At 39.6% G+C, this 72,089-nt stretch overlaps 1 pseudogene; it reads left to right on the plus strand.

Moving 5' to 3' along the window:
- On the plus strand, positions 42,730 to 50,222 carry LOC109234668 (annotated as a pseudogene).

Here is a 72,089-nt window from a genome sequence, read left to right on the forward strand (position 1 = left end):
GGAAAATCCCGGACTACTGGAACTGAATCAGCTATAGGGGTATCAATACTGACGTCTCTCACATAAGCTATATACGCATCACACCCATTCTCAACCATTCGCTGACCTTTAGGAAATGAGATAACTCTACTGGTAGTGTAACCTAAAGTACCCATCCACTCTACTCGCGATAAACCCGGCATAGCCAGCGTCACGGTCTTGGCGTGACAATCAAGACTGGCATGATGGGGCGACAAACCAATCCATGACCAAGATAACATCAAAATCTACCATGCTAAGTAATAATAAATCGGCTCTGGTCTCAAAACTAATAAGAGTAATCAAACACGACCGATAAACGCAGTCCACAATAAGAGAATCTCCCACAGGAGTGGAAAGATAAATAGGGGAGCTCAAAGAATCCTGAGATATCCCCAAATGTGGAGCAAAATAAGAAGACACTTATGAATATGTGAGCCTGGGTCAAATAATATTGATGCATCCCTATGACAGATAGGGATGATACCTGTGATAACTGAGTCTAAAGCGACGGCCTCTATACGGGCTGGAAGGGCATAGTATCTGGCCCGGCCTCCCCCTCTAGGGTGACCTCGACCTCCCCGACCTCCACCTAAAGCTGCCTGAGGAGGTGGAGCGGCAGCTGGGGCTGGGAGAATGGCCGGAGGACCCGGTGGAGCACGTGGAGGCTGTTAAGTCTGTGGAGGTGCACCCCTCCTGGCTTTGGGGCAATCTCTAACCATGTGACGAGTGTCACCACAGTCAAAGCAACCCCTCGAAGGACGTGGTGGCTGAGACTGACTCGGACCTAGCCTGCTGGTCTGGCCGGTAATAGCACCTCGAGCAGGAGGCATACTGGATACTGGCGGTGCATAATAGGGCTCCTGAGGACTAGGAGGAGCTGGAACACCACTGGCTGCTGGCAGAGCTGAATGAATAGGGCGACTCACAAAACCCCTACCATAGCATGCTGCTGGTGCATGGGATCCTGAATAATGACTAGTCTCTCGAGACCTCTTGGCCTCTCTCTCCTCTCTGTCTCGGGCAAGCATGCCCTCCACTCTCCTGGCAATACTCACTGTTTGCTGATAAGAAACGTCCATCTCCAACTCTCTGGCCATACTGGTCCGAATACTAGGGTGGAGCCCCTCGGTGAAGCGACGAACCCTCTCTCTGACGGTGGCAACTAAAGCCGGTGCATGACAAGCTAACTCACTGAAATGGACTGCGTACTCCGACACAGTCATAGCACCCTAGCGCAACTGCTCAAACTCTGCGCGCCAAGCATCCCTAAGGCTCTGAGGGACATACTCACACAAAAACATCTCTGAAAACTCAGTCCAAGTGAGTGAGGCCGCCTCGTCTGGACTACTAAACTCATAGGCACGCCAGCACTGATATGCCGCTCCCCTCAGCTGGAAAGCGGCGAAGGAAACCCCACTCATCTCCACAATGCCCATAGTGCGGAGAATATGATGACACTCCTCAAGAAAAACCAGAGCGTCATCTGAAGCTAGTCCGCTGAAGGTAGGTGGGTGGTACTTCATGTACCTCTCAAGTTTGAGCTTCTCTACCTAGGGCTGGGCATAATTTGGTAAATACCGAATTACTGTACCGAAATCGAAAATTTTGGTATTTGGTATTCGGTATTTTGGTATTTGGTTTAAGTTTTAAAAAAAATGGTATTAGGTATGGTATTTGGTATTTTAAAATAAAATACTGAAATACCGATACCGTACCGAAATATATATTATATTACACAAAAGACATATTATCAATTATAACATAAATATAAAAAATCTAAAATTTTACTTTCCTTTATTCTCAAAGTTCATCAATTAACTCTAAACAAGTAACAAGACATTCTAATTATCAAATATTCTTTTATGTACAATTTACTCTATTTGGGTCAATATTTGATAGTTTTGGACAAAAATTCGTCAACAAACATTTTCAGTTTTGTATTTTTGAGTACTTTATTTAATAATATTAGAGTGTATGGCTCTATGCACTAGTTAGTATTCAAACCGAATAAACCGAGTTACCGAACCGAATAAACCGAAACCGAAAGGAGAAAAACCGAACCATACCAAATTTAATTAGGTATGGTATTGGTATAGGATTTTAAGAAATTGAATACCGATAATATCGAACCGAAATGTCTAAATACCGTACCGTATTGACCGACGAACACCCCTAGCTCTACCTCAGAAGCAGCTACCCTGGTCTCATGCTGAACCGGAGCCACTGGGGCATAGGAATATACTCTAGGGCCTGATCAACTTGAACCCTCTGCTCAGGAGTGCGAGCTCCGGGAGTCTGTGCCCCTCCCCCGGCCTGAGATGTCGCGGGAGCTATTGGAAGTAGTCTAGCCTGAGCTAAAGTGTTGAACATGCTCATGAACAGAGCTAATGTCTCCTGGAGGGCTAGAGTAGCAATAGGAATCTCCGGTGCCGGCCCTCCAACTTGAGCTGCTGGGGGCTCCTCTATCGCAGCTCTCGCAGGTGCTAGGGCTGCACCGCGTGGTCGTCCTCTACCCCGACCCCGTCCTCTGGCGGCTCTGGCAGGGGGCTCGGGTGTCTGATCGTCGGTCCTCCCGGTATGGGTCCATACCATTTTTGAGAAAGAATAGAATAGAATTTTAGGATTTTTGATGTCAATAACTTGCACGACAAGGAAATCAAAGAAGTATAATTGTTCTTAACAGTTACATAGCCTCCCGAAGATAAGTACAAACGTCTCCGCACTGATCCGCGAGACTCTAATAAACCGGCTTGTGACTCACGACTCCTATGAACCTAGAGCTCTGATACCAACTTGTCACGACCCAATTTAACCCCTCCGAAGATGTCGTGACGGCACCTAGTCTTTAAGACTAGGTAAATATAATATCGCTAAGTCACAAGCTTCTATAATCTATATAGCTTTATACAAAAGTCAGAAATTAAACAAAAGGGAAATCTCTAAGAGGGAATAGAAAGGGACTCCGAGGATCTGCGGACACGGGCAAAAATACCTTGAAGTCTCTTGGAATCAGCAAGCACGCACTAACCTCGAGGCTAATAGCTCGTACTTGGATCTGCACACGGAAATATGTGCAGGAAAGGGCATGAGTACACCACAATGGTACCTAGTAAGTTCCAAGCCTAACCTTGGTCAAGTAGTGACGAGGTCAGGCCAGGGCCCTACCGGAGTATATATATAATAAATAAGCAGTAAAAGATCTAACTAGAGTTTATGGTAAAACAATTAAAGAAGTTGCAGAATTTTAACAGTTAAGGGAGCCTCCGCTCAGAACAAAGTAAACACAACAGGAAACTCTCCCGGGATACCGTCCCCTAGGTTCCGAAATGATTATGCAATACAGGGGGATTTCCCAGAATACGTCCGTAGTCCCAAAATAAACATGCAGTGCTGGGGGATCTCCTGGAATATGTCCGTAGTCCCAAAATAAATATGCCAGACAGGGGGATCTCCTGGAATACGTCCGTAGTCACAAAATAAATATGCAAGACAGGGGGATCTCCCGGAATACGTTCGTAGTCCCAAAGTAAATATACAGCTCAAGATAAATATGGAAGGTATGACATCAAATTATATAGTTTAGACTAAACAAAAATGAGGGAAAGAGGGGTCCACCTAAGCATGTTGCACATAAATCAAAATAAGAAGTTAAAACACATAGGCATGCTTTCCTAATCTAATCTCAGCAATTAAACATAGTAGTGCAATCTAACAAGGGAAAACAATTTATGATTAAGTAGGAAAAATGGGATTTTTGCAATAATAGCACGTGTACATACTCGTCACCTCACGTACACGACACTCACACATCAAATAATACCAAACATTCTAAAGGGGGAGTTCCCAAACACAAGGTTAGGCAAGCCACTTACCTCGAACCGCTCAAATCAACACGATATCACGCTCTTGCCACGAGTATTCGACTCCGAATGGCCCACATCTAATCAAACCAATTGCATAGTGTAAATATAACTACAGGTAACTAATTTAACTAATTATATCAAGCTAGGGTAAGAAATTAGGAAAAATGCCCAAAAATCCTCCCCTGGCCCACGTCTCGGGATCGGGTAAAAGTCACAAATTATGAACACCCATTCACTCACGAGTACACTCGTAGAAAAATCATCCCAATCCGACGTCAAATTCCTATTCAAAACTAAGATTTTCAATTGGGGAACTTTTTTCCCCCATTCCCAAACTTCCACCCTCAAATTCTTTAATTAGATGAGGAAAACAACAATAGATTAAGGTATATCATCCAAAACAGAGTTAGAATTCATTACCCAATAGTTCTCCTTCAAAATCCCTCAAGAAATCGCCTCTCACCGAGCTCCAAATCAATTTTTGTGTTATGAAATCTCAAACCCTCGAACTCCCCTTTTCTGCCCGGTGATTTCTGCATCTGCGGTCATGGGGCCGCTTCTGCGGTTCCGCACCTGCGGGAAAATCATGCAAGTGCGAAAGTCACTTATCCGGGCTGGGGCTGCTTCGGCGGTCACTGGGCCGCATCCGCGGTTCCGCTTCTACGGTCCCCCAGCCGCACCTACGGTCCTTGCTGTCTAGCTCCATTTTTGCTTCTGTGGCACCGCACCTACGGTCCAAAATCCGCAGGTGCGAAAACAACAGGTTCAGCAACTTCAGAAAATGCCTAAGTCCCAAATCAAATCTGTTAAGCATCCGAAACACACCCGAGGCCCTCGGGACCTCAACCAAACATACCAACCAATCCTAAAACATCATACAAACTTAGTCAAGTCTTCAAATCACATCAAACAACGCTAAAACTACGAATCACCCTCCAATCCAAACCTAATGAACTTGAATTTCCAAAATTCTACAACTGATGCTGAAACCAACCAAACCACGTCCGATTGACCCCAAATTTTGCACACAAGTCATATTCAACACTAAGGACCTACTCCAACTTTCGAAATCGGATTCCGACCCCGATATCAAAATTTCCACTATCAGCCCGAAACTCCAAAAATTCAACTTTCGCCATTTCAAGCCTAAATAAGCTACGGTCCTCCAAAACATAATCTAGACACGCCTCTAAGCCCGAAATCACCCAACGGAGCTAACGAGATTGATGGACTTCTATTCCGGAGCCGTCTTCACACCGCTCCGACTACGGTCCAAATTCTGAGATTTAAACTCTCATTTAGGGACTAAGTGTCCCAAAACACTCTGAAACTCAAGATAAACCATCCCAGAAAATCACAATAGCATAAAACGACACGGAGAAAGCAGTTGATAGGGGATCGGGGCATAAATTCTCAAAACGACCGGCCGGGTCGTTACAAATTTCATGTCATAAAGTATGCATGCTGTTTATAGAGTGTCATTTTTCATTAAAAGGTCTAACAAAATTTCAAATAATATAATGTGGAAAAATGTCATCTTAATTAAAATGGAAAATCTTAAAGGCAGTGATAAAGAAAAATATTTGGTTTCTTTTTAGCGTTTATCATATCCATTAAAATTAATTTATACTAGTGAACGCTAGAAATGGAATCGTCTTTGATAGTTACTCCAAAGTGAGACTTTATAACTTAATTTGACGAGTGTGAGCACATAATTTTTTTCCTTTATATAAAACTACTCCTAAAATATTCAAGTAATCTTCAATCATTTTTGAATTTTACAGAATTTTTAGAAATTTTTTCTATGTTTGTTTGGTTGCATTTTGAGAGCTTTTGATTATGATCCAGAATATATTGTCACGACCCAAAACTAAACCTTCGTGATGGCGCCTATCGTGGAATTAGGCAAGCCAACTACTCAACCATTTCAACACATCAAAAGCTTTGAAAAATACAGAAGCAGTTAAATTTACGGAAAATCTTTTAAAAATGGAATAAAATTCGCAACTCAATACAAATCTCTCCCAAAACCGGGGTGTCACCGAGTACGTGAGCATCTACAACCTAAGATAGTCTAATACAATGTCTAGAGAGTGAGACTGAAATATAAAATGAAGATAACGGAGGAGAGTCAAGGTCTGCGAACGCCATGCGGCAACCTCGATAATCTCCAAAGATCCTGACTCCACAGCTCAGCAGCTGCCGTGACCGGAAGCACCTGGATCTGCACACGAGATGCAGGGTGTAGCGTGAGTATAACCAATTCAATAAGTAACAAATCTAACCTTTGAAATGAAAGTAGTGACGAACTCATATGGTACAATTCAATATAGAAATAACAGTGCAGAAATGTAGACATGCTTTCAAATTCAATAGTTAAACTCAATACAACAAGATAGATCAATTCGAAATGATATGAGGAATATAACTTCTCTACGTCTACATGTCAATGCACATGATGTATGCGATGTACCATGCTGAAAGCTGAAAGTACAGGGGGAGGGGTGAATTGTTTATTTTTAAATATTAATCGCTACCAGTTGACTAATTTTCTAATTAGTCGACTAGATGTACTAACATGATAACAGTAAGTACATAATTTAAGAAGCAAAAATTAAATATAGGAATTAAAGACACCGGAATTTTTATACTGGTTCGGATTCAATGTGAATCCTAGTACAGTCCCCTTGTGTTGCAAGGGAGTTCTCTTTCAGTGAATAAGTTTCTCGAGTACAGAGTGAATGGTGTGATCTACACCGATAGCTCAGTTCCTATATCACTCGTTTCTCTGTGATACAATGCCTCACCAGCGTTGTTCTCTCTTTCTTCTCTAACTTGTTACATATCAGATCTAGTAGAGCTACAATGTTTGTTTGCACTAGAACAAAGAGAGGGTATTTGGTTCGATCAAAGTATGTTCGTTTAAGCCTTAAGGATGTGTATAAATACTTTGTAGGAGGCCGTCTGCTGAAGAGATTTGACAACCCAAGAGATTTGATCCTTGGAAAGAGATCGATTCTTCCCAAGAATAAGGTTATTTGCCGTTGCTCTTCCTTGATGAGAGGGCATTGATAGCTTTCCTTCTACAGCTCTTGATGAGCGAGTTTTACTCCTTGATTGTTGGTCCTTCCGAAATTAGCAACTTGATTGATTATCTAGCAAGATCTTCGATTGCTTCTTTTCCAATTAAATCGATCTCTGATTGATTTCCATTCCGAATCTCTAGATGGTTAATTGATTCCTTCCTCTCAATGTCTTTAATCTTGGATGCTTCCTTGAGTTCCTATACCAAAAGCAGTTATATTATTTTTCATCACTAAACTAAAACCTAACAATCTCCCCCTTTTTGGTGATGACAAAAATAATATATATAAGCTTGTAAACATCAGTTGACTTCCCTGTAGTTTACTCCCCCTCAATGAGTGCAGTTAGCTCCCCCTCAGTAGGTGCATTCTTTAGTCTACTGCTTCTGGAAGATTTCTGACTCCCCCTCAAGAGGTGCCATTGGGACTTCTTTTAGTGAGCTTCTCTTCATAGTCTACTTCCCTTGCAATGTACCTGCATTACAATGGATGTACCTGCACTATTTTGCACGAATATAGATATCCTTTCTCCCTCTTTTTGGCATCAACAAAGAGGGGATAAAATAGCATCACACTATAGACTAAAATCAGATATACGATAAATATTATACGCTAGCAGCGTTATGGCAAAACAAAACATAGTGTCTAGACAACATAAAGAAAAAAATTATCCAGATGAGTGGTTATCCAGTCCAAAAAAGCACAGCAAAATATTATCTTAAACTTCCACATTAACGACGCAAGAAATAGGCAAGAAAGTTGCATATCGCCTCCTTTAGTTGATCAAAGCTGGCATTGGCTAAGATAGTCACTCCATCAAGCCTGTCGTTGACCTCCTTGAATGCCTTGACTGCATTTTCCCTAACTCTGAGAACTGCAACTCTTATCTTTGAAACATCAGACCCAGTCTCTTTTGAGATAGCATGAATATTTGAAACAGTGGAATGGGTAGCAGTAAGGAGATCTTTGATGGTGGACAACTGATTGTCAATGGCAACTATTTTCTCAGCAAGGTCAGGGACACTAGGACTATGATAGGAAACAGAGGGTTTGGGTTTTGGATCAATTTGAGCATGTTTGACTTCACCTTCTTATTTCTTTACCCATGAGCCCTTCACACACATATACCTCATACTTGCAAATGCTCTGGAATTGTAAGATTTTGAGACAGATATGAAGGGATATTCAGAGATGGAGATATTATGTGCCTCCAGAATGTGAGTGATGGACATGCCATAGGAAACTAGTGGGATCATCAGCACTTTCAATCATAAAATTGATGACCCAGGAGGACAGTTTGATTTTGAGTTTTGTCACAAGGCAATAGACAAGAAAGGTATCTCTCTGAGAGAAGGTAGGGAAAGATCCAGTACGAGGAAGCAGAGTAGTTGCAACAATGTGGGCTAGAACACGAGTTTCAAAGCTAAAATCACTAGGACCTAACTAGTTTGGAACAAAATCAGATGGACACTCATCAATACACCATTTTTCTTGATCAAAAGTAATTTCAAAGTCATCAGGCCAGGAATTTTTGAAAAGCATGGGAAAACCAGAACACTTACACTGGAAAATTGAATCAAACATGGCCCAATCAAGAACAATGTGCTTCCCTAACACTAAGGATTCCAACTTATTAGGATTACTAGAATGAAGATTTGCATAAAACATTCTCACTAGGGGTTCATAGACTTTAGGAGGGGGAACAGAGAAGAATTTAGACCAGCCCTGATGAACAAATAGATTTTTTACCTTGCAATTTAATGTGTCCATGTCATCAAGGTCGACTAACCTTCCATGAGCAATTGGCTTGTCTTTCAAAGCAATAAAAAAATCCCTATTTGGAGAGTCCCAAAAATTTAGGTCAGACTCTAAAGAACTAGAGAGATGGATTTTCGGCTTCTTTGGAGTAAAGGATTCAGGGGGTACTTCCATAGGCCTTTTTCCCGGGGCTTTTTCTCCAAAAGTATGAGAGTGGTCTGAAAAATCCGCCTGAGTGGAGGCAAAGCCTTCAGAATAATCGGACCTTAGGTCTACCTATTTTGGAGGTTGAGATGGAGGTTTAGTTTTGGAGTGAGTACTTTTTCTGGTAGAGGCAGAAGGATTTTTTGAGTGTTTGGCCATGGAGATCTTTTGGTGAGAGAAAGTTGTGGAGAGGGTTTCTAGGTGATTGGGACGATGGAGACTGAGAAGGGTTTTCAGGTATTAAAAGGGGTTTTCTGATGGTTGAGTACAAAAAAGGAAGGGGTGTCAGTCAACAGACGTGATGATTGGGTTTCCTTGTTTGAACTCTGAATCGATGTGAAAAGAGAGGAAAGGAGAGGAAATCGGAGGCGCAATTAATGATCAGAAAACAACAAGGTTTAAACATTAGGCAAAATAAAATAATAGTGACATAGGCCCCAAAATTGATGATTAATGCAAACAATACCAAGTAACTCTCTTAAAGAGCAAAATCTGTCCTCTAGTAATGGCTTAGTAAAGATGTCCTCTAGTTGATCAGTAGTTCCAACAAACATTAGTTCTATATTTACCTTAAGAACATGATCTCTAATAAAATGATGCTTGACATCTATATGCTAAGCCCTAGAGTGATGCACAAGATTCTTAGATAGACAAATAGCACTAGAGTTATCACAGAAAATTGGAATAGGTTTAAAGAATAATTCATAGTCACCCAATTGATGAGACATCCATTGTAACTGTGCACAACATTGTCCAATGGCAGTATACTTAGCCTCAGTCGTGGATAATGCAACTGATCCTTGCTTTTTACTGTTCCAAGATATTAGTGCCTTTCTAAGTAATTGACATGTTCCACTGGTGCTTTTTCTGTCTTCCTTATTGTGAGGCCCGTGAAAGATTTTTACTCTAAACTTGAGAGCTCATAGTGCCATGTTAGGAATACGTGTTGGAAATTTGTATGCGGTTCGGACCCTTTGGACTGATCTATGCAGTAAAAAGTCAAGGAATTATGTTTTCCAGAAAAGTGCGATTCTGCGGTCGAGAATGCGATCGCATAACAGCTATGCGGACCGCATAGTCGCCGCAGAATGAAGCAGTGTGTTGGTCAATTTGAGATCAACTATGCAGCAAATTATGCGATCGCATAATCGATATGCGGGCCGCATAGTCATCGCATAATCCCCTTGGGATTTTGTAAGGGGCAGTTCTGCAGTGCATTATGCGACCCCAGAACGGGTATACGGACCGCATTTCTGCACATACCCAGGCAGTGTTTCCAGGTTCTTGGGACTATTTTTGCGGTCCATTTTGCGGGCCGCATGTCAGAAATGCGATCACAGATTTTGCCGGGGCTCCTATTTTCTAACTTTTAAAACCCGACCCCATTCCATTAAAAACATCCCCTAGACTCCTTTTATGCGATTTTTCCTGAAAATAGAGTGAGAGAGGAAGTCCTAGATAGAGTGAGGGTGGTCTTCACCAAGTCCCCATTTGATCTTTGCCCAAGCCCTTGAAGATTGTCGAGTAAATCAGCTAGGTTTTCATCCTAAGGGGTATGAACTTGTGCCCTAATCTATAAATTCGAAATTTTGTCTAAAAATGAGTAATCAAGGGTGACTTTATGGGTATGGGAATTATCTATCTTGCATGCATGCGTGTCAATGGGGTATGGGAAGATTGTGAGTTAAAAAGATGGTAATTGGGGTAGAAAGTGATAAAAATCTCTCACAAAAGGGTCCAAAAACCACAATGTACACCTAGTGCTTGACAATATGCTCAAATGAGCTAGAATCTTAGTCGTATCTCTAATTCTTGACTTAATTCGTGGTTCTCATAAAAATCGATCGAAGTTGCTAGGGAATTCCGGAATTTTGTTGTAAGGATTTAAGGGAGGCTTCATTAAGGTATGTATGGCTAACCCTTTTCTTTTTAGTGTTGAATTCTTAGTGTTCGAATGGTTGGCTTGAGTTCCAAATTGATCATACTTGATGAATTGCATTGATGTGTTGGGTGACGAACTTTCGTCCCAAATTGTTCTATGTGTTTATTTTGAAATCATTATAATTGAAAAGGTGATCATGTTCTTCAAGTGTCCGTTATTTCATATGTGTGTGCATGCCTTGTACGATAGCCCTTATCAAATGGATGATAGAATTACATGAACGAATTAATAAAGGGAAGACTTGTGTTGTATGGATGTATCCAAGTGCCAAGAAATAAATAAATGAAAAGAGGTGTTGTACCATGTGTTGGAAAAAGATGGAAGGAAATGGGAACTAAGGAGTAACTAAAAGAAGTTATGTCCCAAGTGAGATGGCTTAGCCGATCGGGCCGAGATCGGACGCCATGCTGTACACATGGTGGCATTTATATTGGATTCCGGAATATTATTGTGAACATGGATATGTCTCACTTGGGATGGCTTAGCCGGTCGGGCCGAGACCGGACTCCGTGTAAAAACCCCATGGTGGCATTATATTTTAAGATGTGGTATTTGGCACTAAAGAACATTAACCTAAAGGAACGGAAAGACTTAACCAAAATCATGTGAACCTTATTTGGTGCCCCTCCTTGTAATCCTGTGATTTGCTTGTTGGTGATATAACTGTCTTCTATTTGTTCACTGTTCATCCTATTAAGAATTGTGTTTGCCTTACATACTTGTACTATTCGACAATACTAACGTCCCTTTTGCCGGGGCCGCTACATCTTTGAATGGATGTAGGTGGTTCCGTTGCTGATAGTGCTGATCGCGGATAGTGGTGCTCTCTTGTTCTCTTCACATCTGTCTTGGTGAGCCCCCATTCCTCCAAGGGGTTTGTACTTATTCTTTTGTATAAGTTGTCACATTTTGAGGTATGGCCGGGGCCTTGTTGCCGGCATTATCATTTTGGTCTCCTGTATCCTTAGAGGCTCCGTAGACATTTATGTGGGTCATGTATGGGTGCTGGGGTGGTCATAGGATCACGTTGTATTTTGAAACTTTTCGTTTCTAGATTGTCAACTGTATGTACTTTTGGGAACTTAACTATGACATGTTGTAATTTAAGTAAGAATTTAACTAGCAATGCTTATGCGTTTATACAACTACTCTCCCTCATATGTTTAACAATTGGTAATGCATTAATTCTTTGGGTATAGGATGAGTCGGAAGGAAAGGCTAGGTAGGTTTGCTCGACTGGGTTCCCTCGGTCGCGCGCCGGTCGCGCTCCCCAAGGTTTAGGGCGTGACACTTATCACCTGCAAGATCAGCATCTGAAAAAACTTCTAAATTAAAGTTGTTAGATCATGGATACCATAATCCGTGAGAGACAGTTCCAATGAGATATCGAATATCTTTTTACTGTAGTCAGATGTGATTCCTTAGGAGCTAACTAAAATCTGGCACATTTACAGAGACTAAACATAATATCCAGTCGACTAGCAGTAAGATAAAGAAGTAAGCCAATAATTCCACGATACTTAGTTTCATCAACAGGAATTCCCTGTTTGTCTTTGTCGAGACTTGTTGAAGGACTCATTGGTGTGTCAATATCTTTATCATTGCTCATACCGAATTTTTGGATCAACTCCTTTGTATATTTTGTCTGACATATGAACGTTCCTTCTTCAGATTATTGGATTTGAAGTCCCAGGAAGAACGTTAGCTCTCCCATCATACTCATTTCGAACTCACTTTGCATAAGATTTGAAAATTCCTTGCACATAAGAGGATTAGCACTACCAAAGATAATATCATCAACATAAATTTAAATAATGAGATTACCTTTTGATGATCTTTTAATAAACAGAGTAGTGTTTACTTTACCTCTTGTAAACCTATGATCAATAAGGAATGAACTGAGTCTTTCGTACCATGCCCGTGGAGCTTGTTTCAGTCCATACAACGCTTTCGTTAGCTTATACACATGATAGGGAAACTTTGAATCTACAAACCCATGAAGTTGTTTCACGTATACTTCCTCTTCAACGAAACCATTCAAAAAGGCACTTTTAACATCCATCTGGAATAGCCTGAATCTCTTAAAGGATGTATATGCCAGAAGAATTCGTATAGATTCCAGTCGAGCTACTGGGGCAAAGGTTTCGTTATAGTCGACTCCTTTTTGTTGTGAATATCCTTGAGCAACTAATCTGGATTTGTTTCTTACAACTTTTTCATCCTCATTCAGTTTATTTCTGAAGACCCACTTTGTTCTAATTACAGGAGCACTTTCAGGTTTGGGTATCAGTTTCCATACTTGATTTTTGTCAAATTTATCTAGCTCTTCCTGCATCGCTTGCAGCCAGCTTGAGTCTTTCAGAGCTTCCTCTATTTTCCTTGGCTCAATCTGAGAAATTAGTGCTATGTTTGCTTTCTTCTTGAGAGCTCCCCTATTTTTCATTCCCTCGCTTGGATCTCCTATGATGACTTTTTGAGGATATTCAGGTTCACTTCTCCATTCATTTGGACGTACTATATGAGTAGTTGACTCCTTCGGAGGTTCTGGTGGATTGTTGCTGGTTTCATTAGTTGACTCTATCACAACATCAGATCTATTAGTCGACTCTTGAGATTTGCTTGTCTCCTGAATTTCTTGAGCTTGATCTTCATCACCTGTAATAATTCCTTTCTCGACCGAAGAGTTATTTTCATCAAATATAACATGTACTGATTCTTCCACACAGTGTGCATTTATTATAGACTCTAAAGGATCTATTGTTCAACGAATAACCCAGAAAAATACCTTCATCACTTCTTGGATCAAACTTTCCAAGATTGTCCTTACCATTAGTGTGAATGAAACACTTACTTCCAAACGGATGAAAGTAACTAATATTAGGTCGTTTACCTTTCCACAGTTCATAAGGTGTTTTCTTCAAAATAGGTCTTCTGAGACATCGGTTGAGAATGTGACATGTTGTACTTACTCCTTCTGCCCAGAAGTGATTTGGCAGTGAATGTTCTAGTATTATAGTTCTTGCCATATCTTGCAGGGTTCTAGTTTTCCTTTCAATGACTCCACTCTGTTGGGGTGTTCTTGGTGCAGAGAAATTGTGAGTATATCCTTGATCATTACAGAATTCTTCAAATGCTCTGCTTTCAAATTCTCCTCCATGATCACTTTGGATTGTTGTAGTCAGATACCCCTTTTCTCTTTCAACCTTCTTACAGAAAATCTCAAAAATTTTCAACGCTATAAGATAAGAAAATCACCCAAGTAAAACGTGAGTAATCATCAACAATAATAAAAGCATATCGTTTCCTTCCTATGCTAGCAGTTCTAGTAGGCCCAAATAATCCATATGAAGCAATTGCAAAGGTTTAGAGGTAGATACAATATCCTTGTTTTTGAAAGAGTTTCTAGTTTGTTTTCCAATTTGAAAGGCATCCCATATATGATTTCTGGAGAAATTTAGTTTTGGTAAACCAATGACTAACTCATGCTTAGAAAGTTTTTCTATCAAATGCATACTTGCATGACCAAGTTTCTTATGCCATAACCAAGGATCATTAGATATGGATGTTAAACAAATATGACCATCTATATTTTCATTTCCATCAAGAATATAAACATTTCCATACCTTTTAGCTGGGAGGATTATTTTACCTGTCTCATCTTCAATAGCATAGCCTGTTTTCTTGAATTTTACCTCATACCCTGAGTCACATAGCTGACTTATACTCAGAAGATTGTAGTTAAGTCCATCAACGAGACAAACCTAAGTGATATCATAGTTGTTATTGAAAGGGACTGTTCCGGTACAGACTATTTTTCCTTTTGAATCATCGCCAAAATTAACACTTCCTCCATCTATTTTTGTAACTTCCTTAAACAGGTTTTTATCACCGATCATGTGACTGGAACACGCACTATCTAAGTACCATTTTCCTTTGCGACTCCTCCTGTGGTGTTCCTGCAGGACATAGTGATTACTTTCTTTTAGGTACCCAAGCTTGCTTGGGTCCTGGTTGGTTAGTATTACTTGACTCAGAATTGTTTAGGGGTTTCCAAATCCAACCTGAAACATTTGGTTTATGAAATCGACAAAAGGAATATCTATGTCCACTTTTGTTATAGTAGTGACACATAAATCTTGGTCCATTTTTGGATCTTTCATTAGTGTTAGTACTTGTGGACTCTGTTCTGGCTGGTCCTTCTCCAGTTGACTTGTAAGTGCCTGGTTTGACCTGACAGAACTATGACTGGTGGATTTGCGCATGCCATTGAGTTGCATTTGCAATTCCTCAAACTCTTCTTGAAGTACTTCTTATTCAATTTCACATACATCATGCGTGAGTTTCCGGTCTTTTACTTCTTTGTTGAGTCTCTTTAGTTAATTCATTATTTTTTGAGACTCTTTCAAAGTAAGGTCAAGAATATCCTGCAATTCATTACACCTTTCACATTTATAAGATCTTACCTCGCTTGTTTCACTTCGTGCCATGAAAAAGTTCTCATTGTCATCTTTGCATTCATCGTCTGAGGTGTCCTCATCTGTCCACATCCTAAAGGTTTGTTCATGTCATTTTCTAGAATTTTCATGAAGCAAATATTTGCTATTTCTTTGTGTTCCGAACTGTCTTCATCACTGCAGCTTTCAAATGATTTGTTCTTGTTGAAGCCTATGGAGATTTTTCTTTTTAGATCTGGACACTCACCTTGAACATGTCCAAATCTTCCACACTCGTAGCATTTTTCATCATTTTTGTCTTGTTCATTATATTGCCTGGATCGCCTAGGTGGCATCCTTCCTCTTCTCGTATTCTTGAATCTTCTCATTAAACCATCCATGTTTCTTGACATCATGGTAATTTCTTCTTGAAGAACTTCAGGATCATCATCGATATCATTTTCTGCTATTTCAGTTGTGGCCTTGAATGCAACTGTTTTCTTCTTTTCTTCTTGGTTTGTTTTCTTGAGATGTGTTTTCTCGAAAGCTATGAGTTCTCCTCGAAGTTCATCATATGATAGCTTACTTAGATCCTGTTATTCAAGTGTGACCACTTTGGTCTGCCAAGTAGTGGGTAGGTTTCTAAGAATCTTCCTAACTTGAGCACCACTTGAGTATAGTTTGCCAAAAGCTTTTAGATCGTTAATGAGCTTGCTGAATCTGGCAAACATCTCTTAATTAGATTCTCCTTCTTTCATCTGAAAGAGTTCATAATCATGAACCAACATGTTGATACGTGTTTCCTTTACTTTGCTGGTTCCTTCGTATGTAACTTCAAGTTTATCCCACATCTCTTTGGCTGTATCACAACTGGAGATTTTCTCATACTCCTCACCACTTATAGCATTGTAGAGCAAATTTCTTGCCTCATTGTTGACTTGTACAACTGCCATTTTCTCATCTGTATATGAATCTATATCTTCTGGATCAGCAAGTGGTTGAGCGGCAACCCATAGAGGATAGTTCCCCTTTTTGACAACTTTCCAGACTTTAACATCATAAGCCTTTGCGTATATTTCCCTACGCACTTCCCAGTGATAGAAATGTTGTCCATTGAAGTATGGTGGCCTCACTTGCGAAGTTCTTTCTTGGAAGAGTGCTCCTATAATAACTTGATTTGCCATGATCTTTTCTCACAAGCTGTTAAGCAAAAGAAAAATATGAGCCTCGCTCTGATACGAATTGAAAGTACAACAGGGGGAGTGAATTGTTTATTTTTAAATAGTAGTCGCTACTAGTTGACTAGTTTTCTAATTAGTCGACTAGATGTAATAACTTGATAACAGTAAGGATAGAATTTAAGATGCAGAAATTAAATGCAGGAATTAAAGACACCGGAATTTTTACACTAGTTCGGATTCAATGTGAATCCTAGTCCAGTCCCCTTGGATTGCAAGGGAGTTCTCTTTCAGTAAATAAGTTTCTCGAGTACACAGTGAATGGTGTGATCTACACCGATAGCTCAGTTCCTATATCACTCGTTTCTCTTTGATACAATGCCTCGCCAGTGTTGTTCTCTCTTTCTTCTCTAACTTGTTACACAACAGATCCAGTAGAGCTACAATGTTAGTTTGCAGTAGAACAAAGAGAGGGTATTTGGTTCGATCAAAGTATATTTGTGTATAACTACTTTGTAAGAGGCCGTTTGCTGAAGAGATTTGACAAACCAAGAGATTTGATCGTTGGAAAGAGATTGATTCTTTTCAAGAATAAGGTTATTTGCCGTTGCTCTTCCTTGATGAGAATGCATTGATAGCTTTCTTTCTACAGATCTTCATGAGCGCGTTTTACTCCTTGATTGTTGGTCCTTCCGAAATTAGCAGCTTCATTGATTTTCTAGCAAGATGTTAGATTGCTTCTTTTCCATTTAAATCAATCTCTTTTTGATTTCCATTCCGAATCTCCAGATGGTTAATTGATTCCTTCTTCTTGATTTCTTCAATCTTGGATGCTTCCTTGAGTTCCTATACCAAAAGCAGTTGTATTATTTTTCATCATTAAAACTAAAACCTAACAAAGCCTCATGTGCTCACACTCTCGAAATGCTCAATCACCCAGTACTGTATATGGCCAATCCGGCCCAAGGAAGATCCATCCCAAAATATATACATCAACTGACCATCAGTGACTCAGTACTGGGTAGGGCCAATCCAGCCCGTGGGGAAGATCCATCCCCAGGTATAAATTCTTCGGACAAGATCCATATTCAGGGAAGATCCATCCCTCAATATAAATCAACCGCACTCACCGGGAGTGTGTGCAGAATCCGGAGAGGTTCCTTCAGACCGAGCGCTATCATAAATTAGTAAAACCCGACGCAGCGTGCAGTCCGATCCCATAAATGTCACTCATAATCATGCCCTCGGCCTCACTCAGTCATCAATCTCTCAGTCTCTCTCCCACGGGCTCACAATGTCATGAAACTAGCCCGAAAATAATGATATGATGTATCAATAAAGAGCAACAGAGATTGAGATATGATATGTAATGAATGAATATGACTGAGTACAAAATTTCAATGAAATCAATAAGTCAACATCAAGAAACGACCACTATGGGTCTCAACAGTACCAAATATAGCCTCAACATGATTTCTACGAAGAGTGACAACTCAATTACATTATCACATGATGATAACACAGATATCAACAAGATAAATCTGCTATACAGTGCCATGAAATCGGCCAAGATCACAATTCTCATAGTGCACGCTCGCACGCCCGTCACCTGGCATGTGCGTCACCTCAATACCAATCATATAACACATAATCGGGGTTTCGAACCCTCATAGCCATTTTTAGAAGTGTTGCTAACCTCACAAATCTCTACTCCAATACACCTTTCAATCGACTTCCAATGCCCCGAATCTAGCCACAAACAGTACACTGTCACGACCCAAACCGAAGGGCCGCGACGAGCACCCGGTGCCCTACTCAACCTAGTACCAACATAAAATATCTTTCTTATCATACTATCATGGGTAAATGGGCCAGGAAACTCGTCATGACATAACCAGAATGAAACATAAGGGAATACTCAACATATGACGACCCAACATGATATGCAAACTTATACATGTGACATACGGGCCTATAAGGCCGACATGACCATTTGTAAACTCATAACATAGGCCGACAAGGCCATAAAATTATCCATACACCTGACATCTGTCTACAAGCCTCTAGGAGTACCTAATATCATAAAGGTCGGGACGGGGCCCCGCCATACCAATCAATACATATCCAAAGCATACTGACCAAATAGGCAACTCCGAGTCAAGTGGAGTGCACCAACACCTTCCGCTGAGCTGATAGCCTACTTGGAGGAATGTCAACCTGTCTATTGAGACCTGCGGGCATGAAACGCAGCGTCCCCAGGCAAAAGGGACGTCAGTACGAATAAAGTACCGAGTATGTAAGGCATGGAAGCATAAACAAGAACAGTAATGTAAGAGAGATAGAGAAGATACAACCTGTAACATCTGAGTGCCTCTGGGGACTACTTACATGAAATGCATAATACATATATATACATAAACTTTTAAAAACATTCGGCTCTGTGGGCATCATCATCATCATATCGTACCCGGCCTCAAAGAGGACTCGGTAAAAACGTACCCGGCCATCAAAAGGCTCGGAAGAATCGTACCCGGCCATGTGGAGCTCGGTAAACCCAACTGATCAGTGGTTGCACAATAGGTGCCATACCCGATCGACTATTGCGCGGCTCGGTTGAGTAAAATAGATACTATATATAATGCATGCTAGACTCATGGAATCACGTTCTAAACCTTTTGGAGTGACTTAAGAACATTATGGACATCCATACCCTCAATATGAACCTTAGTAGGATTCAAGGATCATACACACTTGCGTAGAATAATTTTATAAGGAAAGAACAACATGGACAACATTAGTTGCTAGGAGTAGATCCGTTATGAAGTAGCGTATTCATTTCACTTTAGATCATGCCAAACGAAAGAAAGAATAGCCTTAACATACCTTGTATATTCTTCCCAACCTCAGGCTATGCAATTTCACGGCTCCTTAGTCTACAATAAGAGAAATGACACTCTCGTTATCGTTTAAGCGTCGTAACTATTATGTATCGACCACAACCTATTTTACAATGAAAGAGACAGCACCACCCCTATATATATGACTTCACACAATTCCAAACAATTACCAAACAGCCCAAATAATATCAATAATAATCATATTGAGCCTCCCAAAACAGTCCACGCACAACCTAATCACTTCATACATACGACAGCCACCGTAGTCGTGTCAAACGACCCGGAAATATTACGAAGAACTACCAGCCCACAACCCTACATCTATATGGTGTTTCTCCACACCCTTCCTCCTCCAGAACTCCACAAAACAGTAGTAAAACACGCAGCCCAACAGCAACACAAAACAGTCCGCAAAACACTCCGCTACGAGTGAATAACTCGAACTCACGGCTTCCGATCACCTTCCCGTGAGTTCTTACATTTATTGAACGAATTACCATGAATTCACAGCAGAATAAATGTATGAAATAGAGCAGTAAACTCACCTTACTTGTTGGATAACTCAGCCCTTCCCTTGGTTCTTCAAACTCTAGGTTTTACCCCCAATTAGAACTTGAAAGAGAGGGAAAATCGATTAGGGTTTTTGGATAATTTTTGGGAGGAAGTTTGTAGGGGTTTAGGTCTGGTTATTTGTGATATATAATGAGGGTTATATTTCAGGAGATAACCCTTTAAATGGGCTCTTTGGCCGACCCGAAATTTCCTATTTTTGGGCTATCATTTAACCAAGTAGGTGACACCTACTTGTCACCAAGCAGCTTGTGCAGTCTTGCAAAAATGCCTATATCTCTCTACTCCAATATCGTATCGATGAACGATTTAATGAATTAGAAACTAGACTCATAGATCTTTAATTTGGTAGGTAGATCATCCCCTAATTCCAAGTCTATTGGGAGAAAAGCTCAGTTACATTTGACCTAATTTTCAGCACAATTATGAATGAAACTTGTGATGACCTTTTTCCAACTTTTGTTCCACAACTCGCTTGACTTCAAAACATAACACCAACTATCGTACGACTAAAATAACTCATAATATAATCTCCTTATAATATTAATAACCCTAGTCTCACCCCAAAAGTACATGGTAAAACATTCTAACTTGTCGAGTTTCGATAAAACTTATTTTCTAGCTTCTAAGCCTTCAAACCCTCTTGCTACTTGGTACTAATGATCTTAAATATTTGTAACCTCCACGTTAACATGATGAACTAACTTTGTAAACATTCAAAGATGATTACATTTCTGAGATTACATTAATTGACTTATGATGTACTCTTACGTACGAAAACACGGGGTGTAACATCATTCCCCCCTTTGGAACATTCGTCCTCGAATGTTGACTAATGCGCTTATCAGTCTCATAACCTGTAGCTCTTAAGAATTCTTTAATATTGTCCTTGACATCTAGGAAATTGTTCTGTAAATAAATCCAAAGGCCATGGTATTCCCCCCTTTAGGCTTCTTTCACATACCACGACCTGTGGTCGGAATCTTTTCAACATCGTAACATTTGCTACCTTATGTCATGCAGTATGTACGACTGTGTCCTTGTATGAGTGCCTAGCGACTCGTCTTCCCTTTTTCCTCCATCTTTTAGCCAATTTCTAAGCCTCACTTTATGAACATATACAGAATTATGACAAGCTGTCCCTCTAGGCATCTATAGGTGTACTGATGTCTTTCGCTTGGTACTTTATCGAACTTATGACTATTGCTATCTCTTGTTTCATAGCCTCGTATATCTATCCTTATGTATTTACTACATCTAGGTATGTTATACTATAGCATAAAACTTACTTTTGTTTTATTATTATCGAGGTCTGTTACCCAACCCCAGGTTATTCTCTCGCTGCTTATCCTACATGTATAAATCTAAGTCCTTTAATGCTTCCTCACTATTGTTCATCTTAAGAATGACAACCTAATCTCCTCTCATACTTTTTAACTTGTATCCATCCATCGTTGATCCATTCTTAGTGTTGATCTTAATCTACCACTCATAACTTGAAACCTCTTACGTAATACATTGTCATTGGTGCTCACGTCTCGTCGGGGAACATCTTATGTGATTTTCTTAACCCACTTAGGGATGATACTACACTGAAATGAACATATTTCATAGTATCCCAACATGATTCATCCTATGGGGGTATTCTAATCATGTGCAATTCATGAAATCCATTCTCTTTAAATCATTACTCAATCAAAGGCCTAAACGTTATTCTCTTATCATTTATCACAATTACACCCTTATTCTACTACTAGTGCAGCATTCCATCTCTTCTAAATGCACCTAGTCTTAGACTCCTCTGAGTTCATTCAGGCTATAGCGAGCTTTCAATAAGTTACGGAAGCTAACAACTCTCTTGTTGTGATGGGTTTAATCCCGAGGACTCACCTATTCTTGTCACCTTCTCACTTGTCTTTTCTTATCCATACTCCTATCTACCTAAAACCTTGTCACTCTATGATAATTTAGCTTGCGACCTACATATATCTATTCATACTATTCGCAACCTTCCTTTAACTTGCTAGCACCATAGATTTCCTTTCATGCCTTCTCAGTTGCCTTTAAACATAGGCAATTACTTTTTCTGGTCGTTCTACCACTTGTAGCATGAATGCTTGGCTTATCTTAGTGCCCGCGAATACTGGAATATCATGTAACTCATATGATCTCAAATATCAGCTTTTGATTTTTATTTCCCGTTCATTAGCCACGATAAGTACCACTTTCTTATGGAGTGTATATAATGTTGTAGTGAGACTATTGTTACAAGACCATTTCTTCTTCAAGTTACTATGCTTAGGTTGAATCCTTCTTCCTCTTTTTTTTCCTCAGCTAGTCATTTGCTGTAGTACTTAAGGGAGATCCTCTGACTCCTATAAAGTTGCGAGCTGATTACGTGGTATACCCGAAGGAATTTTTGATGTACTTGCTTGCCTATAATTATCGATAGTTACCTACCTCCGCACTCTTGTGCTCGTAAGGTTGCTTCTGAACTGAAATTTTTGCTATCTCCCTGGCGGCACTTTCTTTTATCTCTGTAACACTTATACGGTACTTTTAACTACCCCAAATCCTATCCAAATATTTCTCAAGGATCACGATGTCATTATATCTGCAAGACCGAATTCACTATGTAGGGTTTCACTACGTTTACCTTGCACAATCTGCATGATTTGTCTATATCCTCTTGTCTAGCCATAACTAGGCTCTTCCCGAATCAACTACTAACTACTCGTTGGTCCATTCTCATATCTATATTCCGTGTAATCTCTCTTTGGTTATTTACTCTTAAGTTACCTATCGTAGTGGCTCCTTATGTATCAAGTGTTCATTTTGCACTTATTTGTCAATATCGTCAAGTGCAGAACTCTTATTGCTTCTCCCCTGCATCATACTTGCATAATGTTTTGGAGTCACATCATATATGTAGGATCTGAACAGATGCATTCTCATTCCTTTCACTTTTTTTTACCACATTCTTCCTTTACCATTCCATAGTTACCTCTTCGTCTTTGGCGTGTTTTCACATCATCAATGACCCTTACTCGCCTTATGGTAACCCTTCTATACTGGGGATAACTAAATTTCTTACGCACAAAGGTGACACCTAGTGCAACTGGCACACTTAGTCCCTTAAGCTTAACTTTGCTCACATTGCTCGCTTTAGGGAAGCCTCTTCCTGAATGACCTTTAAAGGTTATTCTTTTGTTGTCCATTTTGTTATTGTTGGAACACGATCTCTAAAATTCTCACGATGCCGACTATTACCGATTCCTTAAATCCCTAATTCATGTTCAATTTATCTTGTTCTCCAGCCCATACTGATTTTTATTACTCCGGGGGTCTAACTTAGCCTTTTGGTAATCACATTCTGGTCACCAACTTATTTCTCGAAATGAGGATACAACTGTATGGCTTATACTCGTTTATATTTTCAGGACATGTCTCCTCTTGTCTTTCCCTTCACTTGACTGTAGACTCTGTCATTCTGTCATATTTTGATTTACCGTTATCATCTATTTATCACATCTTACTCATAATGCTTCATTTACTCTCTTCTTATTCTCCGGCTAATTTTTGTGTCTATCACTTATTATGACAACTTCAACAAACATTCTTTCACTTTTAGCTCCCCTTGCTTCATCTCATTGGCGCTTCAGGTCACCTAGCATTCTCTCTATACTAGAAATGGGAGCCATACAAAGGTAAATATTTATCCCTTCTTGGATTCCAGTGCCAATCTTCTAAATTTTTTACATACATTCTACTATTCGTATCTAAATGTACTATTCTATATTGCACCATCAGGGTGTCTCACAAGGAGCACTATTACCACATTTGCAATATCCTTCGGAAACGTTAGCTAATGATAATAATCCATCTACCATTTTGGGTTACTCTAACCCCAATTGGATTTTGCTATCCCGTTCTTCTATTGAACTATATTTGTCAACTCCCATAGGGCATAACTGAGATGGGTGGGGCCAATTGTATATATCTTTGTAATTGTTGAAAGTAAATTATAATACTTATGTTTCTCTGCCTGAATTGTAAAAACTGATAATCTTCACTAACTGGATACCTCGTACCCTTCTTCACCTTGCTTCTTTTGCTTGTTGAAACTTGTATCTACCTTCTGATTCTCTTATTGCTTTTTACCATATGGGTGGATAGATATCCATTCCTTGGGGCTCCTTCTCAAGAAACTCACACATCATAGTAGACACATGATCTGCTGAAGAACTTACATTTACTCATCATCAGTGTGATGCAAAATCAAGTTCCTCTAACTCAGCTCTTCCAGAGCCACATTCAATCTCTTACCAACTATCTTTGTGGATGTAGGTATCCTTGTACTATGAATAAAATAGAATTTAGGAGTTTGAACCCTTACAACTGAGCTCTACCACACGATCTAGAGTAAGAAGAAAGAGTGACAAACCTAAATGCCCTGTAGCCTCCTGCTTATAAGTGTGGTGCACGACACACCCATAAACAAGACTCTACTAGACACGGCTTGTAGACTCCCTAGGACAGAACTGCTTTGATACCACTTTTGTCACGACCCAAACCGAAGGGCCGCGACGAGCACCCGGTGCCTTACTCAACCGAGTACCAACGTAAAATATCTTTCTTATCATACTATCACGGGTAAATGGGCCAGGAAACTCATCATGACATAACAAGAATGAAACATAAGGGAATACTCAACATATGACGACCCAACATGATATGCAAACTTATACATGTGACATACGGGCCTATAAGGCCGACATGACCATTTGTAAACTCATAACATAGGCCGACAAGGCCATAAAATTATCCATACACCTGGCATCTGTCTACAAACCTCTAGGAGTACCTAATATCATAAAGGTCGGGACAGGGCCCCGCCATACCAATCAATACATATCCAAAGCATACTGACCAAATAGGCAACTCCGAATCAAGTGGAGTGCACCAACACCTTCCGCTGAGTTGATAGCCTACTTGGAGGAATGTCAACCTGTCTATCGGGACCTGCGGGCATGAAACGCAGCGTCCCCAGGCAAAAGGGACGTCAGTACGAATAAAGTACCGAGTATGTAAGGCATGGAAGCATAAACAAGAACTGTAATGCAAGAGAGATAGAGAAGATACAACCTGTAACATCTGAGTGCCTCTGGGGACTACTGACATGAAATGTATAATACATATATATACATAAACTTTTAAAAACATTCGGCTCTGTGGGCATCATCATCATCATATCGTACCCGGCCTCAAAGAGGACTCGGTAAAAACGTACCCGGCCATCAAAAGGCTCGGAAGAATCGTACCCGGCCATGTGGAGCTCGGTAAACCCAACTGATCAGTGGTTGCACAATAGGTGCCATACCCGATCGACTATTGCGCGGCTCGGTTGAGTAAAATAGATACTATATATAATGCATGCTAGACTCATGGAATCACGTTCTAAACCTTTTGGAGTGACTTAAGAACATTATGGACATCCATACCCTCAATATGAGGACATCCATACCCTCAATATGAACCTTAGTAGGATTCAAGGATCATACACACTTGCGTAGAATAATTTTATAAGGAAAGAACAACATGGACAATCTTAGTTGCTAGGAGTAGATCCGTTATGAAGTAGCGTATTCATTTCACTTTAGATCATGCCAAAAGAAAGAAAGAATAGCCTTAACATACCTTGTATATTCTTCCCAACCTCAGGCTATGCAATTTCACGGCTCCTTAGTCTACAATAAGAGAAATGACACTCTCGTTATCGTTTAAGCGTCGAACCTATGATGTATCGACCACAACCTATTTTACAATGAAACGGACAACACCTCCCCTATATATATGACTTCACACAATTCCAAACAATTACCAAACAGCCCAAACAATATCAATAATAATCATATTGGGCCTCCCAAAACAGTCCACGCACAACCTAATCACTTCATACATACGATGGCCACCGTAGTCGTGTCAAACGACCCGGAAATGTTACAAAGAACTACCAGCACATAACCCTACATCTATACGGTGTTTCTCCACACCCTTCCTCCTCCAAAACTCCACAAAACAGTAGTAAAACACGCATCCCAGCGGCAACACAAAACAGTCCACAAAACACTCCGCTACGAGTGAATAACTCGAACTCACGGCTTCCGATCACCGTCCCGTGAGTTCTTACATGTATAGAACGAATTACCATGAATTCACAGCAGAATGAATGTATGAAATAGAGCAGTAAACTCACATTACTTGTTGGATAACTCAGCCCTTCCCTTGGTTCTTCAAACTCTAGGTTTTACCCCCAATTAGAACTTGAAAGAGAGGGAAAATCGATTAGGGTTTGTGGATAATTTTTGGGAGGAAGTTTCCAGGGGTTTAGATCTGGTTATTTGTGATATATAATGAGGGTTATATTTCAGGAGATAAACCTTTAAATGGGCTCTTTGGCCGACCCGAAATTTCCTATTTTTTGGCTATCATTTAACCAAGTAAGTGACACACCTACTTGTCACCTAGCAGCTTATGCAGTCTCGCAAAAATGCCTATATCTCTCTACTCCAATGTCGTATCGACAAACGGTTTAATGCGTTAGAAACTAGACTCATAGATCTTTAATTTGGTAGTTAGATCATCCCCTAATTCCAAGTCTATTGGGAGAAAAGCTCAGTTACATTTGACCTAATTTTCAGCACAATTATGAATGGAACTTGTGATGACCTTTTTCCAACTTTTGTTCCACAACTCGCTTGACTTCAAAACATAACACCAACTATTGTACGACTAAAATAACTCATAAAATAATCTCCTTATAATGTTAATAACCCTAGTCTCACCCCAAAAGTATATGGTAAAACATTCCAACTTGTCGAGTTTCGACGAAACTTATTTTCTTCAATTCGTTTAGCTTCTAAGCCTTCAAACCCTCTTGCTACTTGGTACTAATGATCTTAAATATTTGTAACCTCCACGTTAACATGATGAACTAACTTTGTAAACTTTCAAAGATGATTCCATTTCTGAGATTACATTAATTGACTTATGATGTACTCTTACGTACGAAAACACGGGGTGTAACCGATACAATCAATACGGACTAAAGGAATCAATTCTATAAGAGAATACGAAGTTACTAATCAAAAGCCAAAAATCGGCCCAAAGCTGCCCCTTGACCCACGTCTCGTAATCCGACAAAAGTCACAAAATTCGAAAGCCCATTCAACCATGAGTTCAACCATACCAAATTTATTGAAATCCGACACCAAAATCGCCACCCAAATCCCCAAATCACTTTCTCCAAATCCCAAGCCTCAAATCCCCAAATTTCACCTCAAAACAACACAATCTAGGTGACAAAATCAATGGAGAATCAAGATTATTGACAAACAATGAGCACAAGGAACTTACCTAAAAAATCTTCTCAAAAACCCTCTCAAAATCGCCTTAGACCGAGCTTGGAATGTCCAAAATGAAGAAAAATCACGAACCCTTGTTTTTATATGTTCTGCCCAGTCATTCCTACGGACACTCAGCTGCATCTGCGGCGTCGCAGAAGCGACCAAACTCCCGCTTCTACGGTCTCATCCGCTCCTGCGGTCCATGGTTCCGCTTCTGCGGACACGCTTTTCCGAGCCACCAACCGCTTCTGCGGACCTAGATCACCTCTCTATTTCCGCTTCTGCGCTCACTTCGCCGCATCTGCGGCACGTAGGTGCAGAAAGGACCTCGCACCTGTGACCTCTGCCCACTTCCTTCTTGACCGCTTCTGCAGTTCCCTTCTTGCTTCTACGAGCTCGCACCTGCGATGAGACTTCCGCAGGTGCGATTACACCATCTGCTTCCAACTTAATCAATTCTCTAAGTTCCAAACAAGATCCGTTAACCACCCGAAATCAACCCGAGGCCTCCGAGACCTCAACCAAACATACCATCAAGTGCCAAAACATCATACGAACTTAGTCGAGCCCTCAAATCACCTCAAACATTATCAAAAACGCGAATCACACATAGATTCAAGCCTAATGAACTTTGAACTTCCAATATCTACTAACGACGACGAAACCTATCAAATCACGTCCGATTGACCCCAAATTTTGCACACAAGTCATAAATGACGCCACAGACCTACTCCAACTTCCAGAACTCCAATCCCACCCCGATATCAAAAAGTCCACTTCCAGTCAAACTTTTCAAAAATCCAACTTTCGCCATTTCAAGCCTATTTCAACTACGGACCTCTTAATCACAATCCCGACACACTCCTAAGTCTAAATTCACCCAACAAAGCTAAGGGAATCATCAAAAATCCACTCCGGAGTTGTTTACACATAAATCAAAATGCGATCAACCTTTTCAGCTTAAGCTTCCAACTTTGAGACTAAGTATCTCAATTCATTTCGAAATCCCTCTGGACCCAAACCGACTAACCCGACAAGTAACCTAACAGCTATGAAGTACAAAATGAGCAAAAAATGGGGGAATGGGGCTACAACTCTCAAAACAACCGGCCGGGTCGTTACATCCTCCCCCTCTTAAACAAACGTTCGTCCTCGAAGAGGTCTAGAAACATACCTGGAGTCTCAAATAGGTGTGGATATCTGCTCCGCATCTCCCGCTCGATCTCCCAAGTAGACTCCTTAAATGGCTGACCTCTCCAATGCACCTTCACTTAAACTATATCCTTTGACCTCATCTTTCTAACCTGCCGATCCAAAATGGCCACCGGCTCCACACTGTAAGTCAAATCACCATCCAACTAAACCGTGCTGAAATCCAAAACATAAGACGGATCGAAGACATACTTATGGAGTTTATAAACATGAAATACTGGATGCACACTCGACAAACTAGGTGGCAAGGCAAGCTTGTAAGCACCTGTCTAATCCTCTGAAGTACCTCAAACGGCCTAATATACCGAGGGCTAACCTTGACCTTCTTCCCGAACCTCACAACACCCTTCACGGGAAAAACCTTGAGCAGAACCTTCTCCCCAACCATGTAAGAAACATCACGAACCTTCTAATCGGCGTAACTCTTCTGCCTAGACTGCGCCGTGTAAAGCCGATCCTGAATCAATTTAACATTGTCCAATGCATCCATAACCAAGTCAGTACCCAATAGCCTAGCCTCACCCGGCTTAAACCAACAAACCGGAGATCGACACCGTCTCCCATACAAAGCCTCATACGGAGCCATCAGAATGCTTGACTGATAACTGCTGTTGTAGGCAAACTCTGCGAGCGTAGAAACTGATCCCATGAACCCCCGAAATAAGTGACACAAGCGCGTAGCATATCCTCCAATATCTGAATAATGCGCTTGGGTTATCCGTCAGTCTAAAGGTGAAATGCTGTACTCAACTCAACCTGGGTGCCCAAGTCTCGCAGCACGGCTCTCCAAAACTGCGATGTAAACTACGTGCCCCGATATGAAATGATGGACACTGGCACACTGTAAAGGCGAACAATCTCGCGGATGTAAATCTCAGCCAATCGCTCTGAAGAATAAGTAGTCCCGATTGGAATGAAGTGCACGGACTTGGTCAGCCGATCCAGAATCACCCAAATAGCATTGAACTTCCTCGAAGTCCGTGGGATGCCAACTACGAAGTTCATGGTGATCCACTCCCATTTCCACTCTGGAATCTCTAGCACCTAAAGCAATCCGCCCGGTCTTTGATGCTCATACTTTACCTGCTGACAGTTAAGGCACCAAGCTACAAACCCCACTATATCCTTCTTCATCCTTCTACACCAATAGTGTTGCTTCAAGTCCTGGTACGTCTTCGCGGCACCCGGATAAATGGAATACCACGGATTATGGTCCTCCTCGAGAATCAAGTCACGTAACCCATCCACATTAGGCACACACATCAGCCCTGCATCCTCAATTTGAACAAGTGTTGGAGACTCTGATGATTTGTAAATACCTCACAAGACACCATAGAGATAATGCCTCCAAATCTTCAATGCATGAACAAGCAGCTAACTCCAAATCATAGACATGGTAGTTCTTCTCATGTGGCTTCAACTAGCGTGAAGCGTGAACAATCACTCTATCCTCCTACATCAAGACACACCCAATATCAATCCAAGAAGCATCACAATACACTATAAAAGAACCAGAAGCTGGAGGTAAAACTTGAGCTGGAGTTGTGGTTAAGACAGTCTTGAGCTTCTGAAAGCTCTCCTCACACTCATCCAACCACCTGAAAGGAGCACCCTTTTGGGTCAATTTGGTTAAGGGCGATGCAATAGACGAGAAACCCTCCACGAAGCGACGACAATAACTTGCCAACCCAAGAAAGCTCCGAATCTCCGTAGCTGAGGACGGTCTCGGCCAACTTTAAACCGCCTCTATCTTCTTCGCATCAACCTGAATCCTTCACTAGACACCACGTGCCCTAAGAATGCCACTGAAATGAGCCAAAACTCACACTTGGAGAACATGGCATAAAGCTTCTCCTCCCTCAACCGCTGCAACACAATCCTCAAATACTGGGCATGCTCCTCTTAGCTACGAGAGCACACCAGGATATCATCAATGAATGCTATGACAAACGAGTCAAGATAAAGCTGAAATACACTAATCATCAGATGCATGAATGTTGCTGGGGCGTTGGTCAGCCCAAAAGACATCATAAGGAACTCATAATGACCATAACGGGTCCTGAATTCTATCTTTAGAATATTTGAGTCCCGCATCTTCAATTGGTGATGCCTAGACCTCAAATCAATCTTAAAGAGCACCCTCGCTCCCTGAAGCTGGTCAAATAGATCATCAATGCGCGACAAAGGATACTTTTTCTTGATTGTAACTTTGTTCAATTGCCTATAATCAATGCACATCCGCATAGTACCATCCTTCTTCTATACAAACAGAACTGGTGCACCCCAAGGCGACACACTAGGCCTAATAAACCCCTTATCACGAAGTTGCTAAAGCTACTCTTTCAATTCTTTCAACTCATCCGGTGTCATACGGTACGATGGAATAGAAATGGGTTGAGTTCCAGGTACCAAGTCAATACCAAAGTCAATATCCCTGTCGGGCGGCATGTCCGATGGGTCTGCAGGAAACACATCCGAAAAATCTCGCACCACCGAAATAGAATCAATAGTAGGGGTATCAGCACTAATATCCTCACAAAGGCCAATAAGATACACAACCGTTCCCAACCATCCGCTGGGCCTTCAAATATGAAATCACTCTGATGGATACATAGTCTAGAGAACCTTTCCATTCAATCCTTGGAAACCCCGACATCGCCAACATTACGGTCAGCGTGACTATCTAAAATTGCATGACATGGAGACAACCAATCCATACCAAAATCGACCATACTAAGCCGCAAGAGATCAACTCTAGTCTCCAATCCCTCAATAGTCACTACACACGACCGGTTTGCACGGTCCACAACAATAGTATCGCCCACCGATGTAGATAAATGAACATATGAAACTAAGGACTCATCGGGCATATCCAGATAATGAGCAAACTACAATGATACATATGAGTAAGTGGAACCAGGGTCAAATAATATAAAGACATCCATGTGGTATACTGAGACAATACCTGTGATCACTGTGTCAGAAGAAATGACATCTGGTCTGGCAAGAAGAGCATAGAATCGGGCCTGGCCGCCACGTGATCGGCCTCCCCCTCTAGGGTGGCCCTTAGTTGCCTGAGCTGCACCCCGAGCTGGCTGGCTGGGTGGTGAAGTAACCGGTGCTACAGTCGTATGCAGACTCCTCTATTGAGTTGGACCTCCCGAAAGGCGGGAACAATGCCTCTTGAGGTGACCCAAATCTCCACACTCAAAACAACCCCTCCCTGTGAATGGCGGTGAGTACTGAGACGGACCCCAAGAACCAGAATAACTATCATAAGGGCCCGGTACAGACGAACCCTGGGCTGATGGTGCACGAGACGAACTCTGAGTTGGAAGGGCACTGATAGATGAATGACACTAATGTGTACTATACGAACCACGACCGGATGATACACCACAGTGAACTGGACGAGCCGTTTGGGCGTGCCTATAAGGGCGCCCCCTACCGTGGTAGAATTGACCCCCAAAAGGAGCACCACTAAAACCACCCGATCCACGAGGCCTCTTGGCCTCCCTCTCACCCCGCTCTTGGCTGCGGACCATCTCTATCTGCCGAGCAATATCAACAACCTCATCAAAACTAGCACCAGACACCCTCTCCCTAGTCATATGCAACCACAACTGATATGTGAGGCCTTCAATGAACCTCATATTCGCTCCCTATCAGTGGGAACCAACCAAAATGCATGATGGGCCAACTCAGAAAACCTCATCTCGTACTGCGTCACAGATATGCCATCCTGACATAGCTACTCAAACTATCTACACAGTTCCTCTCAGGAAGACTACGACACGAACTTCTTCAAGAAGAGAACGGAGAACTCCTACCATGTAAGTGGTGCTGCATCGACCGGCTTGCGCCTCTCATAAGCCTCCCACCATTTGAAGGCAACCCCAAAAAACTAAAACGTGGTGAACGAGACCCCACTGGTCTCTAAAATAATTGTTGTACGAAGAATCCGCTAGCACTTGTCCAAGAAACCCTGGGTATCCTTCGACTATGCCCCACTAAAAGATGGAGCCTGAAGCTTCCCAAATATCTCGAGCCTCCTTTGCTCATCATCAGTAATAATAGGAACCACATGGGCCTGAGCAGCTGCAACTGGCTGGGTTGGTAGTGCTCCTGGTGTCTGGAGTCCCTGCATTACCTGCTCTGGTATGCTGGTGGCAGGAGTCTAAGCACCTCCCCGGCCTGAGAAGTGGCTGCTACGACCGAAACAGAGACCGCATGAGCAAGGCTGGTGCATACAGTCATAATCTGAGCCAAAGCCTCCTGAAGGCCTGGAATCACCTTGGGCACAGCTGGTGCCTGAGCTGGCCCCACTGGCTCAACTACATCTGGTACCTGCTCCTGAGCTGGAGCAACTGGTGGGTCTATAGGTGCTGCCCTAGCTGCTGTACGAGCTGCACCTCTGCCCCTACCGCAACGTCGGCCTGTCGCGGCCCAAACTGGTCATACTGGTGGTTGTCCATCCTTTCCGGTAGTACGTGTCCTCACCATCTATGAGAGAATAGAATAATAGAAGTTTAGTTATCGAAATCAACATAATCGCACGACAAGGATTAAAAAATGTGAAGTTTTCTAAGGGTTCGGCAGCCTCTCGAAGATAAGTACAAACGTGTCCGTAGCGATCCGCAAGACTATACTAAACCTGCTCATGACTCGTGAGACCTATGTAACCTAGACTTTAATACCAACTTATCACGACCCAAAACTAAACCGTCGTGATGGCGCCTATCGTGGAACTAGGCAAGCCAACTACTCAACCATTTCAACACATCAAAATCTTTGAAAAATATGGAAGCAGTTAAATTTAAGAAAAACCTTTTAAAAACAGAATAAAATTCGCAACTCAATACAAATCTTACTTGTCATGACCCAAAACTAAACAGTCGTGATGGCGCCTATCGTGGAACTAGGCAAGCCAACTACTCTACCATTTCAACACATCAAAAGCTTGAAAAATACGAAAGTAGTTAAATTTAAGGAAAAACTTTTGAAAACAGAATAAAATTCGCACCTCAATACAAATCTCTCCCAAAATCGGGGTGTCACCGAGTACATGAGCATCTACAACGGAAGATAGTCTAATACAATGTCTAGAGAGTAAAACTGAAATATAAAATGAAGATAAAGGAGAAGAGTCAAGGTCTGCGAATGCCAAGCTACCTTGATAATCTCCGAAGATCCAGACTCCACAACTCAGCAGTCTCGTGACCGGAAGAATCTATATCTGTACACGAGGTGCAGGGTGTAGCGTGAGTACAACCAACTCAATAAGTAACAAATCTACCCTTCGGACTGATAGTAGTGACGAACTCAACCGGTACAGTTCAATATAAAAATAATAGAGCATAAACATAGACATGCTTTCAAATTCAACAGTTAAACTCAATACAACAAGATAGATCAATTTAGAATGATATGAGGAATATAACATCTCTACTTATAAATACCAACGCACATGTTGTATGTGATGCACCATGCTGAAAGCCTCATGTGCTCACACTCTCAAAATGCTCAATCACTCAGTACTGTATATGGCCAATCCGGGCTAGGGAAGATCCATCGTGGAATATATACATCAACTGACCATCAATCACTTAGTACTAGGCAGGGCCAATCCATCCCGTGGGGAAGATCCATCCCTAGGTATAAATGCATCGAACAAGATCCATGTCCAGGGAAGATCCATCCCTCAATATAAATCAACCTCGCTCATTGGGGGTATGTGTAGAGTGCAGACTCCGGAGGGGCTCCTTCACCCCAAGCGCTATCATAAATAAGTAAAGCCCACTACGACGTGCAGCTCGATCCCATAAATGTCACTCATAATCAGGCCCCTGGCCTCACTCTGTCGTCAATCTCTCTAGTCTCTCTCTTACGAGCACACAATGTCATGAAACAAGCCCGAAAATTAGAATATAATGTATCAATAAAAAGAAACAGAGACTGAGATATGATATGTAATGAATGAATGAATATGGCTGAGTACGAAATTTCAATGAAATCAACAAGTCAACAGCAAGAAACGACTAATATGGGTCTCAACAGTACAAATATATAGCCTAAACATGATCTCTAGCATGATTGAGAGCTCAATTACTTTATCACATGATGAAAACACGGATATCAACAAGATAAATCCGCTATACCGCGCCATGGAATCGACCAATATCACAATTCTCATGGTGCACGTTCGCACTCCTGTCACCTAGCATGTGAGTCACCTCAACACCAATTATATAACAAATAATTCGGTGCTTCGAACCCTCAAAGCCAAGTTTAGAAGTGTTACTTAACTCAATCCGAGCAAATCTCTACTCCAATACACCTTCCCTCACAAATCGGCCTCTGAATGACTCGAATCTAGCCACAAACAGAACGATAAAATCAATACGGGCTAAAGGGATCAATTCCATAAGAGAATACGAAGTTATTAATCAAAAGCAAAAAATCGGCCCAAAGCCAGCCCCCGGGCCCACGTCTCAAAATCCAAAAAAAGTCACAAAGCCCGAAAGCCCATTCAACCACGAGTTCAAAACCAGACAATCTAGGTGGGAAAATGAATGGAGAAACAAGATTATTGATAAAAAAATGAGCAGAAGGAACTTAACTAAAAAATCTCCTCAAAAACTCTCTAAAAATCGCCTTAGACCGAGCTTGGAATCTTCAAAATGAAGAAAAATCGCGAACCCTTCCGCTTCTGCCCAGTCATTCCGCTTCTGCGGACACTCAGCCGCATCGACGGACACTCAGCCGCATCTGCGGCGTTGCAGAAGCGACCAAACTCCCACTTTTGCAATCTCCTCCACTCCTGCAGTCCATGGTTCTGCTTTTACAGACTCGCTTTTGTGAGCCACCAACCGCTTCTGTGGACCTAGATCACCTCTCTATTTCCGCTTCTGCGCTCACTTCGCCACATCTGCAGCCACACAGGTGCGGAAAGGACCTCAGACCTGTGACCTCTGCCCACTTCCTTCTTAAGCGCTTATGCGGTTCCCTTCTCGCTTCTGCTAGCTCGCACCCGCGATGAGACTTCCGCAGGTGCGATTACACCTGTAGCTTCCAACTTCAGCAATTCTCTAAGTTCTAAACTTGATCCGTTAACCACCTGAAATCAACCTGAGGCCCTCGGGACCTCAACCAAACATACCATCAAGTCCCAAAATATCATATTAACTTAGTCGAGCCCACAAATCGCCTCGAACAACAACAAAAACACGAATCTCACATAGATTCAAGCCTAATGAACTTTGAGCTTCCAATATCCACAACCGACGCCGAAACCTATCAAATCACATCCGACTGATCCCAAATTTTGCACACTAGTTATAAATGATTCCACGGACCTACTCCAACTTCCGGGACTCCAATCCGACCCCGATATCAAAAAGTCCACTTCCAGTCAAACTTTCCAAAAATTCAACTTTCGCCATTTCAAGCCTATTTCAACTACGGACCTCCAAATGGTTTATGTTGTTATGCATGTATATATGTTGATCAAGTAATTGATGAAGGAAACATATGAAAATTGAGATTGGAAGTGGAGATTAGGTTAAATCACTTCTATGGTGTTGTATTGCCATTGAGGGCTGTTGTAAGCTAAATATAACTTGCATTTTTTACTTGAAGCTATTGCAGGAGGTATGTATATTTTGTTCTAGCATGTTCTTAGCTTATCTTGATATTAATTAAATTAAATGGATGGACTAGACATGAACTAGTGAATAAAGTTGCTAATTGAGGATAATTGGAGTTGTGAATTGTTTTCTTTGTTACAAAAATATGGTATACATCTGGAATCATTGGTGAATGACTTTATTATCACGTTAATGATACTGTTAAGTTGAAGTAAAAAGTCTATAAGGGGTTATATTGGGTATACGGGTTCCAATCGGAGCTTGCCGCTCAGCATGAAGTAGTTGTGACTTGTTATTGTTATATGGTGTATTGTTATTGATACTTAGATGTTGCTGGGTTGATCTGGTTGTTGTTGTTCGTATATGGTATTGGAGGAGGACCTTGTTATAGGGGAGATGCTGCCAAATTTACGTAAATGCTCTACTTGCTTAACTTACGGACATAGCCTTTACTCAGCACTGATTTTGAATCTCGTTATGCTATGATTGATTGAGTTGAGTTGTTTGAAGAGTTTCTTGGAAGGTACTAAGGACTCAACGGGGTTAAGGTATGCAAAGTCTATCCCTTCTTTCCTTTTGGCATGACCCCAACCGGAGGGCCGCGACGGGCACCCGGTACCTTACTCAACCGAGAACCAATGTAACGTATTTTTCTTATCACACCATCATGGGTAAATGGGCTAGAAGGGTCGTCATGAGGTAACTAGAATAAAACATAAGAGAATACTGGATATAGGACGACCCAACATGATCATTTGTACACTAAAAACATAGGCTGACAAGGCCATACAAGTATCCATATACATGACATCTGTCTACAAGCCTCTAAGAGTACATAAATGTCGTCAAGGTCGAAACAGAGCCCCGCCATACCAATCAATACATGCCCAAATCATACTGATCAAATAGGCAACTCCGGAGCAAGTGTAGTGCACTAACACCCTTCCCTGAGCTGATATCCTACTAGGAAGACTGTCAACCTGTCAAGGGGACAGTTGCACCCTATTTTGCACTAGTCAAGACAGGATTCAACTTGTGATTTCTCTGTTGTTGATGAAAGAGAGTCGCCACCTAATATTTAAAGGTATACTAGGGTACCTATTTTGATTACTATGTCGTGTTTTTTATTGGTCTGCTAACCTGTGAGATTATGGGTAAGGGTTCTTGTTCTTCTAAGGGGAAGGTGGTAGGCACCCCTAAAAATCTACCTGAGGTAGCTCCATAGGATTTAGACTAAGTTTGGGATCAATTATTTGTAAAATTCTTTGATTAATAATAAGGACGACTGCTTACTGTACACCTAAGGATGATATTGATAGAAAGAATGCAGGGTCTTAAAGGGATATGAGTTTATGAAAGGGTTCATAAGAGATGTTAAAAGTGTTTTGAAATTAGTTCGTAAGCATTCTAGGTTTTATAAGTTTATAAAAGAGATTGAGTTATGAAAATACTTTGATTTGGGGGACGGTTATTTACACAATGCCTAAGAGATGTTTTGTGAGAAAATGTATCTGGAATTACCTTAGATTTGGAGATTTTTCAAAGAAGGGGGTTATATACCGAAAATTCCTTACAGGTGACAGTTTCTTGAAATTCTGATTTTTCTTTATAAATAGAGTTGCTGTTCACCAAGTTCTGGATTTCAAAATCTTTTAAGGAAAGAAGGGTGAGCTCAAAACATAGTAATTAGCGAGCAGATTATAACTAGCGAACTAAGGATCTACTATTAGCTAATTTCCTCTTTTAATCCTTTATTGTTTAAGGCTTGCCTAAGTTCACATGATACTAAAACATGAAAGAAAAAGCATGTGTTCTAATATATGAATGTTATATACATGAGAGATAAAACAATAATAAAGACATATCAAGTACAACTAACATTAAACTAGTAGAAGCAGTAATCTAAATTAACGAGATAGTAATAAACATAAAAGAGTTGAGGGAAAGAGGACTGGACTCTGTGATTGGGCCTTAAGAAGGTAGTCCTAGCAGTGAAGAGACGTGGATACAAGCTAAACTTTGGACTCCTCGATGTGGTACAATAAAGCTGGAATTTGGCCTGATTTCGTCAAGAACTCAAAGGCCCAAACAGATGTACATGTGAAGAATAAAAAGGTCATTTAGATATATATCCAATACATTTAACATATTCTAACTACAGAGCATATTTTGATATGCATAACAAACACATAAACAGATAATTAAAGCAAGAATAAGATTAATATGGTAGAGGAAATTATATATTAATGTGGTGGCTTTACTTAGCAAATAATTCACATTGGAAACCTTTTGTTGTCATTGAGCACTAAACCCTTAAAGAACTGAATCACTACAAAAAAAATACAGCGTTTAACGACGGAATTTAGCGACAAGCGATATTCCGTAGCTAAATAACGATGGATTAGCGACAAAATTTGTATTTTGTTGCCAAATAAGCTAGAAGATAATTTGTACCAAATATAGCGACGGATTAGCGACAAAAACTTAAATTCCTCGCTAAAATTGGCGCTAAATATTAGCGCCTTTATTTTAGCTACAAAATTAGCGACGAATTCGGGGCGACAAAAAATATTGAAACGTAGCGACGGATTTAACGTCCAATAATCCGTCGCAGAATTTATTTTACTTATCAAGGCATTCGAAAGTTATCTGCGACAAAATATTCCGTCTTCTAATTTCCTAAAATATAATTTCATTAAATACTATTAGCGACAGAATTTCGGTCCGTCGCTATTCCGTCGTTAAATTTCCGTCCCCAAAATTAAATTACCCTAGCTTGGTAAAAGACCTTCCCAAGGGCACAAACACCCTAATTTCTCCTTCTTCCTATTTCTTCTCTTCCTCTTGAAGGAAGGCACAAACACAGACTTCAGTACCTCCATTTTTTCAGTCAACGGTCAGCAGCGTAGGTTTTCAGTCCTGTGATATGTTAAACTATGCTCTCTATGTATGTTAAACTATTTTATTTATTTTGGCAGATTGACTTCCTAAGACTTGCTGTGGTGTTCCATCAATCTAAGAATACTTTGACCACATCAATCTAACAAAGGTTGAGACCTCAGCAGCGTAGGTTTTCGGTCGACGGTTTCCTATTTTTGCAAAGGGGTTTTGTTCTCAGAGGTATGGGCTTGCTTTCTTCTGATATTTGACAAATTAAGTGTCAAATCATTAAAAATTTCGTTAATTTTCTTGTGTTAAATAGTGATTTTTTTTATACCTATCTGAAAAATAGAAGAAAACCTTTGAAATTGCAATTTTTTTGTTGCGGATCTCTGAAATTCAAAGTCATGTGTTCGTAGAATTCTGAAACTCGAAGTCGTGCGTTCATTTTAGGGATTGCATGTCCTTGATAAGAATTTCTTCGATTATCTCTTTTGGTTCAAGGTAGTTTCATTATTAGCCATTTCTGATTTTTTTTTTTCCTTTTTGTTGGAGCTTCTAATTCTGATTTATGTAATTTCTGATCTAATTGTTTATCTTTTGAAAAATTGTTTGGTTTTTGTTTGTGCAAGGAGAAATGTTATTGTTTTGAGTTTTAGTTTTTTTCCGAAAATATTAGGGAAAGCTTTTGATTCGATTGACCGGTGAGTTTTTTCTTACAAAAATATTTGTATATCTTTTTATTGATTTTATGTTTGATCCTCATAGAAAATTAAGCGTGTATTAGCTGTATTGTATGCTAAAAAGGTGATCTTTAGGTTAATCTGTTAGATTTGAATATTTGTTATTGGGTTTTCGTGCTATTCTGTGATGTTTTTAGGTAAAAGTTTTTGTTTTCTTTAATTTTTTATACTAATGAACTGAAGGACTAAATTGTTTTAAAGTTTCTATCCATTTTGCATATCAATAAGCAGACTCAATTGACATATGGCTAAATTTCATTATTCGTAGGGGTAATTGTGATGAATTTACTAATATTAAGAAGTGTGGATGCTATCTGTATCATCTGAAGTACTTGTAGTCTTTATATGGTCCAACCTTTTGCTGAACTGTGGCATTGAATGTTAGTTTATGTGTTTTTTTTCCCTTTTGTAATTTCCCTTGGTTAATTATTGAGATAGTGCCACTGCTTATATATATATATATATATATATATATATATATATATATATATATATATATATTGGTTATCAAAAATTATTGAGATAGCGCCATGAGCATTTAGCTTCTTTTGTTTTGCTTTAAATTTTGTAAGGAAGTCTCTGTATCTTTGTTGCATAATTTTGAGAGCTTGTGGTGTAATCTAGGTGGAGAAATAGTTGAACTTAAGTGCATTTGGTTAGAGTTTTCATTTGGGTTTCATTATGCTTCCCATGTAAGCACCTGATCTAACTCGGGTAAATTAATAGTTGGTCTGATTGAGAAGTATTAAGCAGTTTATCGACATAAAGTTGTGGCCTGGTCTTGGATGGTCATTTTATTTTTGTTTTCGACTTACCAGCCTTAAACTCTTGACCTAATGGCGTGAAGAAAACTTCCTTGACCACTATGACAAAGAGTGACCAGTAAAGGATGGTCATTTAATATACTGGAATATCTAGGTTATACGTGTGTTCTTCGCTTGCAATGAACCAGTCTCTAAATACATTCTATGGTTTATGATGTTAAGATAGTACAACTGTATTTGTCGAAAAATTAAGTTGTTGTATGAAGCTAAAACTCCTGGATCTTTTACCAGTTATATTTCTGTCAGTAGCAACACCCTTATCCTGTGTGGACTAACTAATGATATTCGTCAGCATCTCTTGTGCTTGATGTTTTACAACTCCCTTGAAATTGTTTTATTGACTGTCAGTTAAATGGGTTTCGTAGAAAAGAAATTATAAGATTGAGTTGATGGTATTATTGATATGATGTATTCTCTTGAATGCTTGATGTTGAACTCGTCAATCTCTATTTGAGAAAGATATGCATCCTCTAGACAGAAGTTATAATTGGTTAGAAAAAAAACTCTTCAAGCAAATCAGTTTTGAATATCTTCCATTTTAGCTGAGTAGTTACTGTAACTAATGATGTATGTCCAGTTTGATCTGTTATTTCTTGCATTTGAGTTGATATCTCTTGAGTCACGTGTTGTAAAATGTAATACCATGATACTTTCCAAACTGATGTACTGTTTGCTAGTAATATAAGAGTATCTTACTCAAAGATTTGCTAAGATTTGGGAGCTGTGGTTCTCTGTCCAGCTGATTTTGAGTTAGTTTCAAATTGTCACAATCTTAAGAGTAAGAAAATGCTTAACAGAAATGGTGAAAAATTGAGAATATATGTTTTTCCATGATAGAACCAATGCAGTTTTTTAAGGATTATCATGTATGTTATGAAACAGTGTTGAAAAGGAAAGAAATATACTTCAAGTATTTTTAACTATTTAACATTTAAGTGCCACAGTCATAGCAATTGCTGCAGTTGGATCCTGAATTGGCAGCAGTTGCTGCAGCAGTCATAGCACTGCTACTTTTATACTGCAGCTCTAACAAGCTTTAAAAACTTCTTGTTTATTTTAATATTAAATAGGAACATGGACAATCTAGAGCGTGATTGGATGTACAAAAGGTTGGATGGCCGAGGGGGTATTAATTCAAGTTTCATAACTGGTGTGAACAAGTTTCTCCAGTTTGCTTGTTCTCAGCGCAATCGCATGAGTGGTGACAATGTTAGATGTCCATGTAAAAAATGTCACAACATTAAATACATGGATGTTGAAACTGTTAAATTTCACCTTTATCGGTATGGATTTGTTGAGAACTATTTTCTTTGGAAGTATCAAGGAGAAAAAGATGTGACCGGTGAGATGTCTTCTAGTGGTGATTTGCATGGTGGCGCTCAACCTGAATCGGGATATGAGAATCCATATCGACAAATGGTCTTGGATGCAGCTGGACCCAATTTTGGCCATGGTTTGAGCTGGCAGTCTTATAATAATACTGAACCTGAGTCGTCTCATTCTTATGAACCTTCAATAGAGGCGGAGCCTTATCCTTCAATGGAGGCGGAGCCTAATCCTTCAATGGAGGAGGAGCCAAATCTTGAGTGCCAAAGGTTTTATGATTTGCTACAGGTCGCTGATGCAAAATTATACCCTGATTCTTCCCTCTCTCAACTCGCAGTGGTTTCCATGATGCTAAATATTAAAATGGAGTATACTTTATCACAAAGAGGTTATAACCAAATGATGCAATTGTTAAAAGAGGCTTTACCAGAGATGACACAATGCTTGATAACTATTACGAGACCAAGAAGCTAGTGCGTAGCTTGGATTTTCCAGTTGAAAAGATTGATTGTTGTAATTCTAGATGTGTGTTGTATTTGGGTGAAGATGAGGACCTCACATCTTGCAAGTTTTGTGGCCACCAGAGGTACAAACGTCGTGTCGGTTCTCGTAAGAAGAAATTAATCCCTTACAAAAAAATGTATTATTTTCCTTTGATTCCTAGATTGCGGAGATTATATGCATCTCATGCTACAGCCGCTGATATGAGATGGCATCATTAGCACATACAAGAGGAGGGTGTAATGCGTCATCCATCAGACTGTGAGGCTTGGAAGCATTTCAATGAAACTCATCCCTTTTTTGCTGTTGAACCAAGAAATGTGAGGTTGGGATTATGTACTGATGGTTTTCAGCCCTTTAGTTATTCAGGGAGGAAATACTCATCATGGCCAGTGATTGTCACTCCATACAATTTGCCTCCAGGGATGTGTATGAAAGAGGCGTACATGTTCTTAACTGTCATTGTTCCAAGGCCAAACGACCCTAAACAAAAAATTGATGTTTATCTACAACCTTTAATAAAGGAATTGACCTTGTTGTGGGAGACGGGTGTAGAAGCCTTTGACATCTCAAATAAACAAAATTTTCAATTAAGGGTCGCTTTGATGTGCACAATCAATGACTTTTCAGCATATTCTATGTTATCTGGATGGATTACTGCCGGTAACTTAGCATGTCCTTATTGTATGGAGGAAGCACAATCCTTCAGATTACGTCATGGTGGGAAAACAACTTGGTTTGACAGTGATAGAATGTTTCTTGACCAAAATCATCCGTTTAGGAGAGATCGTAAAAACTTTCGTAAAGGTCAGACTGTCAGAAGGCTACCACCACCCCTTAGGACAGGAGAGAAAATCTTGAACCAAATTTGTGAGTTGGGACTGAGAAAAGTAACTGAGCTAGATGCAGAAGAAGTTAATGGGAGAATTTCTAGGTCCTAATCTGTGGTACGAGTTGGTACGGTTCCCGTTCGCACAATCAATCCTCAACAAGGTGGTACGAGTTCCTCAGGTGGACCGGATCACATCAATCAAGTTCAAACATTAGGTCCTAGTAGTACACCACCTATTCAAACATCAGGCCATGGTAGTACCCCAACTATTAATTTGGAACCATCTCCAAATACACCTAATCAGAGAAACACAATAGGTGAGGGTACATCTTCTCAAAGCAACATAATAGGCGAAACTGAGTGTAGAAGTACCCGCCGACCGCGGACGCTTGTCACTCTTTCTCCTTCAGGGTTAGTCCATACTTATACTATTACTTTTGGTATATTGTTATTGATACATGGTATTCCTTTAAATAATGTCTTCTAATTTGTTCAGGTTAGAGCCTCCATATGAATGCTCTGAGTTTATAACTAAGTCTTTCAAGAATGAACTTGATCCTAATGGATTCAACTGGAAAAATGTCTCAAATGAGTTAAAAAAAATTTATTTTGGAGAATTCAAGGTATAATCCATCACAATTAGATTCTGAAAGTATATTAACTTTTATATGTAGTTTATTAATGTTATTACTTTATAAAATTATTTCAGAAGGCTTTCTACTGGGATTCTTCAATTGATAGTGCGGTGCAGATCCAATGGGAGCGTAGGACAGCAAGAAGATACAGTGATTTTGTTAGCAAACTAAAAGCAAATATGGTGCAACCGGACACTATTCCAAATAATGTGTGGGAAAGTTGGAGGAGACTTTGGAAAGTCAGAAATAAATGCAAAAAATTGTTGTGGTGGGAGCGAAATTGCCACAGGAACTCATACAGGTGGCTCTATCAGTGTTGGGGAGCATCGCAAGAGACTTGTAAGTGTATTTATAACTTTTCCCTGGATTTGTATTGTGTGCATGTTCACTTGTGCGTATTTATAACCTGCTGCTTTTTAGTCGTGTTATTCGCATTGGGATTGAGAGTTTGGTGCTATTTCAGCAGCTTAAGGTGTAGAATATCAGTTTTCCTGTAAGATTTTGGTTATCTATGCTATTGGAAAGAATTGGTTAAAGCAGCATAGGGAAGTTCTACTTCCTTCAAAGCATCTCTGACTTCTTTTATAACTGGATTGCACAAAGAAATCCTTCTACTGTTAGAACTCCATTGTAAGGAATCCATACCAAGTAGCCACTCGTTTTCCCCCTCTTTGCTGATTAGCCTAGTTAGACTTTTAAGTTACTACTCCTGTCAATATCCTGAATTGAATATATTAAGAGCAGTTTTCTTCTATATTTTTGGATGGTCGCATCAGAATTAGTCCTATGTAGTTTATTAATGTTCCACCAGCTTCGCATTAGCTATAGAATCGGAGTGGATGCTGTAGAAACTTCAAAGTTATGTGATAGATTGTAACTTATTTCCTACTAGTCTCCCTCTTTTCTTCTTTTTGGTTTTGGTTTCTGCTTATAGCCTATTTGGCCTGATTTTTTTGCTCTTGAACGGACATCGCAGTTTGGCCATTATCTTTGGTCCCTTAAACAGACATCGCAGTTTGGCCATGAATTGAGCGAATTAACTTATTGAATTTGACTGGGTTGTTATTGAGTGATTTTATTTATGGCTTGGGTTGTCCATAACTGGAGACATTATAGGGAATTGCCATCCTCCTTCGGGGTTATTTTTTGTAATTGTCAGTTTTTCATAATGATGTAAAGTTCGTGATAAAGCACATGTCCCCGATGAAATGATATAGTTTGTGATTTACATGATTAAAGGGATGATCAAAGGAATGAAAGAATGATACTAAGTACTAACATAAGAAAAAAGCTCAAGTACCAGGTCTTTCACTGCTTCAACAATTTCATTTAGCATACACTATTTTAGCCATTAATTAAAAAGGATTATCTCTAGCTTTAATTTATGATATCCCTCTTACAGAACCAAATTGTGATATGCATTGAGTTGTGACTTTTTGACATACTGTAACTTTTAGTTTCTGTCAATAATATATTTAGGACTTGTAAAAATTAATAAGTGAAACTACAGTTTCCATCTTTCAATAATAAAACAGGAGTATATACTTCAGAAGATATTGTCTAGTAGAAACGATTAACAATCATCACAAACCTCTGCTGTTTCTTTTCCATTACAATTTCTGGTCTTAGTCTTCTCCATATACTCAGAGTTTGACATTGAAAGTTTTATTATCAGTGAATATGGATTCAGACGGAGAAAGAAAAGTTCATACTATTAGGTGTGTTGTTGAGTAGATACTCATGTTCTTAAGCTAGTTCTGCATTGTCTTTTATATTTGCCTGTTAAGTTGGTTGAAACACTTAAGTCAGCTCATTTTAAAAGCCTTTTGTCTTCAGCCAAAAGCTAAACAGCTACTAAAATCTTGGTTTTGGAAAATATCAGATAATGGTTCTCACACCCCTTTTTCCACCCCCTAAATATATGTATGTATGGGTTAAAGAGTTTTTCCAATTAAAGTGACAAAAACTTGAGTAGGGATTATTTTATTGTTCAGAGTCGCCACTTGGAATTGATTTTTTCGGTGTTCCAAGTCACCATTTATTTGAATCCCTAGTCAAAGGAAGGTTTGACTCTATTTTTATCGGTCCGCGAAAACAAAGTTCGGATAAGGAATTCTGTTGACCGGGGAGAAGATATAAGGCATTCCCCGAGTCCCGTGGTTCTAGCACGGTCGCTTTATTGACTTAAACTTGGCTTGAATTAATTTTGGACAAACTGTGATTTATATTATTTTTGTGTTGTACCTATCCGCTTTTATCTCTTAATTATTAGAGAAATCAAAGAATATTTTTGAATAATATAAAAAATGTCATAACCACGCTACGCGAGCGAATGCGTGATCGAATAAAAAATAATTAATTAATTTGTCATAATTGTGCCTCGCAAGCGAATCCGAAATCATGACAATCAATTATTTGTAATACTTTTTAAAAAAAATACTACATTTGAGAAAATTAGCTCTTTAAAATTTACAAGTCAACCGTCGCGCTACTCAAGCGAATGCGTGATCGACGAAATTTATTATTTAATCATAACGGCGCTACGCAAGCGAATCCGCAGTCATGACAAACAATTGTTAGCAAGTTATTTACTTCTAGGAAAATTAATACATTCTAAGAGTTTAATTATTAATTTTTTTTTTTGAAATTTATTAAAAGGTCAATTATCGCGCTACGCAAGCGAATCCGCGAGTTTGGCAAAGAGTTTATTAAACTAGAAATCAACTGGAAAACTAACGAATATTGTATGACCTTGTTGAATTAAATTATTGAATGTTGAACATCACGTTACGCAAGCGAAACCGTGGAATTAGAGTGCACCTACTAATTACCTAGCGTTCGATATAATTAATTGGAAGAAAGTGAGTTACTTAATTGGTATATAAAAAAAATCTGATTTTTATTTCTATTTTTCTAATCTTATTATTGAAAATATTATGCAAATAAATGTTGGACCAACTCTATCTATTTTAAAGGGATGGGCCAATTTCTTTGTTAAAAGGGGAAATGGGCCAGCTTGTAAAGACCTCTTGGGCTGCTGGAATTTATTACTAAAAAATGGGCCAAGAAATGGATTTTTATTGGCCCAATGCTATATAGAAGAAAAGGGTAATTTTGTTGTTTAAGGTAAATGGGCCAGCTTTTATTTTTTGGTTCAAAAGGCCCAAAGTTGATACAATATTGGTTCTTTAACTTAGTTTGCATTTATGACCATTAACTACATAGCCACAATTGTATAAACACACACTTTACAAAAATAGCCACTTTTGCAAAGCTGGCAAAATGGCCAGATTCAAAAAAAATACTTTACAAAAATAGCCACTTTTGCAAAAATGGCAAAAATGGCCAGATTCGAGAAAAAAAAACAGCAATCCTAGAAGCAATGTTGCATTGAAATTTCAGCAACTAAAACAAACTCATGCTATGTGTTATACACCTAAAGTCATTCATGGCATACTTAACATTGTTACTCGAATACAATAGCTTGAAAACATGCTTAAAAATCCATAAAACTACTGACATATCAACTTATTCCCATTGCTAAAAATACATACATTACGAGTCTTAAAGGATTACCTGAATAGCAAAAGAATAAATGGTAGTCCAGCAATTCAACCAGCATAAAAACAGCAGCACAACAACAGCAAAATCAGCAGCAAATCCGTGTTAAAACAGCCCGAAAATTCAGAGGAGAAACCCAGAAACGAACTCTAAAGAGGACTTATACTTTTCTAAAAGTTTGCACTCTAAAATCAACTCCTAAAGCTCACCATTTCAGCTTACTTTCCATGTGTTCAAGTGCTGATTTTTTTTTAAATGTTTTTGTGTGTTTTCCATTCTCAATTGTAGTGTGTTGGAGTCCTTTATAATGAAGAAAGGGCAGCCCTTAAATAGGCAAAGAAAAGCCAACTTTTTGGACAGATTTTGGTTCCCCAAAAATCTGTCCAAAAGAGGCTGAATTTGTGGGCTAAAGGCTGTCCAAAAGGTGAAAGGACAGCCTGAAATCTGCTATGGCAGGAGCCAAAGGGTCACTTCAGCCACCCTACTAAAATAAAGCTACTAGTACCCTATTTCATTATAAAAATATCTAAATTTCAGATTTTAACAACACCAATATCAACCTATTGATTCAAATTAAACCAAGTATTAAAACATGTAATTAAATTTCAACACATGTATTGTGAACCAACATGAGCAAAACAAAAATTAGCTATTAAAATAAAACGGAACGCACGATATCGCCGAAGCGATTTAACAAAGACAAACATAATCAGAAAATGGATTAAATTAAAAAAAACAGAAACTAACTCTAAAAAAAAACAAAAGAAAAAGAAAAAATCAGAAAATTAATAACGGGGCTGGGATTGTGATTTTACCATATACTCGAGCATCCGGGAGACGACGATAGGCAGTGGTACGACTTTGGAGCAAGCTTCTATTGTTGATATTCTTGAAACCAAAAAATTCCGGTGAATCCGAGTCCGGTTTCAATAATATCAACGACACAACCTTGCTCGAGGCCGGTTAAAGAAAAGAAACGGGCGGAAGTGTGCGGCAGTGGCGGCGGCGGGATGGCGGCAGTAGGGGCGGCTGCCGGCGGCGGTTGGGTTTTTTGAGGTTTTGAGTTGGAGATATGGAAAGAGGGGGACAAGAGGAAACCGGTGGTGTAAAATTTCCGGAATTTGGGGTGGTGGGCGGCGGCTAGGGCCTCGGATTTTTGTAGATCTACGGAGATTGGTGGAGATTTGGAGGATATGAGTGGTATAGGTAGAAAGAGGAGGAAGAGGGGAAGAGATGGTAAAATTTTGTGGTGGATTGGAGGGTTGCCGCCGGAGGCGGCGATTTCCGGCCAGCGGCGATGGGCGGCGGAGGGGCGGAGGGGAAGAGAGGGGGGAGAGAGTGATAAGAGAGAAGAAGAGAAAAGGATTATGGGTGGAAATGGGGAAAATTTTCAGATTTTGGAGGCTTTAAATACCTAGGACAAGAGTGAATGAGATCCATTGGATCAAGATAGAATGGAGGGGTAAGATTTGATCTTGTTTCATTTAGTGAAACGACGTAGTTTTGATCCAAAACTACGTCGTTTGGACCCTCCTCTTGGAAGCCCCTTGTGGACCGGATTTGGACGAAATGGGCTCAAATTTTGGGCCAATTTTGGCTCAATTTTAATTAAAATACACTAGTCCAATCCCTACCCCATTTATCAAATCATTAATCAACTCTTGAAACTTATACATACAAAAAATAAGAAACACACACACACACACACACACACACACACACACACACACACACACACACACATATATATATAAAAAAAGCAAAAATTAGGCATTTACAATGGTATTTAAAGAATAATTATTTTCACTCCAATTTGAAGTCAATATATCGATACTGACTTTAGTCTAAACTGGAAAATAGAACTAAGAGTTTGAATAATTGAATATATAGATACTGACTTTAGTTTCTATGTTTCTCTATCTTCTTAATTGAATAATTTTTGAATAGGCTGTTAAAAAGGGTCGAGATCCAACACCAAATGAGTTGCATTTGCACGTCCATACACATGGTAATGATGGAAAATCTTTTGTTGCTGAGAAATCCCGAATCGTACATGTAAGATAACTTTTTAATTGACTTTACTTTCATATAATTTTTTCATTTTGCAAATTGAATGTTATTATTAATTCTTCTACAGGAAAAATATCAAGAGATATTACAAAAACAAACGCAAACTCAATCTGATATTGATCAGTGTAAAGCATATTATCAAGCCGCAGGAGGAGAAAAGAAAAGAAGAGTATATGGTATTGGATCGCAAGCAAAATGCTACTACGGGCCAAATCTTCATGGCTCTCTTGGATCTGATGCTACATCGTCAATAACACCTCCAAATTCTCAATCAACACCCACAGGGAATCTGGATGAGTTAGTGATGCGATTGATTCCTGCACTGACAGATCATATAGTTCTTGTAATCGTTGAGCGGGTACGCGAATTAGTTTCCTTACCCTCGCATCAGCCAAATACTGATATGGCACCTACAGTTCCAACATCTTCTACTGGTGCTAACATTGATGAGGTTCATGCATTGGGTTCTGATGATGACCGTAACTCTCCAGCCTAGCGTAGTTAGCTTACTTTGTTTGGACATTATTGTTGGTCCTTGTGGATTTTTTGTACTTAATGATACTGTTATATGCATTATGCTATATATTTTGGACCTTGTTGAATTTATATTAATATCAGTGACTTTTTATTAAGTGTATTTAATAGTTTATGTAATATGTTTGAACATAGTATATTTAAAATAATAAATAAAAAGAATTTTAAAAAACAGCAACATAGTAAAAATAAATCAGCGACGGATATGTTCCGTAGCTAAAATTATCGCGTAAAATTAAATCTTGCGAAGAATTCGCGACAAAAGGTTTTTGTTGCAAAAAGCAGGGACAATTAGCTATAACACGGCTAGCGACGGACAATTTCGTCGCTATAAGAACAAACGACGAATTTTATTATGTATTGCAGCGACGAAAGGCAACAAAATAGCGACAGAAACAATATAGCGACGGATATTTCCCTCGCTAAACTTTGCTACAAAAATATGTCGTCGCTACTCCGTCGCTAATTCTGCAATGGATTGGTATTTTTTGTCGCTATAAGCCTAGCAACGATGATTTTAGGGACCAACTTGAATCCGTCGCTATTCCGTCGCTAAACAACTTTAGCGACGGAAAACATTGATTTAGCGACGGAATGCGGCGTTCGCTAAACGCTGTTTTTTTTGTCGTGAATGTGTCAATGAATTAAGAGCTAAGGAGGGAACCCCACTGAAGGTCGATGCTCCCTTGGATGCCCTGACACTTCAAAGTTCCCAAGGGACTCAAGCCCCAGGGCAATGCTTGTGCCAGGGAGGGCAGCCTAACCTAGAGTCGAACTCAGCTCTCAAATACCCTTAATTACTAACGACATATTTTTTTACGGGTTTAAGTGCCAATGAGGCCCTTCCATTGCAAACTAAGTGCTAAAGTATTAGTTACCCCAAAATATATACTTTCCTCTTAGTAAAAATAACAGAAGAGAATACATACTACTATGATACTAAATAGGGAAACATATGAGGGAAACCTAAAGGGAAATGGGCTAAGTTTAGAATACACACAGATACAAAGAGGTTTCATAATCACACCATTGCAGGGATGAATCACGAAGGCATAACATATTCAAACAGGTATGGATATTACTTGGTACCTTGAGGACATTAAAGTAGATTCAAACCAACAGTCATAGTCATCAACTGCTATAGAGATATTATCAAGGTTATGGGACTGAACCCTGATCATGATTATAAACTTACTGATTTAAACATGGGATCCCTAAGGTCTCAACAAGATCATGCTTCTAATAGTGATAGCAAGTCAATGTGTTCAAATAATATCAACGTATGAGCTTAATAAGTTTTGGGAGTCAAGTTCAATTTTAAGTTAACAATAAAGAGGAGGGCTGAGCATAGCTCAAGGTAGAATATGGTGTTACAGAATTAAGCAAAAGGCTAGCAACATTATGTCAACTGCTCATGGGTAGAATAAATGAGGTAGTGACCTCAAATAGGCATAGGAACTTTACACATTACAGAACCAGACTGATCATGCAAGTGGAGAAAGGAGATGAAAACATTGTATCAAACAAGTTCAAACTCAACATGAATGTAGCTCAGCATATAGGTATGAACTGACCACACTTCAGTTACTAAAGCTATCAATTGGTTTTAACAGTAGGCCTAATCCTTTCTTCATGGAAGATAAGTTACTATAAATGCAAGCAAAATTTTACAAAAATCAACAAGGGGCTCAAAAGATTAAGGACAAGGATGTATTGCACCAATTTTGGATTACACATGTATATGAAGATCTCAACTGATTAGGGAACAAACAAACTTAGTTATGCATCAATTACTATGTTTACTTTGTCCAAACAAATCATGACTTACACTAAGAAGAGGAGAATAGTTTGACCTTCACAGAACATATATATAAAGCAAGGATTTATGAAAAGAACACTGCTTTGTGCAAATAAGATAGTTTTCTATGCATACAACAGTTGAGCATGGTCATGATAAAGTTATAGTGATAGCTCAGATAATCACTCTCAAAGTTAACAGGTATAGAGACAGAGAAAAAAAGTATCTAGACACTCAGATTCTATCAACTTAGTTAAATGACATGGATATATTGTATATTAGTTAAGATTACCAAATAATAAATCTAATCATCAACAAACTGGATGCAGGGAATAATATGCACAGGTAAACATTATAACAGTATCACTGATGAAAGAAAAAGATGAACACGATTGGTTTAACAATGATAATAATCAAACAGAGTAAAGACCATAGTGGTAACTCAAAGGCAGTTTAACGAACACAGGCAGACAAGAAAGTATTTAGACGTTGTATATTCAAACTTAAGGTTAAGAAACAGGGATACAAGTCTTGAACATATTCAGGTGTCAATTTAGCAATAACTATCAAGTAGCAAACTTAGCTTCCAAAACTCACAAAATTATAGTAGTGCAATAGAACAAAAATGAGTTCATTGTAAGCCACTAAGAACTATGGAGCTTACATTGAACATAAACATATAAGAATTTAGGCATGAAGACTATAGAAAAACTCAGAACAAAGATCAATAACTATCATTTACCTAATCGATTATTACTTTAGAGAATCATAACAGAACAAACTGATCATAACAGATTGTCAAACTAACGAAAACATAAATATCAAATGTCAAACACATACAACATAATATTAATCTATAGAACATAACATAGACATATCTAAATCATTCAGAAAGATGAACGAAGGAAAGAGCGAGAGAAAGATGTTGACCTTTTTAAGGGCAGTAGACCAAACAGATTATTTTTTTGCTCAAAGATCTCAGAAACCTTCAAGCTTGAACCAGCAAAGAACTCGGTAAAAGAGAGGAAACCAGTAAGAGACGGAATATAATATTCTTAGTGTTTGTGTGCGTTCAGTGTTAGGTTGTTCTGGTGTGTTAGGTGAGAGCATTGAATCCTCCTTTTATAGTGGCATTCATAAGCCTCCAGGGTTCAGCAAGATTCAAAATGATAATGGAAGATGACACATGGTAGATGATGATAGCAAATCGAGTGAAAATCAGAAAGAAACAGAGGGAAAAACAAGCTTGATTTTACTTGAGAAGGGGGATTGATCGTTGAAGGCTTTGGACCAGTGGTTAAAATCCTAATATCCAGAGGTCACTGAGTTTGACCTCTGGACTTTGAATCCTCATAATAAACTCCGAGACAACCCCATACATGCTCCGATTTGACAGAACACGAAGGAAAAGCGGGTATTTGATGTTCCATTCTTGAGGCTAGGGTTTCACAATTTTGACGTTTGAATTTGTGATTGAAAAAAGGAAATTGAAGCAGGATTTGCGGATTTTAGAAGGCAAGAGGTAACTTTCGGCTCCGATTTTGACTTATGAGAGAAAATCAAATGATTTCTCTTTTGAGCTTTAGGGTTTCGAATTTGGGTGTCTTGAATTTGTCGTTGAAAAAGGGAATATTAAGCAAGAATCATAGTGTAGCCGGGACAGGGGAGATGATTTACGGGGATTTTGAGTGACCTTGCACAAATTTGTGCAAGGTCTTTGAAGATTGACGGTTGAAGGAGACGAGTGAAAAGAGAGAGGAAAGGGAAAGAAGGGCAACTGGGCGGGTAGGAAATGATTAGGGTGTTGGATAGGTTAGGACGGTCTCTGAGTTTAAACTAGGAGATAGCAAGGGAGTCGTTGGATCTGTTGATCAACGACTCCGATTGCTTTGATATTTAGGGATTTTAGAAATGATTTAATGAGAAAAATTAATGGCCGTTGGATCTCTTAGATCGGATGGATGAGATTAAATCTTTGGGCGATTAAAATTTAAAGAGGAAATAGGCTTAAAACGGGCCGTTGATTTAAGAGATGGTTGGCCCAGATGATTTGTGATTGTTTTGTGAGGGTGGGATACGGGTGACGTGGCGTGTTCTCATTGGTTCAATAAGAATGGCATGGATTGCCAAGTTGGAAAGGGATACGGTGTATGGACTGGGTTATTTTCTGTTTTGGGCCTGGTATTTGGGCTAATTTTAATTTAAGGAATAGCCACTTCATTTTTAATGAAGGAATTGCTATTGTAGTCTTTCAGTTTTAACCCTTTTAAAATCAATATAAATAAACTTGACAATTTCAATAAAGTATGGTAATATTATAATTACTATATATTGCAAATTATTTTAATTAATTATCTATAAATGACACATATTTCAAATTATAGCACTAATTTTAAAATATTAACATAGTAACTTAATTCACTGGAAATTAAAGAGTAATTTTATCAAATTATAAAACGTATGTAATGTATATACCAAAGTTATTTTTATTATAGTAAGTACATTTGTAATTCTACAATATTAGTACTACGTGATTAATTTTGGAACTAATACTTAATTAATTTATAAAAATAGATATTCATCAATAGAAAAATACTTTTAAAGTATTTATTGCAAATTGTTAAGCGTGAATAGATTAAATTTAAAAGGGAGGGTCAAAACTGGCCGTCAATAGGGACCTGCGGGCATGAAACGCAGTGTCCCCAGGCAAAAGGGATGTCAGTACAAATAAAGTACCGAATATGTAAGACGTGAAAACCAGTATATTAAAAACATGAAAGAAAGATGGAGTAAAAGACTCAACCTGTAAGTTTGAATAGCTTTGTGAATCATAAAACATTTATAAGTCATGCATATGCGTATAAGCGCAAATTTTACAGATGACTCTATTCGTAGAAGTATTAGGGATGCCAATGTTCATGATTCCCAATTTGTCCTGTTATTATATCGTCTGTTCATGGGTCTCAGATAATAAATAAATTAATAAAGTTTATTTCACGATATTAAGCGGAGGCATATTAATCTTATGATATTATGAGAGACCTTATCGAATTACTTCGTTATGCATTGCGTTCATTTATATATGTAGATTGACCCATGACCAGATGACATTATATACGTGTATATTTTATGTATATGGCGTATGGGTAAAGGTTACGACGTTATAAACGCACCACTACCTGATCAGTTGGTATACGTTGATGATTTTTCCCACAAAGGTTGAGATGAAATGATGGGATGCCCTAAGAGGCTTGATGATGTTATGTACGCATATACCTATGCATGATATGACATTTGTACACATATGCATGACATTATAAATATTTCAGTATTCACAGAGCTATTCAGACTTACATGTTGAGTCATTTACTCCATGTTTCTTTTATGTCTTTTATATACCGCTTTTCATGCCTTACATACTCAGTACTTTATTTGTACTGACGTTCCTTTTGCCTGGGGACGCTATGTTTTATGCCTGCAAGTCCCGATAGATAGGTTGACAGACCTCTTTGTATAATATCAGCTCAGTAGAAGGTGTTAGTGCACTTCACTTGCTCCGGAGTTGCCTATTTGGTCAGTATGATTTGGACATGTATTGATTGGTATAGCGGGACCCTGTTCCGACCTTTATGACATTTAGGTACTCCTACATGCTTGTAGACAAATGTCATGTATATGGATACTTGAATGTCCTTCTCGACCTATGTTTTGAGTGTACAAATGATCATGTCGGGCTTATAGGACTGTATGTCACATGTATAAGTTTCTACATCATGTTGGGTCGTCCAATGTCCAGTATTCCCTTATGTTTTATTCTGGTTATCTCATGATGGCCCTTCTGGGCCATTTACCCCCGATGGTGTGATAAGAAACATATGTTATATTGGTACTCGATTGAGTAAGGCACAGGGTGCCTATAGCGGCCCTCTGGTTTGGGTTGTGACACATGCAGAGTAGATATCCACACCTTATCACCAGTCCAGATACCTTTCTATGTCTTTTCGAGGATGAATGTTTGTTTTAGAGGTGGAAAATATGATGACCCGATATGTCATTTTTAGTTTTTCTCTCATTCTTGTGTTTTGAGACATTGAATAGCTCCCTTCAGCCTTCCTCGATTTGCGTGCGCAGTCCATGTCTTTTTTAGGAAATTTGTTTTTTGAAAAATTGATGAAAATGTGAAATTTTACCTTAAAACTCATTTGAGTTGACTACGGTCAACATTTTATGTAAATGGACCTGGATCAATGTTTTGACTGTCCCGTGGGTCCGTATCGTGATTTGGGATTTGGGCTTATGCCTGAAATCGAATTCCGAAGTCCCTAACTTGATTTAACGTAATTCGTTGAAAACTAGTAATTTGAAGGCTAAAAGAATTCTTGACCGTAGGTTAACTTTATTGCTACCGGGTTCGTATTTCGGTTCCTGAACTTGGTATAGGTTCATTTCACTATTTATGAATTGTCTGTAAATTTTGGTGCAAAACGGAGTTGATTTGACGTGATTCGGACATCCGGTTGTAAAATTTCATGTTCTTAAGTTTCTTTGAAAATATCATTCATTTTGATGTCCGATTCATACTTCTATGTGTTATTTTTGTGTTTTGATCGCGCGAGCGAGTTCGTATGATGTTATTACACTTGTGTGCATGTTTGGTTTGGAGCCCGAGGGGCTCGGGTGAGTTTCGGGTAGGCTACGTAGTGATTTGTGGACTTAGGCTATTGATGGTTTTTGAGTCTGCTGATGTCTGGTGTACCTTTCTTCGCGATCGCAAGAGTAATTTGGACCGGGGTGGACTTTTTTCTATGCGAACGCGGGGAACCAGTCGCGAACTTGAAGTATTGGAGAGCTTAACCTTCGCGAACGCGACCACCCTCTCGCGAACGCGAAGGTTTATGGGACTCTGGGTCAGTGGGTCAGTAAGTCTACACGAACGCGAGCCCAGGCTCGCAACATGAAGGCCAGGAGGGACAGGCTATTGCGAACGTGAAGGCCACTTAGGCCGCTGCACATCGCGATCGCGTTAGGCCCTTCGCGAACGCAAAGAAGGCCTGATGCCCAGTGATTTAAATGTTGAAAATACGAGATTTTCTTCATTTGTCACTATCTTCACATTAGAGCTCAGCCTAGAGGCGATTTTGAATAGAAATTTCATTCCCACTTCGTAGGTTAGTATACTTTAACGCATTTTCTTCCATTTCCATCAACACCCATTGATTTCCCACCTTAATTTATGCTCTTTTATGGTAGAAAATTAGGGATTTGGGTAAAATTGGGGCATTCTGTAAAATTGAGATTTAGACCTCAAATTGAAGCCGAATTTCTAAACTAATCACATAATCAGGCTCGGAGGTTAATGGGTAATTGGGTTTTGGTTCGAATCTCGGATTTTGACCAAGCTAGCCCGGGGTTGACTTCTATTGACTTTTCGGAAAAAGTGTAAAGATCTTAACTTTACATATTGTAATTGGTTTCCCTAGCATTGTTTGTAAACATTAAGTCGGTTTTGGTTAGATTCGATTGGTTTGGAGGCAAATTTTAGAGGAAAGGCCACGACTGAACATAGATTTGATTGCGGAGCAAGGTAAGTGTTGGGTTTAACCTTGATTTGAGGGAATTAGGAAACCTTGAGCTATATGTTATGTGAATTACGTGTGTAACGGAGTATATGCAAGGTGACGAGTGTATATATATCGTCAAAATAACTTTTTCCATGCTTTCCTAGAATTCATGAATTATCTTATTCCATGTCTTAACTGTTACTTGATTTAATTGCTTTCTATACCGTAACTTGTTACTTGTCATTGATTACCCTTGTATTGAAATATCTGTTTCTTCCATGATTCCATGATTTAATTGCTACTTGCCTTAATTGTCTTACTTGTACACTTAAACTGTCATATATTTGGCTTGTCTTGTTGCTTTGTATTAATTGTAGCATCCTTGATTGGGTACGAGGTTCATTTATTGCTTCAATTCATATTCTTTAATCATAGAGATTCTTGTGACTTGAATTGATGGATTGATTACATTTATTGAATTTCTTTATGGATCGAGTTGCATGCCGCTATGGTTGTGATATGGCGAAATAAGGGAGGACTGATATTGATATGGTGGGATCGGGTTGTGCGCCGCAGTGGATTTTATATGTTATTGTGATATTGATATGGTGAAATAAGGGAGGACTTTGATATTGATACGATGGGATCGGGTTGCGCACCGTGACAAGCGCAAAACACACACTAAAATACGCTCGCTAGTCGAATATAGTAATTATAGTATCATATTCACAGGGATTGGAGTTAAACAATTATTATCGTACTTCGCAGCTAGATTAGTATCCAAGATGATCAAGAGTTGAGATTTATGTGATTTAAAACTAAAATTAACTAAGAGTCTAAACTATTGGCTAATGACAATCGACACAAGTAATGAGTAAGGAAAGATATCAATGGGAGAAAATAGGGTTGATAGGATAGGTGCAAGACAAATGTTTGGGACCTAACTCTAGATAATTCACTTCTAATGTCAAGTGAGTCTCTCGAATTCACTCATTTATTTGTTCACACATTCAGCATACACTCTTCTCTCGATTAAGTTTCAACCTCACAATATGAATTAAATTAATCTCGGTGAAGATATGCAAGAATTCGTAATGGAGTGATCTTTAGGAAAACCTCTTTCGATTATTCTCCTAACTAGGTTAATCAACAATTCAACTAATCTCTTTTGGTCACTCAGAAGAATTAATGAATTTTCCCAAGAAAATATAACACAAAAATATCACAAGTTATGCCTCTCTCGATTACATGAACTAGTGATTATAGATGCAACAATTTAAATATCCAAAATGATTCAATACATAAACTAGAGTTATAATCCACAAACAAATGTCAAATACCAAATCCATCAAACCCTTAAGAGAACTACTCCATAGACATGGATTAATTCATCACAATTAAGTTCAAAGTAAAGAAAAACATAAAACAATCCAAACCATTGTCCTGAGTTGGGAGTGAATGATGGATTCCTTGTGCTCTTCCTTCTCCAACTTCTCCTTAGCTTCCTTAGGTCTTAGATGTGTCAAAATTCCCAAAAATACCGTTGTCCATGTATATATACCAAGTAGGGTCGGGCCAAGATGAAAACACCTTCTCCTACGCAAAATAGGACACTTTTCGGAGTTGGACGTGCGTGGCCGCGCACCTGGGAGTGTGCTCGCGCATATGGTCGCGCACTTTAGCCACTGTTCTGCCTCACATGCGCCCAATGCGCGCTCGTGCACCTGGGTGGTGTCCTGCTCAATTCTTCATTTCTTTCTTTAAGTGCACTAGCATCAATTGATCCCCAAACACGATCCCGGCTTAATTCTTTACTCAGCCTTCAAAGCTCCAGAACATCTACATAGCTTGGAATCACTCCTACAAGGCATAAAACACACAAGTAGTGCATAACACTAGCGATTAAAGCTCAAACTCAATTAAAGTGCAGTAAATTGGAGTGCAATAAGTGACTAAATACGAGATTATAGCCTACCATCAACACCCCACACTTATTGCTCGTCCTCGAGCAATCAAACTACATTTCATAATGACACGACCTTATTAAAAAACTCTCCTGACTCATCACACAAAGAATATTTAAAATAGATTAAGCACAATAGTTTAACATCTTCACCTTAGGAATTGACTCACAAGTACCACGCATTATTCACAACTCGCTCACTTACTCTAACACAGAGGTCAACGACATTACCTTTCCTTCATGAATCATGTGCCCTCACACAACAATAGAGAGTAGTTCCACACACAATAAAATTTAGGAACAATCAAGAACTAAATATAGAAAAAATTCACTCACTCTTAGAAACAACATTCATATGCCACAAAAGATGAACCATAGGCTTGCCCGTAGTGTACTACTCTACTAATTCGAGCTCATTCAGTCATGGATCAAGTAGGACTTTTAACTAGTTGTAATGTAGGTTGCGGGACAGGTAAGATACATCTAGATATAAGAGTGACTATACCTCCCTAAGCACTTTAATACATGCACTTTAACAGTCGAAACCCCATATTTATGTCAAACCATAACTCCACCTTCATATCAATATACATTAACTCCCAAGTTATTTAAGCACAATTACATCACGAGTTACCACTTATCAATGAATCTTGTTCACAACAATAAAACTAATTTTTTTTTCTTTTTCAATTCAAATGGCTCTTACTTTTTTAAAACAATGCACCTTTTTCCTTATTTCATTAGTTCCACTCAAAGTCCAATCCAACCACCCCACACTTCAACTTTTACAAAGTTCAAAACAATTTCAAATGCTCAAGAGGGGTGAAAAGGTTCAAAAAGATGGTCAATTCAAACACTTGGGTAAGGCTTGTAATGGTTGCCAAAGAAATAGGATTACAGGCTCAAAGGGGTTAACTATGATACATAACAATTAGGTGGGTAAACACATATATCTGGCTCAACAAAGAAATGCTTCACTTCCAAGACCGAATAAAACTACTGTTTCACTTTGCAAACACATGGGGCAATTTTTTGACATCAAATACATTGCACAAAATAACACTAAACCTTACACACACATGGAACATAACTCACTCAAGATTGGATTCATCAAGACACTCTAGTCAAAGCAGTTAAGCAAAGTTAAGATCAATTAATTTAAGATCCATATTCTAGAGTCAAAAACTAAGCCTAAGCGTCACAACTAAAGCACTCACTATTCTCAAGGCATAATAAAGTCAAGAGACATTGCTTCAATTCAAAACATAGCACAAGGTTACACACCTAGCAAAAATAAATACTACCTACGCCCGGTTAAAAAAAACCTTGCAAAAGAACCGCGGCCCAAAGAAAATCTTCTTTCTTTGGTCCTTTTTTGCGACTTTAATCCCTCAAGAAACTTGTCAAATTATGTCCATCGTCGGGAAAAGTGAAAAATTTTAAAAAATTTATGGTTTTCCAATTTTTTTCTAACTACTAAAAAAACAAAAACTAACACATATACATACAACATACAATTATCCCCCACCCCACACTTTAAATTGTGGCATGTCCCCATGACACACAAATTGAAAAACATAAGGTAGAGGAAACTTTCCTGAATCTTTAGTCGGGGTCAATCAACGTGGGCTCCATTGTTCTCGCCCGAACTTGTACGCACATCCATGCAGACAGCTTCTTCTTCACCTTTTTGGGGTACACCCCACACATATCTTTCTCAATCACTGGAGCCTTCTCTTTTGAACTCTTCACTTTCCATTCAACACTTCCAGCTGGCTTCTCCTTCTTCACCCCATTTCTACATTCATCTTGAACGTTACAGTCTCATCACCCACTCTAAGCATGAATTTTCTATCATGTATATCTAACATAGCTCTACCCGTTGCTAAGAATGGTCTTCCTAAGATAAGGGGGACCTCCTTGTTCTCCCTCATTTTCACCACTATAAAGTCTACATGAAATACAAACTTATCTACCCACACCAAGACATCTTCTACTATCCCCTCGGGTATTATAGTCGTTTGGTCGGCCAACTGCAAGGATATTGGTGCTGACCTTATTTCTCCAATCTCGTTCTCCAGCTTCCTGTAAATAGATAAAGGCATTAGATTAATAGAGGCACCGGAATCACATAAAGATTTATCAAAGTTAAGAGTGCTTAAAGAGCAAGGTATGCTAAAACTCCCTGGATCTCCACACTTTTGTTGGAGTTTGTTTTGCAAGATTGCACTGCAATGCTCCGTGAGTTTGACCACCTTGGTCTCTTCTATCTTTCTCTTATTTGTAAGGATCTCCTTTAAGAATTGGGCATAAGCTAGCATTTGTGAGAGAACTTATGTGAATGGAAAATTTACATTAAACTGTCTCAGCATATCTAAAAATCTCTCAAACTGCTTATCCAGCTTTTCTCTATATAGATTTCATGGAAAAGGTAGAGCAGGCATATTCTCGCTCTCATTAGATTCTTCCCTTCTCGAAGTTTCCTCCTCCTTCTTCTTCTTCTTCTTCTTTTCAGCTCCCTTATTTCCTTTCTTCTTCTTATCAACTTCATTGTTCAGCTGCTCCCAACTTTCTTTTTCAGGCACAACCTCTTTTTGGACTGGAGTGGGTTCTTTCAACAGTTGCCCGCTTCTCAAAGTCACATTATTCAATGTTTCTCTGGGATTCTTCTCAGTATCAGCAGGCAGAGTACTTAGGATTCTCTCAGACAATATGGTTGCAATTTATTCCACTTTTTCCTCCATGTTTTGCGAACCTGTGTTGAGTTCTTTAATAGCTGCACCATGAGCATCTAGCCTCTCATCCGTATTGACAACAAAAGACTTCATCAGATACTCTAGCCTGGGATGATTGGATTGTTGATATTGAAACTGCGGCATTGGCTGATTCACAAAACCAGGGCTCCTTTTTCATGCCCCAAACCTTAAGAGGCGTGGCCGGCACCCGGTGCCATACTCGGCCCGAGCGTACCACTCTAAAACTGTGAACTCTTGAGGGGTAACCCTCAATTTAGGCCATTGAGGCCATATTCTGAATCGTCTGAAAATAACGCCTCTCTCATATGTGGGGTAAACATACCCAAAAGCTAATATATATAATTTTTCAAGCCGAAGAAGCCACCATGAACATCTACTGATATACAGAATATACATGACTCGTCTACAAGCCTCTAGAGATAACTGAACTGTACCATGATCAGGACAGGGCCTCGACCTACCCATCAAACCTGTATTTATAAAATGGACTCCAAGGTCTAGACTTGGTAACTTCGAGGAATTGGAGCTTAGCAACCAAGCTGATGTTTGACTCTGTCTGCTGGGAGGGTCTGTCCAAATGTTAATCAGGACCTGCCAACATGAAATGCAGCGTCCCCGGCAAAAGGGACGTCAGTACGAAATAATGTACCGAGTATGTAAGGAAACAAAATAATTGAAAGCTGAAACTGAACTGATAATATAATAACTGAAAGTAATTGGGAGTCAAAGATAATCTGAAGATATGCCTACCTGCTGATATTGACTCAACTCTCTCAATATAGTAAGTAATATAGTTGTCCGGCCTTATAAGGCTCGATATTTTTTACTACTTTGTCGTAGTATGCTCGATCATAGGCGCTCAACTATACTAGGCTATGTATCTCGGCCATTCTGGGCTTGCTCATAGGCGCTAGGCCACAGTAGGCTCAGTATATAACTTACTATCTAATCAGAGGTTGCCCAATAGGGGTCTGTCCATCGATTATAGCTCGATGGTGGTGAAAAACTGTAATAGTGTGTGTGTGTATGTGTGTGTGTATATATATATATATATATATATATATATATATATATATATATATCCTGATAAGGGGGAATACTGTAACTTATGAAACTAGAATAATGTACATAAGTTCAGGAATACGAACTTCTCTTTATGCCTCGTTATCAACTAATCTACTTACGGGATCATGCCAAAATAAAGGAAAGGTTTAGCCTTAACATTCCTTAACCTCGTTGAGTCCTTAATAGCTTCCATACAACTCTTCAAACAACTCAACTCAGTTTTTCATAGCATAAAGAGATTCAAAATCAGTGCTGAGTAAAGGCTAAGTTTGTAACGTAAGCTAGTAGCTCGTTATATGTAAATTTGGGCAGCATCTCCCTTGTAACAAGGGCCTACTCCAATACCATATACCAAAATCAATAACCAGAGCAATAAAATAAGAACAAAATCAAAAATAGGGTACAAAATATTTCATTAACAAGTCCTCAACATATCGCGACGTGCGACAAGTTCGGATTGAATCCCTTCAACACCCTTCAACCCCATTATCACCCCTTATAGACTTCTTACATTAATTTAACAGCATCATTAACAAGATAATGAAGTCATTCATCAATGATTCCATCCTTATACCATATATTTATAACAAAGGAAACAATCCACAACTCCAACTCTATTCAATTAGCAACTTTATGCAATAGTTCATGTCTAGTCCATCCATTCAACTTAATCAACTTCAAGATAACCTTAAGCACATTCAATAATACAATACAAATACCTCCTACAGTAGCTTCAAGTCAAAATCAAAGTTATATTTAGCTTACAACAGCCTTAATGGCAATACAACACCATAGAAGTGACTTAAGCTAATCCAAGTATTATCTTGTAGTTTATCATCCTAACAACTTAACCAACATGCAAGCAAGCTTAAGCACAATAGTAGTCTATTATAATCACCTTAGCCAGTAGCAAAAACTTGAAATTTCAACCAAATACAACCCACAACTATCCTCAATGACAACACAACCTCAAAGAGGTGTTGTTCTTCACTAGAACTAACTTTTGATGTTGAAATATAGTGTAATCCATTTGCAACACTTGAAATAACCTAGGGTTGATATGAAAACCTTGGGAGAGTAGTTTACAAAACTTAAAACACTTAAAACAACCTCCCACACGAGCTGGAACCACCCAAAAATCAGCAACAACAAGAAGAACAAGAAACTTACTAGCGCGACGGGATTCCGACACTTGATTTGTGTTGTTTGCCCTTCGTTTTGGTCTTGGATCATGAGAGAACCTTGAGAGAGTATTTTTAGGTGTCTAGGGTCTGAAGATACTGAAAAAGAATGAGTTAAAATGGGGTTGAGGCGTCTTTTATATATCAATATATCTCAACCGCCATTGTGGGTCCCATAGAGAGCTGCTTGGAGCAGTCTCGCAAAAACCCAAATATCTCTCTACTCCAATGTCTTATCGACAAATGATTTAATGTGTTATAAACTAGGCTGATAGATACTAAATTTGGTAGGTATATCATCCCATATGTTCAACACATTTATGAGTGTAACTTATGATGACCTTTGCGAAGTTTTGTTCCAAAATTTCTTGACTTAAAAACATAACACACGACTATCATACGACTAAAATAACTCATAATATAACCTCCTTATCTTGGTAAGAACCATAGTCTCATCAACAAAGTACACGTTATAACATTCCCAACTTGTCGACATTCGACGAAAGTTATTTTCTTCAATTTGTTTAGCTTCTTAGCCTTTCAACCCTCTTGGTACTTGTTATCCATGATCTTAAGGATTTGTAATCTCCAAGGTAACATGATTAAATTACTTTATGTACTCTCAAAGATGATCTTATTTCTGAGCTTACATCAATTGACTTATGAATACTCTTTCGTACTCGGATATGGGGTGTTACATCATTCCCCCCTTTAAAACATTCGTCCTTGATACCAAGTTTGGTATGCCCCAAACCTGAAGAGCCATGGCCGACACTCGGTGCCATACTCGGCCCGAGCGTACCACTCTCTAACTGTGAACTCTAGAGAGGTAGCCCTAAACTTAGGCCGATGAGGCCATAGTCTGAATCGTCTGAAAATACGCCTCTCTCATCTGTGGGGTAAACATACCCAAAAACTGATATATATAACCGTGCAAGCCGATAAAGCCGCCATGAACATCTAATGATATAAAAAATATACAGGAATCGTCTACAAGCCTTTAGAGATAACTGAACTTCACCATGGTCGGGACAGCGCCTCGACCTACCCATCAAACCTGTATATATAAAACGGACTCCAAGGTCTAGACCTGGTAACTTTGAGAAAGTGGAGCTTACCAACCAAGCTGATGATTGACTCTGTCTGCTGGGAAGGTCTGTCCAACTGTCAATCAGGACATGCAGGCATGAAATGCAGCGTCCCCGGCAAAAGGGGCGTCAGTACGAAATAATGTACCGAGTATGTAAGGCAACAGAATAACTGAAAGTTAAAACTAACTGATAATATAATAACTGAAAGTAACTGGGAGTCAAAGATAACCTGAAGAAATGCCAACCTGCTGATACTGACTCAACTCTCTCAATATAGTAAGTAAAATAGTTGTCTAGCCTTACAAGGTTCGGTATGTGTAACTGCTCAGCCGTAGTAGGCTCGCTCATAGGAGCTCGACCATACTAGGCTCTGTATCTAGACCATTCTGGGCTCGCTCATAGGTGCTCGGCCGCAGTAGGATCGGTATAGAACTTACCAATGATATGTGTGCAAAATTTCAGGTCATTCGGACATCGTTTCGTCGGGTTTTTGATCGAAAGTGCATTTCGGAGGTTTTGAGAAACTTGGCTTGAATTCGATGAGTTTCGAGAAATTTGATGTTGTTTGAGGTGTTTTGATGATTGGAACAAGTTTGAATGATATTATGGGATTATGTTGGCTATGTTTGGTTGAGGTNACAACCATAACCAGAGCAATACACTAAGAACAACATCACCAATAGGGTACAAACTATTTCATTAACATGTCATCAACATATAACGACGAGCGGCAAGCTCGGATTGAATCCCTTCAGCACCCTTCAACCCCATTATCACCCCTTATAGACTTCATACATTAACTTTACAGCATCATTGACATTATAATGAGGTCATTAATCAATGATTTCATCCTTATACGTATATTTATAACAAAGGAAACCATCCACAACTCCAACTATCTTCAATTAGAAACTTTATTCACTAGTTCATGTCTAGTCCATCCAGTTGACTTAATCAACATCAAGATAACCTTAAGCACATGCAAGAACACAATACAAATACCTCCTACAGTAGCTTCTAGTCTAAATCCAAGTTATATTTAGCTTACAACAGCCCTCAATGGCAATACAACACCATAGTAGTGACTTAAGCTAATCCATGTATTATCTTGTAGTTTATCATCCTAAAAACTTAACAAACATTCAAGCAAGATTCAGCACAATAGTAGTCCATTATACTCACCTTCGTCAGTAGCAACAACTTGATGTTTTAGCCAAACACAGCCCACAAGTATCCTCAATGACAACACAACCTCAAAGATGTGTTGTTCTTCACTATAACTAACTTTTGATGTTGAAATATAGTGTAGTCCATTTGCAAGAATTGAAAGAACCTAGGGTTCATTTGAAAACCTTGGGAGAGTATTTTACAGAACTTAAACCACTTAAAACGACCTCGCAAAGGAGCAGGAACCACCCAAAAATCAGCAAAAACAAGAAGAAAAAGAAACTTACTAGCACGACGGGATTCCGACACTTGATTTGTACTGTTTGCCCTTTGTTTGGGTATTGGATCATGAGAGAACCTTGAGAGAGTATTTTTAGCTGTCTAGGGTTTGAAGATACTGAGAAAGAATGAGTTAAAACGGGGTTGAGGCGTCTTTTATATATCAATACATCTCAATCGCCATTGTCGGTCCCATAGAGAGCTGCTTGGACCAGTCTGGCAAAAACCCGAATACTCTCTACTCCAATGTCTTATCGACAAACGATTTAAAGTGTTATTAACTAGACTGATAGATATTAAATTTGGTAGGTATACCATCCCATATGTTCAACACATTTATGAGTGTAACTTATGATGACCTTTGCAAAGTGTTGTTCCAAAATTTCTTGACTTAAAAACATAACACACGACTATCATACGACTAAAATAACTCATAATATAAAAGCCTTATCTTGGTTAGAACCATAGTCTCATCACAAAAGTACACGTTATAACATTCCCAACTTGTCGACATTCGACGAAAGTTATTTTCTTCAATTTGTTTAGCTTCTTAGCCTTTCAACCCTCTTGGTACTTGTTATCCATGATCTTAAGGATTTGTAATCTCCAAGGTAACATGATTAAATTACTTTATGTACTCTCAAAGATGATCTTATTTCTGAGCTTACATCAATTGACTTACGAATACTCTTTCGTACTCGGATATGGGGTGTTACATCATTCCTCCCTTTAAAACATTCATCCTTGATATCAAGTTTGGTATGCCCCAAACCTGATGAGCCATGGCCGACACTCGGTGCCATACTCGGCCCGAGCGTACCACTCTCTAACTGTGAACTCTAGAGAGGTAGCCCTAAACTTAGGCCGATGAGGCCATATTCTGAATCGTCTGAAGAATAACGCCTCTCTTATCTGTGGGGTAAACATACCCAAAAACTGATATATATAACCGTGCAAGCCGATAAAGCCGCCATGAACATATAATGATATACAAAATATACAGGAATCGTCTACAAGCCTTTAGAGATAACTGAACTTCACCATGAGCGTGACAACGCCTCGACCTACCCATCAAACCTGTATATATAAAACGGACTCCAAGGTCGAGACCTGGTAACTTTGAGAAAGTGGAGCTTACCAACCAAGCTGATGATTGACTCTGTCTGCTGGGAAGGTCTGTCCAACTGTCAATAAGGACCTGCAGGCATGAAATGCAGCGTCCCCGGCAAAAGGGGCGTCAGTACGAAATAATGTACCGAGTATGTAAGGCAACAGAATAACTACAAGTTGAAACTAACTGATAATATAATAACTGAAAGTAACTGGGATTCAAAGATAACCTGAAGAAATGCCAACCTGCTGATACTGACTCAACTCTCTCAATATAGTAAGTAAAATAGTTGTCCGGCCTTACAAGGTTCGGTATGTGTAACTGCTCAGCCGTAGTAGGCTCGCTCATAGGCGCTCGACCATACTAGGCTCTGTATCTAGACCATTCTGGGCTCGCTCATAGGTGCTCGGCCGCAGTAGGATCGGTATAGAACTTACCATCTAATCAGAGGTTGCCCAATAGGGGCCTGACTTCTCTTTATGCCTCGTTATCAACTCATATCGTTACGGGATCATGCCAAAATGAAGGAAAGGTTTAGCCTTAACATACCTTAACCTCGTTGCGTCCTTAATAGCTTCCAAACAACTCAACTTAGTCTATCATAGCATAAGGAGATTCAAAATTGGTGCTGAGTGAAGGCTAAGTCTATAACTTAAGCTAGTGGCTCGTTTCATATAAATTTTGGCAGCATCTCCCTTGTAACAAGGGCCTCCTCCAATACCATATACCAACAACCATAACCAGAGCAATACACTAAGAACAACATCACCAATAGGGTACAAACTATTTCATTAACATGTCATCAACATATAACGACGAGCGGCAAGCTCGGATTGAATCCCTTCAGCACCCTTCAACCCCATTATCACCCCTTATAGACTTCATACATTAACTTTACAGCATCATTGACATTATAATGAGGTCATTAATCAATGATTTCATCCTTATACGTATATTTATAACAAAGGAAACCATCCACAACTCCAACTATCTTCAATTAGAAACTTTATTCACTAGTTCATGTGTAGTCCATCCAGTTAACTTAATCAATATCAAGATAACCTTAAGCACATGCAAGAACACAATACAAATACCTCCTACAGTAGCTTCTAGTCTAAATCCAAGTTATATTTAGCTTACAACAGCCCTCAATGGCAATACAACACCATAGTAGTGACTTAAGCTAATCCAAGTATTATCTTGTAGTTTATCATCCTACCAACTTAACAAACATACAAGCAAGCTTCAGCACAATAGTAGTCCATTATACTCACCTTATTCAGTAGCAACAACTTGAAGTTTTAGCCAAACACAGCCCACAAGTATCCTCAATGACAACACAACCTCAAAGATGTGTTGTTCTTCACTAGAACTAACTTTTGATGTTGAAATATAGTGTAGTCCATTTGAAAGAATTGAAATAACCTAGGGTTCATATGAAAACCTTGGGAGAGTATTTTACAGCTACATCCCAGGCCGGGGGAGGAGCACAGAATCCCGCCGCCCACACTCCTGAGCAGCGAGTGCATGTTGATCAGGTCCCAGAGATTATTCCTGTACAGCCGGTAGCCCCAGCTCAGCCCGAGGAGAGGGCAGTAGCTTCAGAGGAGGAGCAGAAGAGGCTTGAGAGGTTCAAGAAGTACCAACCTCCTACATTCAGCGGACTAGCCTCAGAGGATGCTCTTGGATTTCTAGGGGAGTGCTACCGTATCGTCCGTACCATGGGTATATCAGGATCGAGCGGGGTTTCCTTCACTACGTTCCAGCTTCGAGGTGCCGCCTATTAGTGGTGGCGTGCTTATGAGTTAGACAGTCCGGATGAGGCAACTTCCCTGACTTGGGCTCAGTTTTCAGATATGTTCACGAGAGAGTATATTCCCTAGAGTCTCAGAGACGCTTGGCGCGCATAGTTTAAGCGTTTGCGCCAGGGTACTATGACTGTCCCGGGGTATGCTGTCCGTTTTACCGACTTGGCTACACATGCACCAGCTTTGGTTTATACTGTTCGCAAAAAGGTTTGCCGATTTATTGACGGGCTTATTCCCAGCATCAGGTCTAGCATGGCTCGTGAGTTGGAGATGGATATTTCTTATCAGTAGGTGGTGAGCATTGCTAGGAGGATTGAGGGTATGCATGCGAGGGATAGAGAGGAGAGGGAGGCCAAGAGGTCTCGAGAGTCGAGCCATTATTCTGGTGCCCGTGCCCCAGTTGCAGGTCATCATGGTAGGGGTCATATGATTCGCCCTGTTCATTCAGCTCTTCCAGCAGCCGGTGGTACTCCAACTCCTCCCAGACCTCAGGAGCCTTATTATGCGCCACCAGTATCCAGTGCGCCTCCTACACGGGATATTTCCTGTGGTCAGTCCAGCAGACCTGGCCCGAGCCAGTCACATCCGCCACGTCCTCCCAGAGCTTGTTTTGAGTATGGTGACACATGCCATATGGTGAAGGATTGCCCCAGACTTAGGAGGGGTACACCTCCACAGACATCTCAGCCACAGCATGCCCCGCAGAGTTCTCAGGCTATGATCACAGCATTAGTTGCTACCCCACCTGCTCATCCAGCTAGAGGTGGAGGTCGGGGAGGTAAAAGTCGCCCTCGAGGGGAGGCCAGGCCAGATACTATGCCCTTCCTGCCCGTACTGAGGCTGTCGCCTCCGATTCTGTCATTACAGGTACTATCCTGGTCCGTCATAGAGATGCATCGGTTCTATTTGATCCAGGCTCCACTTATTCTTATGTGTCCTCTAATTTTGGCCCCTATTTGGGTGTATCTCGGGATTCTTTGAGTTCCCCTGTTTATGTTTCTACTCCTGTTGGAGATTCTCTTGATGTGGACTGCGTTTATCGGTCATGTTTGATTGTTCTTAGTGGCTTTGAGACCAGAGCCGATTTGTTATTGCTCAGCATGGTAGACTTTGATGTTATTCTGGGCATGGACTGGTTGTCACCCCATTATGCTATTCTTGATTGCCATGCGAAAACCATGACGTTGGCCATGCCAGGTGTACCGCGAGTAGAGTGGAGGGGTACCTTAGATCATGCTTCCAGTAGAGTTATTTCATTCCTTAAGGCTCAGCGTATGGTTGAGAAGGGGTGTGACGCGTATCTAGCCTATGTGAGAGATGTCAGTATTGATACCCCTACAGTTGATTCAGTCCTAGTAGTACGGGATTTCCCTGATGTGTTTCCAGCTGACCTTCCGGGCATGTCGCCCGATAGAGATATTGATTTTGGCATTGATATGTTGTCGGGCACTCAGCCCATTTCTATTCCTCCGTACCGTATGGCTCCTCCTGAGTTGAAGGAGTTGAAGGAGCAGTTACAGGAATTGCTTGATAAGGGTTTCATTCAGCCTAGTGTATCACCTTGGGGTGCTCCTCTCTTATTTGTGAAGAAGAAGGATGGTTCTATGCATATATGTATTGACTATCGCAAGTGGAACAAGGTTACAGTGAAGAACCGTTATCCCTTGCCTCGTATTGATGACATGTTTGATCAGTTACAGGGTGCTTATGTGTTTTCTAAGATCGACTTGCGCTCAGGCTATCATCAGTTGAAGATTCGAGAGCCAGATATCCCGAAGACTGCCTTCAAGACTCGGTATGGTCATTACGAGTTCCTTGTTATGTCATTTGGGCTGACTAATGCCCCAGCATCTTTTATGCAATTGATGCATAGTGTGTTCCGACCATATCTTGACTCATTTGTTATTGTCTTTATTTATGACATTCTGGTATATTCACGGAGTCGGGAAGATCATGAGCAGCACCTGAGGACAGTGCTCCAGACTTTGAAGGAGAAGAAACTATATGCTAAGTTCTCGAAATGTGAGTTTTGGTTGGATTAAGTGGCATTCTTGGTTCACGTGGTATCTAGTGAAGGGATAAGGGTGGATCCGAAGAAAGTGGAAGCAGTGCAGAGTTGGCCCAGACCATCCTCAGCTACAGAGATCCGCGGTTTTTTGGGCTTGGCGGGTTATTACCGTCGATTTGTTC

This window comes from Nicotiana attenuata, chromosome 11, assembly GCF_001879085.1.
Source record: "Nicotiana attenuata strain UT chromosome 11, NIATTr2, whole genome shotgun sequence".
NCBI classification, from domain to species: Eukaryota; Viridiplantae; Streptophyta; class Magnoliopsida; order Solanales; family Solanaceae; genus Nicotiana; species Nicotiana attenuata.